The sequence below is a fragment of the Sinohyriopsis cumingii genome, chromosome 5, assembly GCF_028554795.1.
Source record: "Sinohyriopsis cumingii isolate HCF-2022 chromosome 5, ASM2855479v2, whole genome shotgun sequence".
Taxonomy (NCBI): domain Eukaryota; kingdom Metazoa; phylum Mollusca; class Bivalvia; order Unionida; family Unionidae; genus Sinohyriopsis; species Sinohyriopsis cumingii.
The window spans coordinates 6,211,155-6,283,243 of record NC_142965.1 but is presented as its reverse complement, the minus strand read 5'-3'; the positions used below and the strand labels follow the sequence as shown (position 1 = coordinate 6,283,243).

At 34.9% G+C, this 72,089-nt stretch overlaps 1 protein-coding gene across 1 annotated transcript; it reads left to right on the top strand.

Annotated features, from left to right (window-relative positions):
• Window positions 1-19,772: 19,772 nt before the first annotated feature.
• Window positions 19,773-50,770, top strand: LOC149798568 (opsin-5-like). Its single transcript, XM_089957228.1, has 5 exons — window positions 19,773-19,911; window positions 34,511-34,693; window positions 44,435-44,542; window positions 48,832-49,154; window positions 50,516-50,770. The coding sequence occupies exons 1-5, from the start codon at window positions 19,773-19,775 to the stop codon at window positions 50,768-50,770; spliced, it is 1,008 nt and encodes a 335-aa protein (XP_089813354.1).
• Window positions 50,771-72,089: the final 21,319 nt, after the last annotated feature.

Sequence of the window (72,089 nt, the reverse complement as noted above, 5' to 3'; positions counted from 1 at the left end):
TGGTCATGATCTAGGTAAGATCAATTTTGTTTTAGGGGGATGTTTTCCATCACGTCCGCGCTTTCACTGTAAAACTAACAGTGTTTGCCATTGGAGCCCATTCCACGGAATAAGCAAACAAGAAGATGCCAGCAGCTTCAGCTTTCTATAACAATCTTATGGGAAGTTGGTATTGGATGGTGGATGGATTGAATGTAGCAGAAAGTCTTGACCAGGAATGGAGGCATGCAGTGACAAAAGACTTCGTCTCAAGACAAGTAACCAGCCTCCACTTAGCAATCGATATTGTGAAAGAAATGATAGAGGATGAAGAGAAGAGAATCAGAGGTTTCATTAACCCACCGTTATGTGAAAGTTGGCAAGTTGAAAGAAGCCATAGTTTATGTGACTAGTGTAAGGTGTTTCTTAGAAGACATTGTAGAATGGACAGATTGGTCTTTTGTGAAGTGGGGCTTAGACAAGCTTAAGAAAGCGGAAGAAGTAATGAGGAATGTGCTGACCGAAGAGGTCAAGAAGATCAAAGAAAATTGGTCAAAAGAAAGAAAAGAAGAAGAAAATAGAAAGACAAAGGAAGAACTAGAGAAACTAAACCCTAACTGGATGAAAATCCAACAGAAGTTCCGAGCCATGGGTCACCCGGACTGGATACCGGAAACAGAAAAGAAGAAGAAGAAAGGAATGATGGAAAAAATAAGAGGATGGATAAAGAAGTTAAGGAGTTAGAAGAAGAATAAGAAGAAGAAAAAGAAGAAGAAGAAACCCAAAGGCCCTTTTCAGGGCCACTCATATTCGATTGTCTACCCTTTTTTTAATTTTTTTAAAAAAAATCCCATGTTAAATTCCCCTTGTATCTAGACAAGCCCAAACTCTATTCCCCATGTTCAATTCCCCTTGTCCCTAGACAGACCCAAACTCTATTCCCCATGTTAATTTCCCTTGTCCCCAGAGTGACCCACGATTTTTCTCCATGTTAAATTTCCATTGTCCTCAGAGTGACCCAAGGGGTCCTGTAATGGTAATTCCCATTGTCCCTAGGCTGACCCCCTTCACTACTTGTGTGTATTGGAGGTTAAGTACTACTATAGCATTTACAATTCACTTTTCTAGGTTGTCTTTGTAGCCATAGCAAAGTAATAACCAAATTAAGCTGGACTTGCACCTTTTCATTTTACCAGCACATTCATCTTTCCTTTCATTCGATTACTTTTTAGTCTTTACAACATTATAGAATTCATTTTGTTTGTTATAGTGACAACATATGCATGTATGTATGTATGTATGTATGTATGTATGCATGTATGTATGTATGTATGTATGTATGTATGTATGTATGTATGTATGTATGTATGTATGTATGTATGCATGTATGTATTGTTACGTATATGTGATTTAATTGATATTTATTTTAATTGAATTGTTTGTCAGTTTTAAATTGTTTATTCGTTTATATGCTGTTATAATGTAATTTTATTCACTGAAAATGATATTTTTCCAGAAAATCAGTTGACCTGAATCATTCTTTCGTAAACATCAGGTGTTGACCTAGATCCTGACCTTGATTCAAAATTAGTAGCAACCACGTAAATAAGTTCTATTTTTATTTTAAAATGATTGGTTGTTGTCAAGGTCATGATTTAAGATGTAAACAATTTTTTTAAAATTTTTATTCTCGGAGTAAAATCATTGGTCCAATCAAGGCCATATTCTGTGTACGTGACTTTTTTATATAAGTAAACACGGTCACGTGACCCTGTGTTTCGCAATTCCAGTTTTCCATTACTGCACATCTGTTAGTTTTAATAGAGATGCTTAGAGGGAGATTTCTCAGGTTTGGTCTGATGTTAAGTTATTTTGTTGTAGCCAGATTTTGAGTTATAATTTTCTGCAGATCAGTTGGATTTCAAAAGGATTAATTCTTTTTTCTTTGGAAATATTTTGAGGAGTGCTCGCACAGAAATTTTGGAAAGAATTGCTTACAAATTTAATTTGGATTTCCAACACCGGAGTTTCATTATTTATATCTCTACAAGGAACTGTAGACTTCAACACTACAGATTATAGCACACGTCATCGTCTTCCATCTTGGATTCTCCGTCGAGATTCGAACGTGAAATCAGTAGAACATTTTGTTATTAGCACTACTAAAATTTTATTTATTTTTGGATCCTTTTTGGATTTGATTCTATAAAACCGTAAGTTCATTTTTTATTTTTTTATACAGAATTTTTCCAGGGAAATAAATTATTATATTTTTCAAGGCTTGTTGTTTTCGGTCTTTCTCGTGTTACTGTTTATTCGAGCCTAAACAAGTGACATAAACGTATTGTGTATGTATGTATGTATGTATGTATGTATGTATGTATGTTCACACCTCGTTGATCTCTGAATTTGTGTACTACAGGTTTATTTAAAATGACTTTTATTTTGAAAATCTCTTCTGTTAAAGTAGGCAATTGCCCTTAGATATGATACGCTTTTAGTTTTAAATTCTGATACTTTCACCTAATTTCAAGTGTTCCAAGGTGGTCCTCTGTTAGATAACCTTACCGATTTATCCACCCCTGATTTCTTCTGTTGTAAATTTGTGCTAATTTATCCAATATATCAGCACATTTTCTATCTGGCATAATATATTACCATATTTTAAATTTGATAGTCTTAAATAAATTTTTCGAGCCACTGATGCCTTTTTGTCGAAGTAGGAACACAAATGTCCAGTATGTCCTTTATCAAAATGTTCCTTTAAATTCCAATTGTAAAATATTTACCCTTATAGAATTACATCCTCGTAGGTTTCGGTCAAGAAATATAGATTTAAAAGCCTCGTATATCATCATCACCTCGATTAGATTTTAGAAAAAAAGTCGAATTATAGACCAAATTGCTAACTCTGTAATGTGATCACCATTATGTGATTGTAGGGCTCTATATAATAGCCTGCTTGATACATCAATCACCATTGTATAACTGTAGTGCTATGTATAACGGCCTACTTTTTAACTCAGTCATCATTATATGATTTTCAGTCAGTGAATGTCTAGATAAAACATAGATGGCAGTCGAATTCTAGTTATATCAGTTTTTGTTCATCTATTAGACTGGTATGCTTGCCTTTTATCGTCAACAGGACAAACAAAAACTCTCTTATTTGGGAATTGGTTTCGTGCTTGCTTGTAAATTTTAAGCCGATTCTTGGATTAACCATTCCTTTAACACAGCAAACTTTAATTGCTTACGATCTTTTAAGTATGATGCCGTAGAATACGGATACTCATGAAGACCACGTTCTTCCCTTTCTGTAAGTTTTAATTTTAAACTTTATTGAAACGAGTTACAATATCATACTTGAGATCTGGAAGATGAGTTCATTTACCACCATGTCAGCCAATTCTGCGCGTCGGGTATTTCTGCGCAACGATACATCATTTTTGTAAACAGTGGATCACGTGCTATTTTGGGTCAAAAATCCGTGTTGTATCAAGAAAGAAAGATTGTATTTTAATAAGGAAAAGTGATATTCATAAAGCCTACAAAAATATCCCACATTTCGACTCGAAAGGCACATGAAAATATGATTAATAAATGTCAACATGAACACCCACTCGGTGACCTTTTTAAACCTTTAACCATAAAATCCTATTTACTATTTATATTTTAGAATCATTCAAATAAATACATTATATAAAAGAAATGCATACCTTAACAAATTCTGCATCTTAATCCAAGTTTCCTCTTTTGCAAGAAGTTGTCCCACACGTACAATTACGTCTGCTAACCAATGTGTCAACTTGCCGCTAGAACGGCATTCTCAAGAAATTCCCTGGCATACAGTCTATTTCTAAATGCTTTAGTAATTCTTCCCCATAAACAAGACGTTGTAAAAACATTACATCCTATTCGTTATTGTTTCTCTTCCACAAAACAGCTTTTTTTATAAAAAATGTTGAACTTTACTAATTTTTTTCCAAGATCGGTTTAGTTTGCTTAATATCTCTTGCCATTTATTGGCATTGTTACGTTGAATTTTGTAAGACTAGCTATAAACCTGACCTAATGGCTCGACTGAAATGCCGACAGAAACAGTCCAAGGTAATGTATTTCATTTCTAAAGCCTGATGAATAAATATTACATCTTTTCAAAGCTGTGCGCAGAATATGCCGACATATCACGAGTCATGAAAACACTGGGGTGGTATCCCATGTGTCCAAAATTAATATTATTTTGAACAGAATATTCTGGTGACATTTGCCTCTTTTCAAATGGTAAGCATTGCAGTATTTTATTTTCGTCAATCGGTTGAATTCGGTAAGAGTTTTGCTTCAGTATTGGAGACGGAAGCCTTAGGTGCGCAGAAATGCCCGACAGCATCGTATATATAAACAGCTTTCTGCGGAGACTCGTACCGCCGGATACTGCATGTCTTGGATCAAGTCCTGACACTGTATCTATAACGAAAACGATCTACTTGATATGTAATACTACATAGATAGGATATAAACTTTCAAAACCGGTGACTCTTGTCGACAATGGAATGTACGTATATACATTGCACATGCCTCAATTAGGTAACACATTTTTTCTCCACGATTAGATACAGATAAAAAAAACACAACAATAAATAACATTATTAATTTGGAGAAAAAATTCCATCGGTCAGCTTTTCGTTTGTGCGTCCAATATGGGAGAGTAACCATAAAAACACATACCATCCCCAATGAGGCAAGAACATTTTCATTTAAGTTAGATTTTGATTCATGTAGTACTGCTGCCCAAATTTTCCCTGGAAACATCGTGGTGCACGAAATGTGTTCCACGTGAAATAACAAAATTTCTTTCTTTTTGCAACTTTGGAACCTAATCTTGAAACATCTGCATAATGCACATCTGTTAAAAAAGGTAAATTATTCATTACACTTCATCGGATTATTGATTCTTCTTTCGACATTGTAGCGTTTTGCTTACAGGTTATCCAGCCAGACAGGAATCACTGAACGTTTTCATTTTCTTTCCACTTAACAAAAAAAATGCGAATTAGCGTAAAAATCATACAAAGTGACAAAAACACCTTAGATAACCCCCATGACCCGTTCTGACATAGGACCCTCTCTATCAAACTATTTGGAAGTTACGTACCTTCTCTCTTATATTGTATGATAGAGAGGTTCCTATGTCAGAACGGGTCATGGAGGGTAATCTGGAGTATTTTGGTCACTGTATGATTTGTTTCCTTCAAGCTATTGTTGCTTTTTTTTCCGTCTCAACATCAAGCTCGCGTCGAGCACATGTGGTTTCACAGAGGTAAAATGCAAAAGCGCCATAGACGGACGAATGACCTTCAATCAAGATTAACTTAGCACATGTCACTACAGTTTCGTGTTTCAATAAATTTGGAATTGCTTCCCGATTAAAATTTGAACAAGAATCTTCATAATTACAACCATTTACGAACAAGCGTCATAGCTAGAATTACACCCATAAACCGTTGTAGTCGAACTCATCGTTATGTTTGGACTGGTACTGATTTATAAGCTCACTAAGCGCTTCCTCGTCGACAGGAAATGTCAATCGGAACGTTGAACCATACATACATCGTGTGTACTAATAAAAAAACTTGGCACATGGCAGTTGTGTGGTCGGATAACAGTACATCAGATACAATTTAAAAAAAAAAATTCGAGCGAAAGGAAAGAGAAAAGAACAGCATTTTGTTATATTTTTATTTTCTAATGTATCAATGCAAATTATAAAGAACAACCACATAATAGCTGGAAGAAAAGCATATGGCCTGTCTACTATGTATAATTTTACCAATAATTTAGATTGACCCTACACACAGATGTTACTGTGAGATCGGCATAATTTCAGAAATGGAATATCTTTGGAAAACATTATAATGAACATTTTAATAAGTCTTTTAATTTTATGATGTTTACAAACACTTCAGGTTTTAATGCGCAAATAATAAAATATGATGATATTGATCGGTGTACATACCATTATAGTAGGGGCGATTGTGTAAATGATTATGTGACTGCATCAACTTCAGATTTTGATTTGATTAAATATCTGCATGACTTTATAGTTTTTAGCCACCACACACCTCACAGTTCTATATTGAATCAAGTATAACGTAAAAGATGTTACCTGGTACCAAACCCTTCTGAAACGAAATTTGACGGTTTTACAAAAAGAAAATTCTATGTGATAAAAAAATAATAGTGGGTCTGCTTAGTTGAATCATATCTGCAGTTTGCTTTTTGATAATAGAATGAGCATAAACGAAGCAGTCAGACAAAAACGTGATATTGCATTAGACTATTCTGTTGAAATTTCTGGGGAAAACCACGTCGACAAAACAAAATTGATGTTAGAGATGAGTAACGATATAAGATGGTGTATTATGCAAAATTATATTACGGCAAATTTGTTATTTTATGACACCCCCACCCCCCCACCCCCCTCTCCTCCATGACATGATATTGTGATCCTTATGATTTTTTTGTAATGGTCACACACATTTATCGGTCATGGATTAGACTTGGCCAACCCACGGATTGTGTATCAGTTTATTGTGTGTCTGGTACACATTTGACAGTTGCTATTCTGAGAGAGAACAGAGTTATCCATATACTGGCTGAAAATGTAAGGCCTATACGAAACAACTTAGGAACGATACATGATTTTGACGTTCCAGTGATACTGTATAGTGGGAATATGGTAGCACGCATACGGCAAGAGTTAGAACAAAACATGGATTTCAACGAACCGTTGAAAAAACATGGATTTCAAAGAACCGTTGAAAACTAAGACGTCTTAGGCATCGAACCTCTCGAACAATTTTTTTGTTTTGAAAGACGTACGAATTCTACACGCTGGCTGTATCAAGCAGACGACATGCAGGGGGAGAAAATCAGATATATATATACACAGGTATTCTATGTAGGCTTAAGTCTATAAATATTCTCGATTTACGCCTTGCATTTTGACAGAACATATCGGCCTCCAACATAATCGCTAGTATAAATTATATGCGAACTTGTACCATTCCGTGTTGCCTTGTCGTTGCAACGTAAAACTGATGTTTGTATCGCGTTTCACGTGTATTATCACGACGAGTGCCGCTGAATCAACGACGATGAACATGCCTTGATAGGAGCATGGGTGAATGTGAAACTTTGTCGCTCTCAATTGTGACAAATGATTGTTAAAAATCTACATAATCTGGCACTTCCCGATCATTGAACAGTACCAACCTGACGGATACAGTCCATGTATTTCTAAAATCAAAACACGAAGAAAAGGAAACATTCAAGCTGTGGTAGTCATCCATAGAAGATATCGAACTGGAAACACATCTAGTTCTACAAGGTTTGCTAAAGTCATGATAAATTATTTGTGGGAGGGAAGGTAGATTTACACTATTTTATTCTTCAGACATTACACTTGATGGGTCCAAGCCGGTATTTTCAGTTGACATACAGTGTAGGAAAACGTATGAAGTTCATTAAACCACACGATTTTTCAACTGGGCGAATTACGTAAAGGCGGATGAATTTGTGGAAACCAAAGAATTTGCCAAAGTAAACATTACTGCTTACGTGGCTCTCACCGCTATTTAAAATACACTCAGATATTACACTGTTATCGCATTCTTTAGTTTTACAACGATATATATATATATATATATATATATATATATATATATATATATATATATATATATATATATATATATATATATTTATTTATTTATTTATTTATATATATATAATCTTCCCCAAAAATGAGAAAGAAAAATCTTCAGGATCGTGGACTGAAGAATAGCTCTAAGATACCATTCTCAGTTTTGCCTGCAAGCATATAGGCCTATTACTAGATAGGAAATGACTAAGTCAGAGCTCAGCTATTGTTCGGTAAAGTGATCAATATTTACATGCTGATAGAAGCATTAAAGTCAAACCAAGACAAAGTCTTTCTCGAGGAATCTTACGGGTCACACAAGATAATAAGTGTGTCTGAAATTGGTTTGTAGCTAAACTGTTGGATATAAGTACATCGGATCGTCGACGAGAAGCATGTGCAACGTTCCAGTCACAACACCGTACCTTGTGGGTGTCAATGTCTAAATCAAGAATATAGATTCCCGTACCGTGTGGGTGTCACTGTCTAAATCATGAATATAGATTTGAAGGATGCATACCATTCTATACAAAAACGTCAACAAGCAAGGACATTCTTACAGAGAAAAAGGTCAGCATGATGTACCCTACCAAAAGTTTGATACAAAAGGGCGCGATGCTGTGCCCTAAAACTCGGGTGGGTGTTGCGTGTTGCCTCACCATTGACAGTGATGCAGTCACTGTGCCAAACTTAAAGAAGAGACGGAATGGGCGGTCTCCACGCCCATCTGATGGAGACGCCATGCAAATAGACACCCATTACTAAAGCCACGAAAGCTTCTCCTCCTTATCCTGCTGTGACTGTTGCCAGCAGCACATGACATATTGGACCTAAAGACAAGCGTGTAAAACAAACCAGGCATGATAAAAGCATTAGTGGGTCTCCCTCACTCGATTTTCTCCCTTGAAAGCCAACTTTTTCTCGTGCAATATTGACATAAAGCTATTACGAGGTTGTGACAATAAATAAAAACGAGTGGCTTTATTTAAGAAGTTTGTGACATCTACACACTTCATAATCTGTCTAAAAGAAAGAGTTCACGAATCGTCATTGTCGAGGACACCTTCGTCAAAATAGAATAAAGTCAATTCCTCTACGTTTAGCAATACATTAATGGTGTTATGTTAGTGATAACAAAAGCAAATACACCAATGTGAAAACCGATCGTTTGAATGCTCCCAAAATAATTTTTACTGTGTCTGAATGCTGTTTAAACGTATTCAGTTCAAGTGGCTGTAATGAAAACAAGTGTTATTTTGAACGAGAAGGATTGTTTTCACTGCTGAGAGGTCCGTTGTTAGCTAAAACTACTGCTCCCAAATTAGGAGTGGATTCAAATAAGCCAAACGAATGAGACCATTCCTTTATTTCAATATGAATGGAAATTGCTTGGTAAACATTGCTTTATCCAACCAGATAATCAGGACATACGATGTAAAATGTGCCAAAACATTTCAAAATAAACAAAATGCAAAATCAACACAATCTATAATGCAACATTACATTGAGTACTTACTGCCTTTTAACAGTTTTTGTTGTACGGAGAAGATTTTAAATTTTCCAATGGGATCAAAAGTTATTTAGAAATTAGCGAAACGATGCATTTAGATGGATGAGACCTATTACAAGAAAAATTGTACATTCGAAAGAATGCATGCATTGCAAAAGGGGGCGATTGACCAAGAGAAATACCAAGCATTTTACAATATTCACCAGCAGTTGAACAAGGGATACATTTAGATATGGGCGCAGTATAGAGGTAAAGAATTATTTAGAAAAGTAATAATTACAGTCACAACTTTAACAAATGAAAACAACTGTAAATATATTTGAATGGTAACAATCTCGAGATCATAGAATATAAAAAATGACTCGACCCAGATTAGTTTTAACGAGAACAACAAGGTACTTGCTAACATTAATACCATTACGTTACAAAAAGAACTATGTAAGTGAAATAGCCTATCATGTGCTGAAAATGGCGTTAAACCACACAACAGCAACAACATTATTTGAGGTTACAGTCACATTAGGAAACGTTCCTTAAGTTATAGAACTTGGTAAGTTAGATAACGAATAGTGAAATATTTGGCTGAAGCATGATACGATTAGTCCAGAATCACTGGCTCATTCAATCATAAGTAACTTTGAAATGCAATTTTGTTTTCTACTACCGCCGCGCTTGATAGAGAATTATGCATGTGCTAGCTAACACAACTTGAATAAATATGAGGATTGGTTTATCGCGAATAAGTAAATCAGTAAAAAGTAGTTCTGATAATGTGTGGAAAAGAGAGAGATCAATTGAATCAGAATCGTTTGCCATTAGGCAATAAACCAAATAATGATTAATATAAGTAATGCCAAACATGTTTTGTTCTCAAAGTTTAAATTGTTGCAACAGTTGAAAGAAGAACCAACGTTATGTTTGACACAGTATATAAATTCGAAGAATTTAACAACTTAAATATTTACAATTTGTACACACACTACCCTTGTATATGTAGCTGAGGAAGTCAACCAACCAAATAAAGTTATCATATAGTAATAGGCGTTGCTAACCAAATAAAGTTATCATATAGTATAGATGTTGCTAACCAAATAAAGTTATCATATAGTAATAGGTGTTACTAGCCAAATAAAGTTATCATATAGTAATAGGCGTCGCTAACCAAATAAAGTTATCATATAGTATAGATGTTGCTAACCAAATAAAGTTATCATATAGTAATAGGTGTTACTAGCCAAATAAAGTTATCATATAGTAATAGATGTTACTACTATTTGTGAGCTTGATAGTAGAGAAACAAAATTCTCTGATAAAGACCTGCATCAAAAAGTTAGTTTTTAAAATTTTTTAAAAAAAATGTTTTTAAAAAATGTAAATGTAAGAAATTAAATGTAATTGTCCTCATGAAAACTAACGTATATACGCATTTTAAGGAATAGATGATTGAAAAGCTTGAATGGCCTTCGCGTACCCTTTTGATTGTAAAGTTGTAGAGGGAACTTAAACCCCTTAAATAAATAATGGTAACGTTTAAATAACATTTTTGACTACATGAGTGTAATGTATCCGTTTTCACAGTAAATAATGCGTACCTCTTGTTAGTACGATCTCAACAGACTGATTTCTTTGTAATTTATGCTTTAGTTAAACAACCAAACTTTGCACATATCAGATTCAGAATTATTCTTGATTATACATGTCTTGAAACCCATTCTCTTTATCTGGTCTTTTCTATCAGCATAAAGCATGTTTCTAGTACCATACACATGTTGTATTTGTATACCGTTTATTTCGACTTTACGTAATATACCGTTTATCTCGACTTTACGTAATGTGCAATGTTTTCGTTTGCTAATGAAAAGGCATACTGAATCTGTCTCTCGTTAATTATGAAATATTACCACCATAAATATTAGCTTGTTGTAGTAAAATCCATTTATCCACTATTATGATGAATCTAATACAGTAATTTTCCATCAATGCAAGTATGTTATAATCAGTCCATAGCTCTAATTCTTCTCCTGTTAACTTTAATTAAGCATTACGAGCTAATCCCCGTACACTATAATAATGAGTTGTATTCAGTTTATAATTCTGCACGCAGACCGTTTTAATTTTCAAACAAAGCACACAATATTAAAGTAATTTTGGTAACACAGGCGTGAAGGTCACCGAGATATTTTAATTTCAAATGCTCCATTGCATATTTTATAATTGATAGCAGCTTTTATCCCTTCACCTCTATGATTACATTAAATTTGTATATCGGTGACAATTTATTTCCTTTGAACCCATTAGAGTCACTGTTATATGTATGTGGGTCAATGCACTTTCTTAAACACTTTGTCTCCCTTTTTCGATGCTTAAGAACTTATTTTCATTTTCAAATTTTGCAAATTAATTTAACATATCACCCATAAGCCTATAATTAGGTAAAAATCTAGTTCTCCTTCTTGCAATATATTTTCTGAAACTATGAATGATGAATTATTGACTAAATTAATTACGTTTCATCATTTATGACATTACCTTCAGGATCATCCTTTACGAACACTATTATTAATACACAACAAACACGACCTTATAAATTATGAACAATGGTATGTATTTTTAATTCTGATAAGTCAAACTGCGTACGAACTCCTTACTTTCTAGTTGGTGACCGCTCTGGTGGCCTAGTGGTTAGAGCGTTCGCCTCGGATGCAGGAGGTCGTGGGTTCGATCCCCGGTCGAGTCATGCTAAAGACTTACAAAATGGTACTAACAGATGCCTCGCTTGGCGCTCAGTATTAAGAGGTTAGTATTAGAACTGGTCGGCCTGGTGTCAGGATAATGTGACTGGGTGGGACATCATGCTATATGTCTGCGGCATGACGCCCCTAGTGCTAAACATCACAATAAAGTGCCAAATTGCAGACATCGAAGCGATATGACTGAAACATTGTTAAAGCTGGGTTAAAAATCCAAATCACACACACACACACACACACACACACACACACACACACACACACACACACACTTTCTAGTTAAGTTAGTTTATCTTCATCTCATGGAAGATTATTTTCACATAATTAACACACTTTGGTTGAATTAAAATTTTTGTATCTTCTTCTGTATAGATCTACTATCAGCGCTACTTGGTCTAGTTTCTTCATAACGTAACGCGTGTTTTCACGTAAATACTTGTAGAATGCTTTAATGAAATTTTTGAGATTATTTATCTTTATCTACCGCTTTAATATATCCTGATCGAATATATTTAGCAATTTTTAAGTTTTTTAAAAGATCGCTATTTTATTTACGACCTTTAATTAGTTGAAGATACTTTCAAATTCACAACAATTACACAAGGAAGTTGATTCTTATGTTGGTAGTTTGTATATTTTTCTGACACATTATGTCTATAGAATGATCTACCTGAATCAACTATCTTTTATGTTCACTCAATTTTTTAAAATCTTAAAACTGATTTTGAGCACCTTTACGTTTGTTTATTTGAAATGAAAATAAAATTGATTAATCCTTTATTCGGTTTTATCTACGTCTATATTGTGTGCTTAATTTTTGTCCGTAATTGAGGGTAGGAATCTTTGCCTACCTGACCTATGTCATGATTGTAAGATGTAAACACTATGTTTATTGAATCTGGCTTCCCCTGATTCATAAGGATTAACGAACAGCAGATAATAGCTTCCGTATGATAGATACTTTTCGTACAGGACCCATTTGATTCTAGACCTTCATCCAGAGACCGCGTATGGTCTCTTGTGTTTCATAGGATATACACAGATAAAAAAGAAGTTTATTTCACCCGGAGCGTCAGTTTAAAAAATTGTAACAACGTTAAAAAGCGGATCTCTTGCCATAGGCTTTATTAAGAAGTAAAAGTAAGCTGATAGCATTTAATTTTCGATATGTACATCGAGTATTTCACGTTTTATGGTGGAACATTTAGGGATTTGTTTATGCATGGGCAATGAGGTAGTTAACAACATATTTTGGTAACAGCTCTGGATGAAATAAATTTCTGTACTTGCCAGTATCATTGAAGAAACATTGTATGACGTTTCATGTGTTCTTTTCATAGTTTTGGGTAAAAATATACCTTCTTGAAATTGCCCCCCCCCCCCAAAAAAAAAAACAAAAAACAAAAAAAACCCCAAAAAGATTGAACCTAGTCGTAGTCACAAGCATTCGCGTAGGAGACACAGTCGTATTGTAATCAGAAGTGACCATGTACTACGATGAGAGTGCATTATTGGGTCAACATGCGACCTTCGATTAATATTAAAATTAAGACTTACGTCTACCCATTGTTTAGTGCTTCCCTTATGTTCAGATTAAAGTTGGCCCTTAATAAATGTGTGCTCAGTGCTTTAAATGTTTTCATGTCACGTGATTTCTTCTCACGTGTTAGCAAATTTGTTTGCCTAAGTTAATTTTTACTTAATTTACTTTCTTATTGCGCAGTACATATTATAATCGAAAGTGTGTGACGCTTGGCGACTTTTATGCTCTTCATTCACACGAGAGTCTTCTGTATGTGTGCGTATAATACTTTTGCTGTGTAGATACACAATGGCTTTGTTCTTGAAATGTATGAATATAATAATGTGACGTTTCACAATCTTTTTATACTGTAACAATATGGAAATTGATAAGTAATAATGTAAATTCACAATTCACAATTTTCCAGCAGATTACCCCTTCAACTAGCAATATTTTGCTTTCACTGTACTGACCGTTAAAAGTGAATACTTCTCGTTGGAGGGTTACTAATTAACAATCTGCTATATTTTGACGTCCATTTGCAATTGCGTTTATCAGAAACGAGTTTTGCTATACCCGATTGGATATTGATTCAGTACAGCACGTTTTAAAATATTTGATTGTATGGGTTTTTCCCGATTGGATATTGACTCAGTACAGCACTTTTTAAAATATTTGGTTATATGGGTTTTACCCGATTTTATATTGACTCAGTACAGCACGTTTCAAAATATTTGATTCTATGGGTTTTTCCCGGTAAGGCTTGTCCCATATTATAACGATGCGGCACTTTTGCAGGGTGCTTTTTATGACCTTCATAATAATGGTCTTTAAATGTTTGATGTAACAACAGTCTTGATGTATCACAATCCAGAATATGTTTGAATGTTTGAATTAGTCCTCAGTAATCCCAAAATTGTCAGCCCCCGAAAAATCAATACGGTCTTTGTAATTATAATGAACAATATAACTAAACGATTCATCTCAAATTATGTCTGAAGACAAGTTATGCTTTCACAGACTGAAATTAAAACAAGAATGAAGACTTTGTTTATAAAAATTATCTTGATTTACATCCCCACTTACACATGTCACAACTAAAGGTGATATCAAACTGATAACAAAATAGAAATAAATATTTGATCACCCAATCCTGAAAATTAAAATTGGTGTTTGTAAATACTATTAATCTTGGTACATCTGGTCTAGATGCGTGTGACGCTACATCGATGATGTCATCATTTACAACGACACATGGAAAGAACATTTGGAAACCATTGTAAAGTTCTTTGATAGACTCGGTGAAGCAAATTTGAAAATTTATTTACGTGAAAGTGAGTTTTGCCATGCTTGTGTTACAGTTTTAGGACATGATGTAGGAAACAGCTAAATATAACTTAGTGAAGCTAAGGTGAAGGCTATCTCTAAATTCCCAGTGTCTATCATTCTTTCAGCTCCAGATTTTAGTCAGTCATTTAAAGTGTCTGTTGCTATATTTTGTATATATGTTGTATCATTTATGATACATATTCCTATGCAATTTCAATATAAGTATTTATGACAAATATGCAAAACAAAGTTTTATTGGATAAATCTTTCTATCTATCTTTATGACTGGAGGTGTTATGTACAGGACATGCATTGTATTGTACAGAAAATCCACTTTTCCAAGGTGGACCTTATTCCTTATCACACTATTTCCGTCACAGACAGGGCAGAATGGTTATCCTGGATGGTCCACGTCATGCCTTTTAGTGGACGCATTAAGTTTTATTGCTTCAGTTAGAAGTCACCACAATCAAGTTATATAATCCTTGATACCCACTACATCGCGTGGAACTTACTTGTCGTCTGTGCTGCAGTACACGGTGCAAAAGGCTCTTTTTTTGTTTTACACAACGCCGTTTTATTTTCAAAAGCTAGCCCACTAAAACGCAATCACATACGTGGAAGTGATAATAAAAAGTGTAGCCAATTAAGTATTTTCAACAAGAGACAAACTTGTATGGATTATGCTCAGTTAATGCATATGAAATTTTGGTACATTACATTTTTCAATATACATAACAACTACTGTATCTCTCGAAGATACGATTGTATTGACTGTATAATAAATACACCCCTCATGTCTGGTTTTTAAAGCTGTATATAAGTGAACATTCTTTCACTTGATACTGTTATGTTTATTTGATTTAATTCTATCTGATTTAATATATATTTATTTTAACTTAACTGTTTGTTTTTCAGTTTTCATTTGTTTTGTTTTCATTAGATGCTATTGTAATTAAAATTTATTCACTGGAGATGATCCTTTTTCCAGAAAATAGTTTGACCTTGACTGTTCGTTTTAGTAAACACCAGGTGTTGACCTAGATCCTGACCTTGATTCCAAATTAGCAGTAGCCACGTAAATATGTTCTATTTTTAAATGATTGGTTGTTATCGAGGTCATGATGGGACTAAGTGGTTTAAGATTAAACAATATTTCTATTTTAATTATTAGAGTAAAACGATTGGTTTTCGTCAGGGTCATGTTAAGCGTACGTGATATTAACACAATCAATTTACCCCCCCCCCTTTCGATTTAGCAACTTGGGGATTTTCGAAACTCCGTTTTAGAATATGCTATAACCTTTGTTTCGGAAAAATAATCTCATTTGGGCTTTTTCTTTACACTGGAAGGTGTTATGTTGTTTGGAGTTAATTCAAATTACTTGTGAGATTCTTAAGCAGAGACAACTCTCATAAAAATTTATTCAGATTTCCAAAACCGGAGTGATATTTCTTGTTTCTACAAGGTATGTAAACTTATAGAAAAAAAAAAAAAAAATCCAGAAGACGGGTTAAGGAAAATTCCCACGGTCGTAGCCAATCGGCTGTTAAGACTCATTAGCCTTTGACTAAGTAACACAAAAAGCGAAAACCGGCAATTGTTTTAAAAATTAAACAAATACAAAGTGAAAATTTAAAAAGAACTTACAGTTTTTTAAAACTAAATCCCAAATAGTCCAAACAGTTCAATTACAAGTCCAAATGTATGAAGTTCCAGTTGAGTTCCAGTGGTATTCCAATTAAGTTTCAATCGTGAATTTGTTGTTGTGTTTGTAATCTCGAATATGTTAATGTGTCACGGAATGGAATGTAATGATGAAACAAGAGGTTATTGATGTATCATGATATTAAAATCCAAAATGTTCTTGTCTGAATTCACTATAATTCAAAATTAATGTTCGTGTTCAAGAATATTATTGAGCGATTGGTAATTCCAGTAAATAATAATTTGAAGAACTAAATCCACCCAAATGGAAAACTGAACACAACATTAAAAGTTACTCTGCTTCAGATATTAAGGCAGGAATGAGTAATTATTAGATAAAAAATTATATACTTTACTTGACTTAAGTCGCACTTACCATTTTCTGAAAATACTCATTTAATGATAACTTCCATTCACTAAGTGTCTAATGTCAGAATCAAGACTATAAACATGTTTCTCCATTAGTAATGATATGAGCATTTAATTGTTAACCATCGATAAATATATATCTGTGTCTTCTGGTCAGGGACACAGTGAACTTGATTTTGGACAAGGTGAAGTACATGATATAGATATACATAACATACAGTCCTTAAGAAAATCCTATAAATAATACAAATTAAATATACCTAACACAGCCAATGAGAATATTCCGGTAGAATTTCATGGAGTTTATTTATACTAATCAGAATCTCATGAAGTGATAACATTTTATAATATCAGAAAATTTAAAAACTGTGATTATTATATGCAAAGTGATAATGTAGAGTATTCATGAGACTCTACGACAACATGAATGAATTTCGCAAAATGGATCCTCCATAATTTCATAAAAGAAATACTTATCTGAACATTTTTAAGTATTTAGAAATTTAAGAAAGGCATAATTCTTTGCAATGGATGTTAGTGCCGGTATTTTGGATTGTGTGTCGTGAAGTAGTAATATTCGACTTGAAATGTCTTATCGAGGAACCATGTACATATCAAGCAGGTAAAACGTGCAAATTAGAGCTTTGCGATGTGTGGTCATCTATTTGTGAACCAGGAGGCATGTAGCAGGTGTGTGCAAGGAGATGGATACCGTAATCTTTGGACCCATTTCCTGAGTTTAATCGTCAGTAGGTGACGAATTAAAAATGTTCTATCCTGCATGATAACACTCTAACTTCATATATTCTTTCACTTATATTATCAAGCAAGGTACTGTAGAAACAGCAGAATGGTATTTTCCACTCATAAATGTAAGTTTCGTTAGATGTTAGCAGAAAGCAACAGGTTTGTCTCTATTTTTTGCAACTGCTTTACCCATTAACAACGTTTTTGCTGTAGTTGTGTTCTTTAAGGAAACATTTACACAGTGTTCGTATTAGCGATCACGATGTAGCCCTATGATAAATTCGCTCACTCAAAGTTCATCCGTTAGGTGAAATCAATACATGTTTTTCTTGATACATATTTTGTTTCGATTTCCCATCCATTTTCTGGCTCCTGGCTTCGGGTAAACTTCTTTATATCAAGACAAACAAGATTTATTCTCGTAAGCTCGTCAATGTTGTCAGTGCTTAACATGCACTAGAAGTCCAATGATCCGACTGGGGGAAGATGAGCCACTTGGGGCAATAAGACAAATTCTATGTTAAAGTGGTCCATAGTGTTAACATGCGAATGGGTTTATGGACAGATAGTTTTATGGGGAAGAAGGGGTTTATGGAGCAAAAGGGTTTATGGGACAGATTGTGTGCTAGGGACAGAAGTGTTTATGGGGACAAACGAGAAGGATAAAGGTAACACTGTTTATACATTTTGAACACATATACTATCCAGTGCCAACTTTTTGATGTCAGTCCAACACATCATACACACAATCCAGCAACCTGTGTTTTGATAACAATATAGCTCACCACATATAAAATCCAACACCAACTTTTTGTGGAGTCTCGATACACCAATATCAGACTAAACGGGGAGGTTGATACCGAGAAAATGAAATCCAAGAAACATTATATCCCTTACACTATCTATACCCATTCAAGTCCCCACACCCCAATCAAAAAATATTTTTAGCCTCCACACATTATATGTCATTCTAAAGCGGGAAGGTTCAAACAAACTACATGCAGTCTAACAAACATTCTATCAACTATGCCATCAAACAATCTATACACACTATCGAAAATCCTAAATCCTATCATTCGATGGTGTGCTGTACTATCTTTCTAGCACACGAAATACTGAACTATAACAGTTTGTTTTGGTTCGCACTTTGAAAAAGACAAAATGTTTCTCACTTAGATATTTTGACATACACACATAGATAGAGACAAGGGATACACCAATCTTTTTTAAACTAGTGAATTTGGAGTTTATATGAAGTAAAGAATTCTTGTAAAGTTGCAAGTAGGTGTGCATTGGAAAATGGCAAAAATCCGATATAAAGTGGAGAGTCTGTGCAAGTTTCAAAATTAATGTCACATAACTTTCTATGGCTTGTAGACATTTCAGCTTTGGAAGATGTTAAGTATATCTAGTCATTATCAAACAGAAGTACAGATAGGGATGTGACAGTTGTTGTTTGGATAAAACCAATACAATTTATAGCACTTTTCATACACGTGTAATAGGTGTCCAAATTCAGAATCTTTATAGCATAGAGTTTAAAAAAAAGGAAACTAAATCTTACAAACATACGATCCAATAATCCATATTCAATATCCCAATTTGTTTCTCTCCCTTTGATTGAATGGTGTGCATGTGTGAGTGCGTGAGTGTTTATCCAAAGTTTAAAGCATCAAGACAGAGGCACTTTTCTCTTTCTGATATGTTCCTTTGTTTGAAATCACAACGAACATGTCACAACAAGTGACAACATGTCACAACATATCATTAAAGTCCATTGTCATCGTCATTCACCGTTTGTCTCTCTTCTGAATTGTTTAGCTGGTACGGGTTCTTATTCTGTTTCTTCTCTTGATTTGCATTTATTGGAAATCTGGTCGGGAATGGATTCTTCATCTTCTAAAGGCATATCCTTTTCTTCCTCTTGCATCTTTTGCTTGTCCTCTCTTTTCCTAAGGCACTTTCAACACCAGTGTCATTTCTTTTGACAATTGCAACATGTATCCTGTTTGTTGTCTCTCTTTTCTCTCCTTCAGCTCACCATACAGAAATATTTCTGTATGGTGAGCTGAAGGAGGGAATACTATATCAGGTTGATCAGAAGAAAATCTTCATAGATTCCGTCAATTCATTATTGAAATATTTTATCATTGACCATGAGTCTCGGGAAGATCTCAAATAGACTCGCTCAATCTAGCACAGTCTCACAGAATATTGGAGCTACATACTTTGACCTGAGAAGAATTGCACAGGCGGTGCACATGCGCGCAGCTTATATGTTAGAACTGTTAGCAGGTGCTCTATTGACCCCAAGCGGCATCTCGTATGCAGTGTCCCTCATACAGTTGAGGACACATAATGGCCTGATTAGCCACTCACGTACTCACAGAAACCTAATAAGTTACTGATGTCATGGTCATCTGAAAAATAGAAGGACGAAATCACGAGGCATATTTTAGTTTACCTTGTTAATACAGAATACAGAATAATTCTTCTGCATTGGTTTAATTAACGAATTTGCTAGTTCGTATAATTTAGTGACAGCACACAGGTGCCTACAATCATGTACTAAATAATGGTTTCATATTATGTTTATAAAACAATTCTTGCACATTTTATGGATGGAAAAAAACAAATAAAAAACCCAACAACAATGCATTACATTAAAGAATTTTTCCCATGTATATGCTCAGTTATTTATAATCAAGTACTTTCTTCTATATCCTAAAAATTATTGTCTTACTATTTAGGAATCGGTTAGACGGATTAGGCAGATTAATCTGATGTTCAAATCATTATTTAATGCCAATACAAAAATCTCGATATAATATGTTAACAGTATTCTTAGAGCGTTTTGAAGAAAATCTGTGAAAATACATGCTTTCAACCGATAATGGTTGCATATTAACTTACACGTATGAAATGGTTCCGAAATGGAGTAAGATTTTATTTATGTACTTGTTGTGTAGGAAAGCAACTGATAAATGGTAAAACTTCACAGAAATAACACAGTTTGCTTTTTATTCATGCCATGTCATTCATATATGGGAAGCGAATTAGACAGTTGGAAGAAAATGTATAGGTTTCACGACCTTTAATTTTGTCATGTGCAATTGTGTGACAAAATACTTTTTGTACTTCAGTTTTGATTTACTCGTGAAACAATAAGATATATTTAAAATGGAGTATGCAGTGCGGGTATATTGATATTGTTTTTTTTAGGATTTCAAGATATGTGCCATTTAATAACAAGTGATCTTACCATTCCTAATCTCCTTAAAGACTGTAAATATCGTTATCTTCATTTAAATCATATGAACATTTTTCTATTTATGTTTCACTCCATAAAAATCCCAGATAAACCCATCTAAGTAAGCTTATTTTAACTCTTTTCAGTCATGTATATATCAGTGTTCATTTATAAAGGCATTTATATTGGTAGCTTAATCTTATAATCTTGTTTTAGTATTATTCATAATATCATTACAGATAACACCCTTGGTACCTACTAAAATCAAAGACTTTAGCGCAAAAAGTGCAGCAACTGACCTTAACTTCTATTTCATGTTAGTATTTAGTACAGTTTCTTATTTTGATGATGGACGTATGTTAACATACCAATTATTTAAGCAATATGTCACGTATCCATGTTTGCACCAATTATGAGGTTATATGTACAAGAGTTGTTTTCCTTTATGCTTTATGTGATAGCCGTGTGAGAAAACTTAATGATATATATGGGGAGGAAAGTATCTCGTGAAAACCCTGTAGACACCATTGGTCACGATCATTCGATTGCATTAGGATAGATAATGCGCATAGAAATGGCTAGGTTTATGTTAAACTAATATGATCAAAGTGGAATATATTTATTTTCTCGACACTGTGGACAATTACAACCTGTGAAATCTTCCATAAGAAAGGTTTTTAATTTAGGTATGTATTATCGAGTAGGCACAGTTCAAACAGTTTAACACAACAAACCACAGAGGCACATGCGATAGTAAGTGTTCCATAGCACAGATCACACTTCTCATTTCCGTCGAACTTGCATATTTATGTGACCTAATGAATGGGAAGTTACTAAATTCTTGTATAAACGTCAAAACCCCATCAGCTTATGAGAAATTAATCCGCAAATAAACAGATGCTACGATGTTTATTAGCCATTAAAATCCAGAGGGTAGAATCTTTCATATAAAATGGTACCAATTTTATTGGTAGAGTTCATCTGGAATTGCAAAAATCAAACTTTCGTTTAATCTATCCTTAACTGGACACTGCCAGACTTTTTTTAACAGGTAAAACTTGATGCCATATTTTGCTTTTCCAATTCTTTCAGCAAAGTCATCAATTCTTGGAAATGGAAACAAGTCTGTTTCGTTGACACTGTTCATATTTATGTAATCAGTGCACATACTGAAATAATTATTTGGTTTCTGCACAAGAAAACATGACGAACTTCAGTTTCGTTTGTTTGGTTCAATAATGTCATACTCCAACAAATAGTTCAATTTCCTTTTTCAGACATTCCTACTTTAAAGGATTCATCCTGTCAAGGTGTTGTTTTACAGGCTTGGAATCTACAATTTCAACATCATGGTAGATTTCTTTTTGTTCGAGTTGGAACATCTGGGAATAAGTACACATATTCATATATCCAATGCTTTAACTTTATTTCCTGTGGATATATTTGTGAATGTTTATTAACGAGATTCTTAAATATTTCAGAATGTTGAAAACTGGTTGTGTGTTTTCATTTAAATCGTTACTGTGTGGGACAGGAACGACTAAATTTAATGAATGATAGACACAACTATCCTGACTGACATACACCATAAACCTATTTACATAACTGGTAAAGGATTTTTGTTTTCTGTTTCTGTCTCCCAGGAGTGTTTTGATAATTTTAAATAACTTTTTATTTAACTTTGTAAGGACCAAAATATCCAAAACTAGGAAGATTTTGTAGTATTGACAAGAGAGACAAAACATTATCATCTTATTGAAATGTTCTTACCATTACATTTTTGATCTGTCTTAACTGTATTTTGTGAGTGCCTATACAGAGAATAAATCTTACAATTTCACAATCAAACGATAATCTTAAAGATTAATGTCGGGATTCTCTGTTAAATGAAGTTTTTCTTTTAACGACTCTAATGGTCCACGGATAGAGTGTCCAAGAGATAGTTCAAAAGAACTAAAACTGGCAATTTGACAACTAAAGCAAGACCTAAGATACTTAGAAATGCTATTTATAATTTCCGGTCAATACAAATTATGTATGACCTTGTGGTAAGTTTGGGCGGGTACCTCAGGTGGTCTTCTTTTTCTCATAAGACCCCATTTTTGACAAAAAAGCAAGTTGGTACATTTGCGGTGTCAGGTTCTCTAATAGCATTTTGAAATAAACATTAGATCTCAGATTGTTTTTTTTTTGTTCGTCAAAATATGTCACCCTGATTAGAAATAAGAGAATATATAGTTACAAGAGGATCATAATGATAAATATCATTTTGATTGCTCAGAATCAGAAAAAAGACTCCGAGAAGCTCCCTTGTCCAATGATAATTTACTAGAGATAGGATTGGTTGAATCACCAGTACTTTTATAAAACCCTTCGACATCAATGGTTCATAATTTTCCATAACAGAATCAGACTTAAGTTTGTTTGACCCCACGAATATATTGTTTCCAGTGCATGATCATGACATTGACCTATGAAAAACTAGAGCATTTGAAACTGCCCTGTGTTTATTATGTTGCTTACTTTTTAACCTTAAAGCAACCAGAAATAACGTCTCATAATTTTTTGCAATATGTACGCGTATGAAGTGATAAGGATTTCTGATCAGTCGTATCAGACGTTGTATTCTTATTAGCTGAACCATATTGAAATTTATAAGTATTCTCTTGAGACTAATTTTGTTTCCTTCTGCTGGGAGAACAATTTATTGACAAATACAACGTTGTGAGCCACGGAATATTCGTCACCTGTATCTATAAGTACCTATATTGCGTTTATCACGGTAAATTTTAATGTCACTATGGACGCAGTTCTTGAACTCTTCGACTAATATGAGTTGCCTACGTTTGTCATAATCTTTCTCAATCTTTTCAGAAGCGCATCATCTATCAAATTGGTGTTCTTTTGTTCTTGGCAAATGTTTTTGGCTATTGTCATTTTTCAGTTCCGAGACCTCTGTTGATCTGCCTCCGGTACTAATTCAAAATACATTACTCGACCAAACTAAAATCAGTACTTGCTTCTACTGACAGTGAAGTATAAACTTCACGACCTTTGCCACTAAGTACACTTTGTAGTAACAAAATCCAGTGCTCTCTTGACCATTTGTAATTCACGGCTATTTTTTCAAAATGATTAAAATATTGTTCTACATTTTGTCTCTACTAAAAAGGGTAATAATCTAATAATTATTGTAACATCAAAAGCTGAACTTTCCTTAATCGTGTACCTTATACTCGTCAGTTCTAATTCTTTTAATCTATTTTGAAATTCCTTTCTTTCTTTTCTCTTTGCATTTACAATTTCATTCGTATCTCTCTTTCTTTTTTACAAGTTGTATCTCGTTGTTTTTCTTGCATTCACATTTCTCTTTCTTCTTTTTGAATTTGTCTCTCTCTCTTACTTTTTGTTCAAGCTCAATCGTTCTTAACTTTATTGTATTTTTATGTTTCAATTTCAATTCCATAACTTGCAAATTAGAGCCAGATTCAGACTTAATAATCAAACCCCAAACACTTTTATCCAAAATATTCCTTAATAAATTTTGAAACAACAATTATTTTTTTATTTCTTGGCTTAAAGTAGATGACTTTGCCTCCGTCTGGCACGTTGGAGCAGTTCATATTCTTTCAAGGACTCTAACCGTTCCTGGCCAGGATTTAAAATAACGTTTTCCACTTTTGACGACAGCGTGAAAGCTTGTCAGTTTCACTACATAAAATTAAAAGAATAGGAACTAAGAAAATTCTAAAAGAAAATGATGTTTCAAAACAATTTTAATTTCTCAGAAATTCATAACCCGGACAAGCCCCAATTTCTGTTACGATTCTATGGTCACAAACTAAATAACAAAGAGAAGCAAAACCGTCCACTTTTGTAAAACGTACCAAAGAACTAAATTTTAGAAGTCATAAATGTAAATGGGAGTGGGACTTGTAGTATTATGATGCGAATCCAGAATAATCCTTACCAAGTTCTATGAAAGTCCTAAATGATTGAAAATTTCAAATGTACTAGTCCGCCAAGAATTGTGACGTTTTCAAGATGGCGTCGTCCAGAACTCTTTCGAATTATTCACAACAGTTTCAGATTATTATTATAGTACAAGATATGAGCACTTTCTATTTCCATTGTACAGTCGAAACAAATGTTTTTCCTCTCGAATAGTATATAAGTGCAGCATAAAATACGTCTGCAGACTTACAAAAGGAACACAAGAAATGAAAATGACTACAAAATCGGAATCAGTCTGATTGCTCAGTTCCCCTCTTATATAGACCTAATATTACGAATCCACATGACAGATCACACTACTCATTATGCGTTGAAATTACCTGTGACCTAGCCCAGCCAAAGAAAAAGTTCCTGAATTCTTCTAGGAACATTGAAACCCCATCAGTTAACGAGTAATAATCCAAAAGCACCATTAAGTCTTATTATTATGATTATTATTATTAATTTTATAAAGAAACGTAAGCATCTATTTATAGATCCTATGCAATATAATGGTCTTACACTCAGGTCACGTGGGCAAAACTAACTAAATATATTCTGCGCTATTTACAGCCGTGATTAAAAAATTATAAAAATTAGATACAATCATTTACCAGGAGTTAAAACAAATTACAGATATACATAATAATCTATTCCGTTAAATTATATACCTGGGTAAATGATACAAATATTAAATATTTAATTAATACAATTCTCCATCCATAGTTTTGAATCTTTTGCAAACTTTGTTCATCAATTTTATTATATTATATTGTTCCATCATTTAGGGCATAGTTATATCCTATTACTCGAATATGTTTGGGTCGACAATTACTCGAATATGTTTGGGTCGACAATTACTCGATTATGTTTGGGTCGACAATTACTCGAATATATTTGGGTCGACAATTACTCGATTATGTTTGGGTCAACAATTACTCAAATATATTTGGGTTGACAATTACTCGATTATGTTTGGGTCAACAATTACTCAAATATGTTTGGGTCGACAATTACTCAAATATGTTTGGGTCGACAATTACTCAAATATGTTTGGGTCGACAATTACTCGAATATGTTTGGGTCAACAATTACTCGAATATGTTTGGGTCAACAATTACTAAAATATGTTTGGGTCGACAATTACTCAAATATGTTTAGGTCAACAATTACTCAGATATGTTTGGGTCAACAATTACTCGAATATGCTTGGGTCGACAATAGCAAAAAAGCGCATGTCTTAGTTTCTTCACCACACTCGTGTCTTTTGATTAGAATACTTGCAAAACATGGAATGCAAATCCTATTTGGCGATTAACCAAAATGAGAGTAAAGCGGCCAGAACAGAAGAAAACGTTGCAAGAACAGTACCATACAATGACCATGCGCAGTTTGCTTTTCATAATCAATTCCTAATTAATTTCTCGAATAAACGTATACAAAAAAAAAAAACAACAACACAAAGCAAAAGTATACCCAGCACAAACCTTGGGCAGATTTCGTACACGGGAACAATACAACACACATCTTGAGCAGGTAGACAGAAAACCAATACACACAAATCTTGAGCAGGTGTACAGGACACATATTGAGCATGTATATATATATATATATATATATATATATATATATATATATATATATATATATATATATATAGCACAATTCTTGAGCGGGATTCATACTCGAAAACAATACACAACGCAAACAATAGGCAGGTTTCATACTCAAAAGTCCTTAAAAGTACACGGATCAGTGTCAGACACAGAATAATAGTAATAGATAAGATGAAACATTGCGAGATAATATCAAATTAAAGTCAGTACAGTTTGGAAATTTTCACGGATTGTTTAAAATTGTGCTTTCAAATGTTTCACGTTCATATTCTCTTATCTCTATAAGACTGGACAGTGTAACAATCTGAGGCTGAATATAAAGGGATTGAATAGATCGACCTACCGCGCCCTACCGCGCACTAAGTTTATCTTATTCTGGAATATATATATATATATATATATATTTATATTTATAAAAAAGATCAGATTGCATAGGTCTTGGCTCCTTGAAGTCAATACATTTGTGTATATTAATTTCACTTTGTTTGTTTGCTTTATGTCATAGCCTGATAAGAGAATATTCACTGGTACTGCAAATTTGCCGTCGACTGACAATAGTGGTACACCCTTGACGCCAAAATAGCAACTATCGAATTTAGAATTTTTTGTAAGAAGAACACAATTCTGCCATGTCCCATGTATTAAATGCCACGATTCATCAGAATGTCAAGTCAAACAGGGGCGTATCAGCATTGAATGATCGATAAGTAGAGTAGGAGTCAGACGATTTAAGGACTGAATACGGATTGCATAATGTCACATCTGTAGCACGACAAAATGAAAGTTTTATTCCAACCGGCAATGTCTGCCTGAAAAAAATGTTATAACTACGAGACTTAGCAGATTTCTGGTTCTCGGCATCAAGGAAGAAAGGTAAGCTGATAGAATTTCTTTTTTGATGTGAACATAGATCATTGAATTTTGTATGGTGGAACATTTGTAGACTTATTTGGGTATGTGGTGATAACGGTGTTAACGATAATTTTTATCTGATCTCTATGTGAAATACATGCATTCACTTGCAACTATTTCTGAAGACACATGATCAAATATGTAATGATGGGATGTAATTAAACATTTTTGCTCATATTTCTTTCTGTTACTTGTCTTCTTCAAACGAAAATATTGTCTCAGAGAACACTTGGTTTTCGCCTTTTGTATACGATTTTGTTGCTAATATTTGTTCTTCTTAAAATACCAACTTGATGGACCTATCGGAATTATACTGCGAAATCTTGTTTTTTTTTAAATCAAATAAGTTATTTTGACCGTATTTTTAAAGTAATCAATGTCACCCCACCCATAGGTTCCTGGCAGAATTATACAAATTTAATGACTTTTTGGAAATACCTAATACATGACACAGGTATTTTTCACTCCGAGGGTTTGTGCAAATGCAAGAACCAGTTGTGGTTTGCGTCATGGTAGTCTATGTTATGGAGTAGGATAAGAATGTAAACTCTCAACATTCCATATGTTATAAATTTTAAAGCCAATGTTGGACAAGTTATATTTTACTCGATATGAACAATGGAGATGAATATAAAGTTTAGCACGAGATTAAAATCTCAGCAAAGGTCTTTTGTGGCAAGACAAAATGGACGGTGATGGAATTAAGCTTAAGGGTCTAGCTCCCGTGGACTCCCTATCAGTACTTCAGTCACTACACAATATGAAACTGGAAAACCCTTTGTTGACCAATGTTCTGGTCAAAACTTCTAAGTACCTCCCACAATATCGTATGCTGCTGGTTACCTAGCCATGTTGGTATTAAAGGTAATGCAAAAGCAGATCGCGCTGCTAAAATGGCCCTATCTCATGAACCATTTGATTTTAAAATACCGTATACTGATTTTAAACCTTGTACCAAAGAGACTTTACGTCAGAAGTGGCAGGCATCATGGAATGATGCAGTGAAAAATAAATTTCACGTCATCAAGCCAACCCTAGGAGAATGGATACCTTCCTACAGAATCATGCGTAGGGAGGAGGTAGTCATTGCAAGAATTCGAATTGGTCATATTTATTTAACCATCTCTCACATACTAAAAGGTGAAGACCCACCATAGTGCGTTTCTTCCAATGAAGCATTCATTGTTAAGCACTTTATGATAAAGCATTTCGACCCGCAACCCACGCCCAATCAGTATTACAATGTGCATGACATGAAGGCACTTTTTGATACAAATAAACATCACTCGTATTATAGAGTTCCTGAAAGCAGTGAACATTTGCTCTAAGCTCTAACTTTTATGCTATCACCTGGAGCAGTTTTATGCAATATATATATATATATATATATATATATATATATATATATATATATATATATATATATATATATATATATATATATATCGTCCATTTTTTCAATATCTTTTCATCACTCTTCATTAACATACACCATTTACATCTCCCGTTGATCGGGAAACTTTATTTTTCACCTTTACCATCTTATCGTTTTAATTTCAATTATTTGGTTTTTATATCACTGGTCGATATGAGACTTTTTATAATTTTAAAAAGATTATACATGTAACGTTAAAATACAACCAATCAATCAATCCATCTCATGTGGAAGAGTGTAACTGTCTTAACGTGTCTGTCATCCACTAAGTATTAGGTTTTTGTTGTTCTCGGGTTTAACGCCATTTTTCAGCACAAGATAGGCTATACATGGCGGCCAGTATAACTGGTGGAGGAAGAACCCTGGAAAACCCCGGGAAGAACCACCGACCCACGAGAAGCAACTGGCAGGCTTTCCCACATACCCACGCTAGCCGAGCCTTGGACTCGAACCCACGCAGACAGAGGTGAGATGGCAGTGATCCGGAACGATGAGCGCTTTAGACCACTCGGCCACTCGGGGCCCCAAGTATTAGGTAACACACTTTTAATTGGTTGTGGGCGTTTTCCTCTATGTTTATATTTTGAGTGTATTTGTTTAAATTCACCGAATTAACTAAATATATACCCTTTGTCCGTACATTAGCAAACCTTCCATATAGAGTATACTGTGATACATGTAACAATTATAAATCAAAACATAATGGAGGGCACTTCTCTTCAGCTACAAGCAGTGACTGTGACATCTGAAGTTTCATTTCGATTAGTGTAATGAATTTATCATCGATGTTTAATTCACATATTCAAATTTTCATGTTTAGCACCAATTTGGACTCATTGTGACACCTTTAAGGAATACAAGCTCGATATGGTAAGTATCGAAAACAACTGGATCGAAGGGAATGAAAACTAGGATCTCACTTGTCGATCGAAAATCATGCACTGTGACTATTTATAACACTGTTTATACTCATATTAATAGATAAAAAGGCACCGATTAAAGTATATGTTATTCGAATAGCTTCTACGTTTAAACAAATAAAAGTAATGAAGTTTATGATCAAAAATGATTAAAGTGCAAGCCCAATTCTATTCTTATATCATTAGTTCGACTGGTCCCCTGTCGTTCTGCTACATATAATTACAACAGATATGAACATTTGTCAACCTTGACCTTTCCTACAAACGAATGGATACGTACACTATATCTAATGTAAATATAATGGCGGATGTGTGGATGATTTCGGATCTTCTATGTACTGATATATTAAAATAATTATTGGAGAAAACGACAAGTGAAACGTTTGATCAAAATGCTACATCGCTCAGTGTTTTAGTAGTTAAGCTGAAGGATGTGTTAAAAATAAGAACGCAGCTTTAGAGCGTTTCATGCGAAATTCGGTTCTGACTAATTTATCTATTGACAATAATCTGTCCACACGTTGAAAGTGCTACATTTCAGTTATTCGTTATTGTAGCACATACAATGTTTACTTACTAGCAAGTTTCTTTTATTTTGTGCATTTATCACCACCCGTACCACAAACTGAAGACAATGAACATAAACGTGTGATTTTTCATAGGGGCATATATAATGTGCACTATCACGTGGTCACAGAGAGATCAAAGGGAAGAAACAATGGATGCTTTGCACATTTTGTTTCTGTAACGGCACTCTGTTCAAACTTTACACAGTCACAGTGGCATGAGAAGTCACTGCAAGCTTCAGTTTAGGAAACAGTCATAGAAAATGGTGATGGTACAGTTATATTCCACGAGAATTGGAGCACATTGCAATGAATCTAGGCAGACTTCATTTTATTTGCCTGCTTTAAGTGATTGTCAGTTAACCAAGCAAGCAATGTTTTTTCTTTAAACCTAAGTCTCATTCTTATGTTTGAATAGGTGTGAAAAATAAAACATTGAGAAATAGTAACCAGAACCTAAACAGTTCTTAGGACCTACTCAGTATGTTTAAATATCTGATCTGGCCTGGTTTGGATAAATAGTTTCTTGAAACCTTGCTTGCAATGCAAAAGCAAACAAGGTTTTCGTCCAATCAAGTAACGTTTAAAGAAATTTAACAAATTGCTATAAAGTCTTGAAATTCTGTTCAGATTATCTTTATATCACAAATATGCCTAATAAATTAAATTTTGTATATCTCAAGTGATTTCAGCTTAATCTTTCTTACAAGGTTTCAGCTAGACAATTCTAGGTACTAAAATGTTAACAAATCTGTAAAATATGAAAAATTAAAAAAAGGCCATGAAAGTCTAATCGGCCTTGTTCAATATGATATAAACATGCCTTTCATATCCATCTGTCAGCCTGAAGTACTTTTTTTATTAATGTTGCTGACAAGGTTTTTCCAAATATGTATAAAGTGTGTGCAAAGAATTCAAAAATAAAGTCATTTACCGGAACCAAATTGGGTGTTTGAACCCACTCAAAGGTGGAGAAACATCCAGTCTGGTTTTATCTGACGTCGTAGTAGTTTTTGATAGCTTGTTTACGCGTGACAACCAGAACGATGAATGGGCAGCATAGAACCAGTTGTTTCGTTTCATGGGTCGAGACATAAATATGAGTGCAATATATGGAAAGGTTATGTAATTTTATAATGAAACCTGAAAACGGAAATCTGCAATTAAATACTCGTGATGCTATTGCTGTATGAGTAATAAGTGTAATAAGTGCAATAAGTGTAATAAGTGTAGTAAGTGTAATGAGTGTAATGAGTGTAATGAGTGTAATAAGTGTAATAAGTGCAATAAGTGAAATACGTCAACTAGAGAAAGAGAGATACATACAGGATTTACTCTCTCTGATTTAAGCATATGAACAGAATGAAAGGTGTTCCAAAAGTTTCCCCAAGAGGACATTTTTTTGAAAGATATGGGAAGAAAACAACTTTATTGCGAATAGCCACATTAAAGAAGTTTAATCTTTTCCTCATAGAAAGGGGTTTGACGGGGCCCAAACAACTTTAATTTCTCGAAGTCAAACATGTATACTCTACCATTAACATGACCAATAATGGTAAATCCCATTTCGTTGTAAGTATGACTGCAATTAATATTATTGCTTATCCATTCTAAATTCATAATGATGTTGTTACAGTGGAGGCAAATCTGTTTTTCAGCTTATATGTGTATATGTTAGTGTTTGTGTTTGGTATATTTTCTTAAGATGAGATTATGTCCCAATTTGACCATTTTTGACATTTGATTTAAGAACTACCTCGCAGATCAAAATTCGCGCGGGTGGGGGATGGGGGGGGGGGGGAGGATTATCATCTCCTCGAATTTCTCATTAGAAATTATTGCAAAAAATTTCAACATCCTAATAATACATATTTACTGTTATTTTTCTGTTTTTGTCCCCTAAAATACAAATAGATCTGACAAATAGGCATGATGCTTGCACGATACAAATACGTACAAACAACTTCAAAAGTAGTAGAACACTAGCTTTATCATATAAATATTATCAAAATGGTATTGTACAGTTGTAACAAAATGGTATTGTACAGTTGTAACAAAATGGTATTATACAGTTGTAACAAAATGGATTGTACAGTTGTAACAAAATGGATTCTACAGTTGTAACAAAATGATATTGTACAGTTGTAACAAAATGGATTGTACAGTTGTAACAAAATGGTATTGTACAGTTGTAACAAGATGGTATTGTACAGTTGTAACAAAATGGCATTGTACAGTTGTAACAAAATGGTATTATACAGTTGTAACAAAATGGATTGTACAGTTGTAACAAAATGGTATTGAACAGTTGTAACAAAATGGATTGTACAGTTGTAACAAAATGGTATTGTACAGTTGTAACAAGATGGTATTGTACAGTTGTAACAAAATGGATTGTACAGTTGTAACAAAATGGTATTGTACAGTTGTAACAAAATGGTATTGATTAACGTCTATTTTCTTTTTTTTCAGTGATTTTAAACATTTGTCTTTCCTCGATATACAGGGCCGTTGACAAACACTTCATCCTCCCCATGTCGAGGAAATGAAACAAATGTAGGTTTATTAAGCAATTATTGAAGAATAAAGTGCAGACACATACATGCATACATACATACATACATACATGCACATACATACGTGCGTACATAGATACATACATACATACATACATGGATATTAATTATATCATTCATAATTAATATAAGTATGTCGTCACTGGCATTCAGTCGAACGGAAACCGTTTGGCTCATTCAAAGAAGAGATTGACTCTGTTTGGCTCATTCGAAGAGGAGACTGACTCTATTTGGCTCATTCTAAGAAGAGATTGACTCAGTTTTATACTTCGAAATTTATTGCAAATAGCATGTTAACATTTATTCCCAATTTTTACTCACATTAATTTTTTGACTTTCTGTAATGACACACTTGGAACATTATAGGGCAAGATGAACGATAAGACCCTGTTAAACCGAATGTTTCCGCCTACTGTAAGCAGGAGTATACACTGGTCTTGCCCATGTAGTAAAACTGTGAATTATTTTTTTTGAGGAATGAGAACTTGCTATGTTCATGACGACGTCAGGCCTGGCTATGCGACTGAACAGCAGCGTGTTATTAGTCCTGGGGACATCCAATCGGACAACATTGAGGACGGCGACACAAAGTGCAGGCGAGGAGAAATTCCTCTCTACTCTAGAACTATGGGAGGACAATCTGATCGGCGCATATCTTGTCATAATAGGTAGTTAAAACGTAATTACTATACCTTTTCATTAAGTTAGGTAATTGTTTGACTCTACTTCCTGTTTGCTTTTGAGTTTCATTATATGACCTATTAGTGAATAGTAATCTGTTAAGACTCTTTAGAAAGTGTTTATTATTATTATTATTATTATTATTATTAGTAGTAGTAGTAGTAGTAGTATTAGTACTAGTAGTAGTAGTAAGATAAAATAACATTATAAAATCGGTCCAACGAGACCGTTTGAAATCCATCAAGTGCATCGTGAACATTCGGTTGCTATCAACAAACCATAATATTTGAAGGACATTAAGTTTGTATAGAAATCAATATTCAAATTCTACAAAAGACAACGGGGCCCCGAGTGGCCGAGTGGTCTAAAGCGCTCTCCGTTACGGATCACTGCCATCTCACCTCTGTCTGCGTAGGTTCGAGTCTCGGATTCCGCCAGTGTGGGTATGTGAGAAAGCTTGCCAGTAGCTTCTCGAGGGTCGGTGGTTCTTTCCGAGGATTTCCTGGGTTCATCCTCCACCATTAATACTGGCCGCCATGTATAGCCTATCTTGTGCTGAAAAATGGCGTTAAACCCTACAACAACAACAACAACAACAACAACAAAAGACAACCAATAAGCATGAATTTTGTATGTCGCAAGCACACACGACAGGAACATAGCGCAAAGCACAGATTTGCCAAAAAGAGAAATCGTGTTGTTATTCTGCGGGTTAAGGAAAGCATTCTTTTCAAGTCAAAGTTGAACATAAGAATAAATCTTACAAGATAGATATATTTGACCGAATGATATCTTATTTGACTAATTTATTGTTGTTGTTTTAAGTATTATTATATTGGTAACTGGATTTAAATTTTTTTTGTTGGTTCGGTATATATAGCTAGATAGACTGTAGAAATAGACAGCAGGTTACCCAGTGCTAATGCCATAGTGTTGTCTACATAGGTCTGCTGGCCATTGGTTTGAACGGGCTTGCATTGTACATCTTTTACCGGAAGCGGTCGATACTTACTTGCAACGATTACTACATACTAAACCTGGCTGTCAGTGACATTATCTTACCCTGTGTCGCATATCCACTCAGTATTACGTCAGCATTCCAGCACATGTGGGCCTTCGGGAACAATGGTAAGAGAGAGAGAGAGAGAGAGAGAGAGAGAGAGAGAGAGAGAGAGAGAGAGAGAGAGAGAGAGAGAGAGATATCCCCCCAAAAAACCGAACAACTCCACGACCTTGGGAGTGAAGTATTAATCCGAAAATACGAGTTCATGTTCCCATACAAATGGAGTAGCCGTCTTATTGCATACTCATACAGAAATAAAGGAACTGAATTTACAAAATTAATACAGAACCGTAGATTCACCAATACATAATAACATTATTAATATGTACATAGCACTACTCGGCGACCTCGGAACTTGCGCGTTCGAATTTAGTTTCTAAAACAATCTCGTTTTAGTCTACTTAAAATTGAAATTTCGTCATATTGTGAATGACTGCGCATTTAAAAAACACCAAAAAAGTTTTCATTTGGTATGGAATGGATGGATTTTGTTTTCCTGTTAATCCTACACCATTTTGCTTTTATGCTCATGATGGGTTGGATTTATTGGATTTGTTCAGTGCAGTAAGGACAGTGTGATTTCATTTGGAAATGTAGTCGAAATTACAGTACAATTTCGGAGTGTATCCGGTTTTCCATGGTATGGGTAATGTCATTTGGATTTGCAGAACTAAGTATGTACATTTTGAGGACATTCAAGATCCAAATATGCAAGGATATTTATTACCATTCTTATTACACGCTAAATAAGACATATTTATGCCCTGTCACTTGCATGCTCTCTGTTGCAGGGACCCCAGCTATGACCTGCATCATACAGTGCATGTCTTCTATCGCTAGGTAACATTGTATCAAAATAGTCAGCATCGTGTTTGTCTTGGCTTATTGGCTGTGAAGCCTTAGTTCCTTACCAAAACCTTCAGTTGTATGTTTTTTTTTTCTTTCTGGAATTCAGTGTTTTGACTGACTTGCAAAATAGTACGTCTCTGATATATGCGATAGATTTGGCCTCGATATGCTTCTCTATGCTACATGTATAGACCAGACCCTAGAGCACTGGTAATATTCTGAACCATTCTATTTGCGAAAAGTAACGAATATTTCTCCTAAATAATTCTTTCATTGAAGAGTATGGTATTCTCTATTACTGCATCTCTCACGTTTGTTATTGATATTGCGAATATCCCGTTCATTCGTCTGCTTGTTTGTAAGTTTTGTTTGTGATTCAGTGAACTCTGCCAAATCGTTGATATTAACATCTCTACATTCAAATGGATGAAACAGTTTGTTTAGTTCATTCGCATTCAAATCTAGCCAATCAAAATCTAAAGTGTCTAGTACATGAGTGTACATGCTTTGTTTACAAAGCAGTTATAGGTTACTACGTTTGTATGGGAAAATAAGAACGAGTTTTTCGAATAGATATACTGTATGACAAATGCAGTAACCTTTTTATTATATGCTCATTTTCTTATTCAACACAAGGCTTAATCATATTAACAAAATACACTACAAGAAACAAAGTAACCGAATTTATGTTTTATTCCAAACTGAATACAGAAGCGCAGATTCACCAGTACACAACTACAACATTATTAATGCGCACATAACTCCGCCCAGATACATTTGAACTTAGTCGCGCGCTAGACATCATTTTTGAAAGAAAATGGCGGTTTGGTCCACTTAAAATTGAAATGAAGAGTCATACTGTGAATGAATGCGCATTGCAACAACTTTTCCATTTGGTCTGGAATGAATAGATTTTGGTATTTTTGTCGATTCTACTAAATTTCGTGATTATGGACTGGATTTATCTGTGCCAATTCTACATGATTGCATCCGGTATGTGGCTATGCAGCTGATATGTGGCAGTCCATGAAACATCTGCTTTAGCTCATTCAGAAACAAATTTAATCAACCAAAACTTAAAGCGTCTGTTACATAAGTGTACATGATTTGTTTACGAAGTAGTTCCTAATACACTATTGGGCACATGTGACGTGCACGTGAGTGCATTATCGTACGATTCTGAAAGTGTAAAGTTAACGGAGACAAAAATATAATTCCTAATACATTATACTATTTTTCGGCAAACGTGTCGTGCAGTACAAAGCCGTGTAGTATAGAAAAATACTGAAAGTTTGATCACCCTTCAATACCCTTCGTTTTATCATACCATTCTGGCTTTCAAAACTTTCATTCTCAGTGCTATAAAATCTTCATTACAAAACTGAAGAAGCGTATCCTATTTTGCAATGTTTTTACACAATTATCTATGCCGCAGAGCATATCTGCATCTTTAGGTAATTAAATTTTTCAGGTCAGCGTCTTTAAATGTACCAGAAAGTACATAATTCGTTTCACGCACGAACTATTTCAACACCATTTGAGACCTCATTCAATACATGCTAAAACATGGTAGTCTGTTTACATCAAATTCTTCGATGGCGCCATTACCATCGGAAGGAGTAGATTGAGTGATCAGTTTTCCTATTCCGCTATCTTCGATCATATTATAGTTGCCTCCCTTGTGACTTCTTAGCAGTTGCATAGGTATTTATTTATGGCGGTTACATATGCCTTACAACGGTGCATCGCAGCCTTTATGTGGATGTACTTAAAATACGTCAGAAGCAGAATCATCATGAAGCTTTTGGAGTTTTCTTAATGAGAGGTCAAAGCTTTCTGTACCCACTGACTTTACCTCGAATCACACGGAATTGCATAATTTACGTAAGTGCGCGAACCCGTGGTAAGCTTCTCTCCGTGGGCGTCCATTAGCTATGTTACTATACTATGTGATACAGTCAGGCCAATACACTACTGGGTTGAATCACCTGATATGGGTCATGCGTAACGCCTCGACTCTGTATATGCTCTTGACGTCATCTCGATATCAGCCATGTTAAGTCTTTTTTTCTCGAAGAATATCCAGAATAATTTAATGATCATATTGAGACTGTATTGTGCCTCCACGAGAAGTTCCTAATAGACGTTTATTCGTCAATACAGCCGCAACGAGATTATTTTACCACCGCACATTGCGTCATCGTTTGCTGCTGACCAAACATCCGATTTGTGTACCTATGATAGTTGCTGTGTTCAGAATTCCAGAATAGAATCTTCGATGATGCAGGCGCGTTTGTAGTGCATGAGTAATGCTGTTCTTTTGGTAATTTTATCTTCCATTTGTTGGTTTGATTCTACCATTTTCTCAAGTAGTTTACTTTGATGGTCTATTATGGTTTTTCTATTAATATTGTCCTCACAGAGACTAAATGCTCAAAAAGCTGGCCTTGTACCGCTCAAAAAATTGTGCCCACTTCCATCCAAGCACTTTTCGTCACTTGTACAACCGTCATTCAATCATCGAAAATAATTGCAGAGGAATATTTAAATCTCTGGCACTTGTGCGTTCCAGGGGTTTGACACTACGTTTCTAATGATCGTTTTTGTCCAAGAACTGTTTAACGGACAAGAATGTCCATGTTGACCAACAGTCGAGATCTTTCTCTTCTTAGCCGAGTCAATGCTGGTTTAATACATTTGCTGAGGAATGTAACCTGGGTGAATTTGGCGGTGGATTTCAACTCATCACTTTATAAATAGTCTTTGGCTCATTTCAAGCCCTTCGTTGTCGTCTCATTTTGTATGGTGTTTACACTTGCTAATACTATACTTTGCTCCAAGCTGGGCTCAAGTTGGCAGTGACACATCTGGGTGTTTCAAAGGTCTGTTTCTATCTTGCCCAGATTCATTTTGAGTGTTTACCAGGGTAATGTAACATCGCTCCAAAGCTTGTATTCGTTGACAAGTGGAACATAATTTGCTATCAATAATAGTATCCGCTGTCAGATGGCCCAACACGCCCTTCCCAAATTCTGCAACATCATAATCGCGTTTAAAACCCATTAGGTATGTGTATTAACTCAAATACCACGGACAATTAAGTACCGTTACAGATGTATGTTGAGTCTTTCCAACTGAAATTTCATCTCCGACAACTAATAATTTTGGTACCGAGAAAGTGAGAACGTTTTGAATCAGGGCATCCATAACGGTATGTGTTTGTGATATAACAATAAGTAGCTATCATTTACCAATATTGCTATGGCACCAGACTCACCTCTAGATCAGAATAACATGAACCAGTACGATCCAGTTTCGATAACCTTAAAGACATGAGATTCAGGATTATTTAAATAATTTTCGTCTGTATCAACGAAAGTAACAACTTGTCATAACGTTATTTCTTCTCTCCTTTGCAGGTTAATTATCCGTTGATATACCTCTATAACGTCAATACAGGTCTTTTTAGCTATCTATTCATCGACAAATTGTTTTATCGCGGCATGAACGACGTCGTCAACAAAGGTTTTTGATTTATGCAACCGACATGCCGACACGTCAAAGTCTCTTATATTCCCAATTTAATTGTTTCATTCAGGATTTTTTTTTATTACGACGGCACCTCAAAGCCTTACGACAACAACTTGAATGTATATGTTAGACGTTTTTAATTTCCAAGCTTGATTTGGAAATCGCAAGCTCGCCCGGGATGACGTCAGCAATTCAGCAACAACCCGGCTGGTAAACTCCGGATAATCGGCTTTGGTACCAAACCTACTCAGATCCACATTTACTCCTAGTCGGGTTGAGTAACGTCCGTAAATGTTAATACACTATTAAGCGTACTTTCTAAGTGACAAGGTAACATCAACAAGCGTATGTGGTGTTGGAGAACTCTCAAGTGCAGGGGACGCTTTAACAACAAGATCAGGCGGTCTAGCAGAGTTTAACAACGTCCGTCGGAGTCAGTTATTCAGTAGTGGTTATCGTCAACTGTCTTGGGTTGAATAATCAATAACATCAAGTGATGCCAGTGGTACCGTGTAGTCGAATACCTCGGAAAGATTTCTGCGAGTCCTAGGTTGTCGAAGACCGTTTCCTTTTATGTTCGTTTACGAGATGCTATGCGACCTCCAGTCACCCTTTTCAGAACCATTCGGGATGCAGTTTCGAGAGCCCATAACACATGAGTGGGATCCGTTACCAACAATGCTGGAATGACTTCGACGAATGAAAATATTCCACAGGTATGTTGCCTTTGGGCCATCTCTGACCTGGATTTTTTTAATGTCACCGAGGTGTTCTTTTGTTTGCCCCCATTAAGTCAATTACGATCGAATTAGGAAACGATTGCGGGTCACATGGCGGCTTTCTTGGACATAGTTAAATGGAATTGTTGCTGTGTGGTTGAAACCAAAACAACTTAATCGGCTTATTTAAGATTTTGCTGTTCAATTACAACAACTATAACAATTACAGGTTTCGCACAGGTGCATCAATAACCCCTGTTCGACCCCTTGACTCCCCAACAATAATATCTCATCAGAGAGGTCTACCATAATGCATCTATAACCGCAGACGGGGATCTCAGTTACATGTGCATGTAAATGAATGTTGACCACTGACTGTCTGACAGGTCAAGGTGTTCCAAGGAAATAGAATAACATGGGAACAAAGTGGAGAAATCTTTCTGGAAAATATGCAGACCTGTGTCAACGTTTTGAGTCCGGTCCACGAACGGCCACAGCTTGTGATATGCACGTGAGACACGATTTGGTGTGAGGTGCAGAATCTTTCGTCGCATGGTCCTGATCATCTTGTAAATGCAAAGAAACGTCTGACACTTCTAGCTGGTCAAATAACAATCATATCGCCTACTGTCCACAGCGCGCCTGAGTTATAGTACGAAACACTATGAATACATGTTTTGTAAACCGATACCGTATTGTGATGGATGGTGATGTTAACGTGATGACATACACTTTCAACACAGTCATGGCAGCATCTGCCAAGGACATCATTGGCTTCCATCACAAAAAGAAAAACCCCGGGTTACTGAAGAGATTCTGAAGTTGTGTGATGCTCGAAGAGACCTCAAAAACACCAGACACAAAATAGGGGCAATGGAGTACCGAGAAATAAACAAGAATATCAGAATAAACTTAAAGAAAGAAAAAGAAAATTGGATTGGACAAAAGTGCACAGAAATAGTGAGCAGTTTGACAAAGAATAACAGCAAAAAGACATTCCAAATTATGAAAGACCTCACCAGGCAGAAGCAACCAAGAATAAGTACCATTCACGACGAAAATGGAAAATGCCTCACAGAAGCGAGTGACATTGCAGAAAGATGGACTGAGTATTGCAAAGAACTCTATAACCATCAGTCCACAGGAGACACAGAGGTGCTTGAAGTTCCAGACTCCTCAAATGATGATGACTTCCCCATTCTCAAAGAAGAAGTGGAGTCAGCAATAACAGCACTGAAGAATGGGAAGGCAGCTGGAGTAGACAACATCCCAGCTGAACTTATCAATAATGTGGGGGGGGGGGGGGGGATCAGTGATAGAGCTACTAACAAAAATCTGCAACAAAATCTGGCAGACAGGTGAATGGCCAACACAGTGGACCCAGCCACTGATTATAACATTTCCACAAAAGGCAATCTCCAGCTGTGCAAAAATTACAGAACTATCAGTTTGATCAGCCATGCTAGTAAGGTGATGCTGAAGATCATCTTGAACAGATTGAAACCACAAGCAGAAGAAATAATCGCTGAAGAACAGGCCGGGTTTCGGAGGGGAAGAAGCACAACAGAACAAATATTCAGTTTCAGGGTTCTGTGTGAAAAGTACTCGCAAAATCAACAAGACATCTATGATGTGTTCATAGATTTCGAAAAGGCCTTTGACAGAGTGAAGAATATCAATATGGGTCAAAAGTTGACTAATACCATCAAGCAGCTATTCGCCAAGACTACCAGTGCAGTAATTGCTCAAGGGTCTGTGGGGGACTGGTTCCAGACAACAGTCAATGTACGTCAAGGCTGTCTCCTGTCACCCATGCTTTTCAACATCTACGAAGAGCGCATCATGAGCGAACCCCTGGAAAACTGTGGGACAGTCAGCACTGGAGGGCGTAACATCACCAACCTCCGCTTTTCAGACGACATTGATGGGCTGGCAGGCAATGAAGACGAGCTTGCCACCTTAGTGAAGAACCTGGATGAAACATCTTCCAGATTTGACATAGAGTTAGGCGCTGAGAAGACAAAGCTGATGACAAATAGTGGCAAACAAATCTCAGCCAAGATTAAAGTCAGAGGACAGGAACTGGAAACAGTGGGCCAGTTAAAATATCTTGGTTCCATAATCACCGAAGAGGGATCAAGAGCAGCAATTTTGTCAATAGCAGCACAAACAACGGCAGCTATGTCAAAGCTAAGACCCACCTGGATAGACAAGAATACCTGTTTGAAAATTAAAATCAGACTATTGCGAGCACTAGTCATCTCAATCTTTTTGTGAGGCCTGGACCCTGACAGCAGAATTACAACGAAGAATCCAGGCACTTGAAATGAGATGCTACAGAACTATCCTTGGCATCTTTTACATGGACCACATCACAAATGAAGAAGTGCGTGACACCATCAGGCGAAAATTAGGCCAATATGAAGACCTCACCACCGTCAAAAAGAGAAAGCTGAAATGGTATAGCCATGTCACTAGAGCCAACAGTCTATCCACAAGAGTCATGCAGGGCAGCGTCCAGGGTGGCAGAAGGAGAGGTAGACAGATAAAAAAAGTCAACTGACAATATCACAAAATGGACCATGAAAAGTTTTGCGGAGACATAGGCATTGACACATGATCGAGACAAGTGAAGGGAACTTTTCAGATGTTCAGCAGCACAGCACCTCGACGACCACACTAGATCAAGAGACTGATGATGATGATGACCGTATTTGGCTGTGGTGTTTTTCTGTCATGATAACTGATGAACATTGCCTTCATACGAGTTTGTAGTAACCTTGTGATGTGATACGCATGTTGTGCTTCAAGAGCTCATAAACAGCAACAAACGTGTTTGTGTTTTTTTACCGAAGGAATTATCACAGGCATACACAATGCTAATTTCAACAGCATAACTTCGCCTGCAGCACCTCCTTGCTACCAAGCATCATCATTTTTGATGGGTTTAAGTTATAATGTGAATGTGTCTGACTTTAGGAGAAGCCTTGCGAACCTCTCTGGAAAGCCGTACATAAGACTGAGATGAATCACAAACGAAAATGCTAATGCGTTTCCTTGTAGTTTTCATCGATGCTGAGTAAATCTACAGTTGTGATATTTATTGTTAGCAGCTAAAGAGAGCTTTTGCGCATCTTCTTAAGCGCTTCTGATGTTTCCAGCAGAGTCCGAGTTTTGCTTGTAGAAAAATCATAGACTGGCGGATCTTGCATAATCATCACTGAATCTAGCGAGTCAGAGAATTGTTGAGGCAATGTAGACGTTACTCAGTGGTTCTATTTCCTTTTCATCGCTAAAATAATCTGTACTGGTAAATAAACACCATAATACTATTGATGACAAATCCAACCCGGGCATCAGCCGTGTGAGCAGCATTGACATGTTGTACAACTTTTCCATCAATTTTTAAACATGCCTTACTCAGAAACAAAATGCAGAGAATTATTATCCACTATTAGAATCCTTTCTTTGATTAGGATCCTTAGCCGGTACAAAAATACTGATAATCTCAGACTTTTCTATCCTCAAAGGTGTGCGAGATCGGATACTTCTTAAAATTTTTGCCACCTGACAATACTTGTTTTGTCTAATACATTTTGTGGGTGTTTTGTCTAATACATTTTGTGGGTGGCTTGACCACTCGCGTCCACCAATGCAATTCGCTTCCCATTCCTGCATTTGCATTCATCAATTCGGTTTTGACAGCACATCGTCCGGTCCCTAGTGAGGGTGCAATATAAATATTCGTTGATTTTTTTAGATGCCATTCAAAGTATTTTTTACAAATTAAACATTGCCTAAGAGAACGATTGCTAATCATCCTTGAGCTACGGAAGCAAGCCTGTAAGGACGGTAGTTCCAACTTTACGAGTATGTAAATCCTTAATTAACCAACAGGTTAATTATCAATTAAAATAAGAAACACAATTTTGTATTTTTGATATATTCCAAAAATATTTTGCATTGCTTTAAAAGAAATTGAATTTGTTACTGGATTATAACTATTTAAATAAAATCAACCATTGGACATGAGTAATAAAAAGGGGCTATATGGTTGTGGTAATGGTTTGGCGGCACATAAATATGGGCACTGAAAATAAATATATGAATTCAAATAAATGAATGAATGATTTAATTTTAAAACAATCACAAATAATGTACTGAATTCAAGCAATTTAGCAATCATTTTAAATAGTGCGTAAGATAACATTTAGAACAAATGCAAAAGATCGGCAGAAAAATTATTATTATTATTATTATTATTATTATTAATATTCATGTTGTTCATTGTGCATTTATTTACAAGTACTTTCAAACATTGAGCAAATTTATTTTTAAGCAATATTATCTTTCTCTGGTTGTTTTATATGTTGTTGTTGCCAGAGAGATTTATAATGAAAGTATAAGTATTTCATTATTGTTCATAACTGTACAACACCCTCATTATTTTGGTTACAAACATTTAGTTGGTCATGACCCAGACACTTTGTAGACTTTCCAATTTATATACCTATTCTTTGCATTATTAATTGAAGTAATGATAGCGCTCATCAGAAACTTTATATTGGAAAACTTTGTTTCGCGTATTCTCTGCTTGTATCACATGTATGTTTCGTAACATTGTGTTTTGAAAATAAAACATATTCACTACTAACTTCTAGAAAAAGTAATGGTCATCAAATCAAAGTGCATATATTATCTTTTTAGGATGCACCGTTTACGGATTTCTGGGATTTTACTTCGGACTCGTCAGTATCACTACCCTGACCACGATGAGCATCGTGAGGTACATCCATATTTGCAAACCGCATTTTGGTAAATCCATCAATAATTTTTAGTACTATGCGATATACATAATATTTCATTGACTTTTTTTCTCTCTAAGTTAGTGTGCAGAAATCGAACACTTTTAACATTCCGCACCTTAATTATCAAGACGGAACAATCGATTTATGGACATACAACCTAACAAATGCTGCGTACAGATTCCTTAGTTGTTATGGCTGATGATATGGTAATGATTCAGACTCTACTTACTTGTACTCTTTGTAATATGAGGACAATATTGTTCTTGATGATGATTTAAAACCATATATATTATATTACACGGCATTATGTTTATATTACACGGCATTATGTTTATATTACACGACAGTATGTTGTTCGCTTAAAATATAAATAAGTCTCGCTTTATAGAATGCATGCAAACAAGGATGTTTTGATTTGTGGAATAATGCAAGACAGATAAGTAATTAATTTAAATTATGGATTACTGTACACAGATAACTTTAATTTTGGGCTGACGTCAAAAAGGTGGTCTCATCTTCCCAGGTGTTTTAGTTCTGTGTATAGAGATATCAAACCACATGATAAGAAAAAAAAATCATTTCAAAACTTTCAAAGGAAAAAATGAAACATTTAGTTGCCTTTGCTTAAAGCTTTACCCATAGATTATTTAGACTGAATTTTACTTTCCAAAGCTGTGCTTTTCGACAACGGTAAGGCCTGATGGGTATTGATGTTGAGTGGGTACTTAGGTTGAGATGTGGTTTCCACACGCTGATTCTTTCTTAAACGGTAAGGCCTGGCTGGTATTTAGAATAAGCTGTGGTTTCCACAGGATGTGTCTTTCATCAACGGTAAGGCCTGGCGGGTATTTAGAAGGAGCTGTCCTTTCCAGAGCCTGTTCCTTTCTCAACGGCAAGGCCTCATGGGTATTTAGGTTGAGCTGTGTTTCCACAATCTGTGTCTTTCGTGAACGGCAATTGTTTGTGGGTATTTGGGTTGAGCTGTGCTTTTCACAGGCTGTGCCTTTATTTAACCGTAATGCTTGGTGCATATTTGGATTCAACCGTGCTTTACACAGGCTGTGCCTTTCTTTAACCGTAATGCTTAGTGGGTATTTGGAGTGAACCGTGCTTTACAAAGGCTGTGCCTTTCTTTAACCGTAATTCTTGGTGGGTATTTGGAGTGAACCGTGCTTTATACAGGCTTTGCCTTTCGTAAACGGTAAGGTCATGGTGGAGCTTTAGATCAAGCTGTGCTTTCCACAAGCTTAGCATTTCTTCAAAGGTAAGGTCTGACGGGTACTTCAATTTAGTTATGCTCTCCACAAGCTGTACCTTTCTCTTCGCAAGGCCTGGTGGGTATTTATGTTGAGCTGTGCTTTTCACAGGCGGTGCCTTGTTTTAAAAAAAAAACTGTAATGCTTGGTAGGTATTTGGATGGCACTGTGCTTTCCACAGGCTGTGCCTTTCCTAAGCGATAAGGTCTAGAGGAGGTTTAGATTAAGCTGTGCTTTGCACAAGCTATGCCATTCTTAAGGTGTATGGACTGGTGGGTATTTTAATTTATCTGTTCTTTCCATAGACTGTGTCGTTCTCATCGGCAAGGCCTGTGCGTATTTATGATGAGTTGTACGTTCCAACGCTATTCTTTTCGTCAACGGTAAGGAATGATGGGTATTTAGGTAGAGTGAGTATTTAGATAGATCTGTGCTTTCCACAGGCTGTGCCTTTTGAAAACGATAAGGCTTGGTGGGTATTTAGGTTGAGTTGTTCATTTGACAGTCGAACTCCAGAAAGGTTTAATGTAATTTTCATCAGGAACAGTCTCCTTTTTCCCAATATGTCATACAAAATTGCCGAGATATTCATTTTCTGGATGGTTTTCTGGGACAATTGGATACTGTCAAACCAATTTTTGTACATGTCCAAAAGGTATCGTGATGCTTTCTGAGTATTGGAGGGGATATTTAATATTAATTTCAAAGGACAGAGAAAAGCTTATTATCTTCCTAGTTTACATTTATATTTTATGTATATTTAATTTATATTCTGTGATTAACTTTTGTCCACGATTGTTAGTTCTAAAGAGCGTTACCACTCTGTGGTCTTAAACTAAGTAACAGAAAAGAGGGAAATCTGACACGTTGATTAAATTAAACAAATAATTTATTTCTCTAACATACAAAGTGACAATTTGAAGAGAAATCACAGTATTGTTCATTACATTCCAAACAGTCCTAACAGTTCTGTCACAAGTCCAAAAGTGTAGAGTATTCTGAATGAATTTCAACGGTGTTCTAAATATATTCTAACTTTGAATGTGCTGATGTACCATTGGCCTGAAATTATCTTGATGTGCTAACAGTCCTGAAGTATCACAATAATATAATCCAACATGTCTCTAAACGAATTCATAATAATCCTAAAATAGTGATATTGTCCCAAAGATTTAATGAACACTTGTCAATTCCAATTAATAATTTTAAAAACTTGGTATCAAATTAAATCTGAACACAACTAAAAGCTAAAAGACAAGTAAGGTGTTAGGATAGGAATAAATAATTCTGAGGTAAACAACTTTAATATAAAACATAAGACAAAATAAGAGGACCAGGATGTGGGTCAAATGTTCATTTGTATAACATCCTAAGGTCAGGTATTTTACTTAAATTTTTAAAAAGTAAAAAGGTGACATCAGACAATCCTGGAATTCCGGACGGGAAAAATGTCCTGAATTCACATCCAAAGAAACATGTTTACCGACAAGTAAAATAATTATCTTAAAATATAATCTATGATTATGTACAAAAATTACTATGTAATATGTTGTTTAGAAAAAGACAGGTAGGTTCAAACTCCTACCCTCAGTTATGGACAAAGTTCAATCACAAAATACAAGCTAAATATCCATAACAACAGAATGCCTACAAAGCATTTTAATTCAAGGCAGTCTTGTTTACAATTCTAATAGGTTTTCCGTTGGAGTGCTTTACATTCTAGTACATTTATTTGTAAAATTAAAATCTGTATATATACGGATTGATAAAGAAATAATTACTTTCAGATTTGTCAGTCTGTTGGAATCTATATCGATCAGAATTTGCAGCTGTGTTGTTGAAATCAGATATGATTGGGGAGGAATTATTTATTTATTTATAATCAATGGAATTGTTGAATGCTCATTGATTTCTGCAATAAAACATTAATTTGGAATTTTGAGAATTCATTCAAAGACATTCTGGATTATTGCATCATTGTATTATACGAGGGCATTCAAGAATATTGGAATTCATTCGGAATATTGTATACTTTTTTGACTTGTGACAGGATATTTGATTATTTTTAAATTAACGCACAATGTTGTAAGTGCATTTTAAATTTTCATTTGGAGTTGGACATACATTTTTGTTAATTTTACTTACATTATTGGGTTCACGTTCTTTCTATTATATATTTTAAGACCTAGAGTGGTATAAATATCAGCTTATCTGTTATTAATTCATTGAATCCAAGCTATATCTGAGTTTCCGCTGAACGGCTGTTAGTGTCTGTGTGCAACGATAAATGTTTAGTTCACTCATTTCAAATATCTAAACGGCAGTTTCGCTTTTTTCCTGTCCAATTTTGGTACATCCAGCGGCGAAAGTGTTTCTGACATTATCATTTTCACGTCTATTATGTAAGTTTATTTTTTCAAACAAAAGTTTCTATAATTAATTTTGTATCCCGCTTTATCGGGTTCATCATAAGTTTGACCGTTAAGTCTAGCTTATCCATGTTCTCTGATTTTCCAAACTATGATCCTTTTATGTATGGTTCAAAATGCCAGTGTAAAATTTATACAAATTTTGGTTGTTACTGCATAAAAATCTGTACTCGTTTAACCTTTTATTGTATGAATCTCCTAATCTCTCAGCGATAATTCTGTTTATATTTTGCTTTCTCATATATCAGTAGAACCTATAATATATTCCTTACAACCCTTTTTGGAATTGGTTAATCAAGCAGTAAATGTTTTCGTGTATTGCATATCCTATTTATGTGCTTACATCATTGTTGTGTGTACTATGATGTCAGTTGCAAATCGAATTCATGATTATAACTTGTTTATTACAATACTGTCTTATACGATGTGACATGTCACATAAATAAAATTCATGTTTTTATATTCAGTAATAAATAGAATATATGAGTACAAATAATAGCCTGTACAAATGGTGTAAGGCTATAAATTATATAAGCATGAGACCAGCCCGATATACATCTTTTTATATACCGTATTCTAAGTTTATGCACAACACATTCTTCTCTGTGCAGATATCCTGAAGAAGAAAACGACTTGCCTCATCATCATCGGAACCTACGTATACGCCTTTATTTGGGCCATTATTCCGGTGACCGGATGGGGAGGGTACAGCGTGGAGCCTTATGGAACCTCCTGCACGCTCCAGTGGCATAACAATCAGTCCTACATAACCTTGGTGACAATCTTCTGCATCTTTCTTCCCAGCAGCATTATTGTTAGTTGCTATGGACTCATTCTCATGCACTATCGGCAGAGGAAGTGTCGGGCAAAGAAATGGACACGTAGAAGCTCTAAGGCCACGAAAATCATCGCGCAGGAGAATTACATGATAAAGGTCAAAAGTAGATTCTCTAAATTCATTCATTTATGCTTTTATGAGTCTAAAATACGGAATAAATGATATTATTACTATTAAGTATTGAAAGCATTTACAAATATGTATTAATGTATTTTGTATCATTTTACGGACGCATTAGATAACACAGCTGCAAAATAATCCCATGAAACTTCCAGGGTTCTTGAAGTTTCTTTTAAATATCGAAGTACGACCACGAAGACAAGTCTCGACGTGAGAACCAATGTGACATCTCCATCTTAGATCGGCTCCAAGCACTTTCGAAGAGAGGGAAGGTTGATCTTTTTATGCCTAACCCTGCTGTTCAATGATATAAAATGTGCCCTATGCATCATCTGCAAATCGTAACAAAGCAATTAGTGGAGGCAACCAGTTTACCATTGAATACTTTCATTGACTATATATTTCATCTGAGAAAGGTTTGGACTTTTCTAAAATGAGGAGGTTTATACAGAACCGTGTTTGATTTGTTTTTTTTTGTTGTTGCGGTTTTACCTTATAAACATGTATGTTTAATGTATAAATCTTTATAGTGTTTGGAACATTCTCACCTTTCATCTGCAATCTCCTTTGGCATATCTAATTTTGATCAGAGAGGTCTGTCCTTCAGAATCGTTTGTTAAAGTTTTAGCCTTTGTCATGCTTGCTATCTAATATCTGTTTGAAACTAAATATCCTGGACTGTACTGTTGTGCCAATAACCTTATACATTTCACATGATTATGAAAACCACTAGATGACAAAAATTGTGCTAATAGCAACAATCTTTGAAGTATTTTCTTTACATTATGGAATATCTTTGAATGATGAAAACCCGGAGGCCTAGAAATTGCGAGATGTTCTCTTCTGAACTTGTTTGATTAGAAAGACATTGACGGACTCCACGTATAATATGTCCTTGTTGGTAACCGTGGCCTGGGTTCAAATTATTGTGCTCAAATGATTGTCAATGTTTGTGTCTGGCTTGGTGGTCAGTAAGGCTACTTTTGAACATTTAGGACAAAATTGCAATGAATTTTACTTCTGTATGTAATTTGAAACTGACTTATAATTAATCTCGAACTAAAACTGTATTTGTTACGCGCCAGCAATTATCAACACTTCTTTCCAGTAACCGTTAGGATCAGATATAAAAACTAAATCTTCCCCACGTGAGTTGTGTCGTCATCAGTTTCATTAAAATTTAGACTTCAGAGCAACAAAACATATTGAAATTCTGGTAGTGTAGCTTAATCCTTATACATTAAAGACTCTTGTTGACCTTAATCTTAATCTTGGTTCCCTTTTCATGAAACTGCTGAGAATATGGACTATGGACTGATGCAGTTCTTTCGTTTCAGATGACGTTTACTATGTGCTGTGTTTTCCTCACTGTATGGATGCCATATGCAGTTGTAAGTTTGTGGACGGCTTATGGGAGAGTCAGCATTATACCCCTTCGCCTTGTTGTGCCGTCTGTTCTTCTGGCTAAAACGTCTATCGTCATCAATCCTATAGTTTATTTTATTCTCAATAAGCGATTTCGACCTTTTCTTTTGGAATCTTTAAATGCGTTCAACAAGACAAGCAGTGTTCGAGGGTCCACTACTATATGAATTTGTCAATCTACTCCTTTTTAAGATGGAGAGGGACGAAAAGTGAAAACATGGAATTCAGGGTGCTTTTATTTTGCCATAAGGCAAGTGTTAGCTATATTGTCATGTTGTCGTTAATACATGATTTGTTTCATTATCGTGTTCTTTTCCATGCCATAATTCATTACTATCAATACATAAAAATCGGCATGATATGAAAGGATTTTTCTAACCTTTCTGCCAACGTGGATTACTTGAAAGTCATTACAGGTTATAATACCTCATATCCAAAGTAACATGATTTCAAGACCATACTATTAAACTATTCATCATAGTAGAAAGACGTTGATTGTCCAACATTTGATCCTTTACCCGCACCGAGACTTTTTTGTCATTTCCTATCAAAATCTTTCTTTGTAATTAGTAGCATGCATCATACCCATATATTATCGGAAAACACATTTTAGTAAAGTAAGCTGCAGCAGGAAAAAAATACTTCCTTGTCTGAGGGGTGCGTAAAGTAATCACTGATGAGATATGGAGAAATTCATGGAGACTTTCTGAAGAAAAGAGAGATAACCGTTTGGGACAGTTATCGGCACTGCTTGCAATATTGTTATGCACAGTTATAGTCATTGTGTGCGATATATATATATATATATATATATATATATATATATATATATATATATATATATATATATATATATAGTTATAAAATACATTGAATCATTTTAAAGTATTGCGGAGCATCAACGGCCTTTTTTTTTGGCTGAACCCCTTAACTACTTTTTCATAAACTTCTGACCTCAAACGTTTTGCGACGCGGAATAGCTGTATGCAATATGAGACTAATTTAAAGATAAATGACAGATTGTTAGAGCTGTCTTTTTTATGTAATCTCTCTTTCTCTCTCTCTTTTTGTTTTCCCCTAACTGACTGATCATTTTTAGCGTATTGTATGCGATTATTTGCGACAAGTACAAGATCAGCCTTTCAAAATGCCCATGTAGTATGGGATATTACTCAAACCACTGTATAATGATAGCAAGTATTGCCTCCCCTGGATTGAAGTGTCAAATGGATGCATTTTGTTTAAGGAAATAAAGCTAATTTATGAGTTAAAGATATGAATAATTCAAGATCGTTGCAGGAATCTTGGAGCAGTCTGCTTCGATGCACTGTGTGTAGAGTTTCAAAGGATATTCAGACAGGAATCTTGGAGATGTCTGCTTCGATGCAATGTATGTAGAGTTTCGAAGGATGTTCAGATGGGGGAGGGGGAATAAAGCACTGGACATGAAGTCTTACAAAATTCAACTCACATCTCAAGCAACTTTGTCAAAGTCTAAGTCATGAAGCATGGAAAGGAGTGAACGTTGTACAGTTTATAATCAATGATAATGGACGTTGTACAGTTTCTAATAAATGATAATGGACTTTGTACAGTTTCTAATAAATGATAATGGACGTTGTACAGTTTCTAATAAATGGTAATGGACGTTGTACAGTTTTTATTCAATGAAAACTGAACTGCATAGATTACACGCGGGATTCGATCTCTTATGTTGTCAGAATCAAAAGAAAAACACGTAAATTGGTATTAAACTGGTGGGAAAAAAAACGTTTTAAGTGCTACAACTCTATAGTCTTAAACTAAGCAACAGAAAGAAGAGAAACCAACCAGTTTAAGATCAACAAATAAATCAGTTTCTCAAAGTTACAAAGGGAAAATAGAAGAGGAACTTTTGAATGAATACCCAAATAATCTTAAACGTTCTGTTACAAGTCCAAACGTAAAGAGTGTTCTAAATGAATTCCAGTCTTAAATGTGCTGATGTACCAATATTCTTCAATAAGCTCATGCACCAATAGTCTCGATGTATCACAGTGATATAGTCCAGAATGTCCTAGAATGAATTCACAATAATCTCAGAATCGAGGTTAAGTCCAAAATGTAAATTAGCACCTTGTAATTTCAGTGAATAGTTTTAAATAAATGACTCCTCTCAAATTACATCTAAACACAACAGTAAATAATTCTTTAGAGTGATCTTAAAGGAAGAATGAATCATATTGTTGTCAACATCCTTATATATAAACCTAAGACAAAATTAAATGACAAGGAGGTTTGTCAAATGTTTTCTTCCAGAACATTAAAAATGTCTACAAAACCTAGATATTGAACTCCAATTTCAGTAAACAACTTACAAAAATGACAAAATTGACAGCTATGGTGGCCTAGAGGATAGAGCAGCTGCCACGATAGTGTGATAATGTGGGACATCATACTACATGTCTGCGACATGATGTCCCAGTGCTAGACATCACTATAAACTGCCACATGGCAGACATTGTTGCGATATGACTGAACCTTTTTTAATGCAACGCTAAAAATCCAAATCACACATCATCGTCATCATCATCATCATCATCATTATCAGTCCCCTAGTCTGGTAGACCGTAGGGCACATCACAAGACCGAACAACCAGCTTCCTCCATTTCTCTCGATTTTCCGTCTTTCTCAGTGAGTCGCTCAATGTCAAGCCTGTCCACTCTCGAATGTTATCTTCCCACCTCTTTGTTTGCCCGCCTCTCTTTCTTTTTCCTTGTAAAGTGCCTTGCAGGATTGTCTTGGCAAGTCCTGATGATCGTGAGACATGCCCATACCACTGTAGTTTACGTTTTTTCACGGTGATCAGTAGGTCCTCGTGAGGCCCAATGGCTTGTCTAATCCTTCTCCGTATTTCTTTATTGGTGACGCCGAGGATCTTTCGGAAATCACACACACACACACACACACACACACACACACACACACATGACCTTAAATTAATCATACATAACATAAGCAACGAATGTTATGTCTGATTTAATAATAACATGAAAATATGGATAAAAGATATCTGGAACCACTGCATCACCGGACAAAACACAATCCAAAGTTGTGTATGCGGCATGCCATGTTCTGTCAGAGCCATTCCATTTGTTTTCTTACATAAATGTGAAATATGAGACTTATTTTAATATTTTTTAATTCCTATATTTACATAATATGCGAATTATATTTTCACATATAAAATATTGCCCATCATGCTATGCGACGCTTGATTGTTTGTACATACAGAAGCTATAATGCAGCAGCAAAAACAAGATAAATTTGCTAGTTAGAACAAATAAATAGAAACTGCCTTTCATTTCAGTCACGGAAATTAATCTTTGATGAAGAAATATGACCAGACACCGTTTACTTTTCCTTGAAGCTATTTCCCTTTACTTCATTGACAGCAACGATAAACACGTTCTAATTTATTACTGAATCAGACTTGCATTGTTTTCAGAGAGGATCAAATAGTTTACAAAATAATAAAAAATGTAATTTACTGCGACATATTAGGTCGACTGAATCCTACCTCTTTCTTCAGATAGTTATGATCAGCTTATGAAAGTGATGTGAATATACGACAAGGCAGTGGGGTTAGCGCATTTTGCGGAAGAGTTAGTTTAATCTTTTAAACTTCGCTTCGTGGAAAAGTTTGGTATATAATAAAATACTATTTTCTTTTCCTATTTTAATACCGGATATATTGCATCTTGTGGTACCAAAATCGATTTATTTTGATTCGGGCATTTGCCAGTAGTTACAAGATCACGCTTTGGGTACCACGCAATGAAATATAGCCGGTATTAACTTATAAAATGAAAATATCATCTAAATATTCCTAAATAATTTTAATGTTTCATCCTACCTTTTCGCAGTGTGTTACGTCAGTATTTGTATGTGACGATTGGCGGACATACCAGAATTAATCTTTCGCCGTAGGATAACTTGTGTTTGGGGGGGGGGGGGTCAGTATGGGGTCAGAGAGAAAACTAATTTTAAATTAGTGCATATGTTTAACATGGTAACGGTATTATATCGACGGAGATATATGTCTATAGGGACAAGGGATAATATAATTTCAGAATTTTGAATTCACAATTCATCACACAATTTACAACCCAGACACACATCCCTACGGTACACCACCCGCTTTTTGATTGTAGCCAAACACAGAAAATATATTTTCCAGCATTTTGATTCATATGCAAACATAAATTTTATAATCCATCATCTAATATTTCATTACTATCCAAGCGCTCTCCCCCCCCCCAATCCAAATACACAGCCAAACACACCACAAATTAAGGTAGGAATTGTTGATACACATACGTTCACACAACCATATTATCACACACACACGGGTGGGAAGTGTTTATAGACACACTAATATACCCTTGCAGACAACCATAATGTCACACAGAAGAGAGAAGGGGAAAAAGGGATTTTAAGTTTTAGTTTATCAAAAATATAGACATACACAAACACAAACAAAATAAAGTGATCTTGGTGGCCTTGACAACAAAAGTTGGGGTTTGTTAACCAAAGGATGTTAGTATAAGTGGCATCACTTCAGTGGTCTTTATTTCCCCCAAACCTATCACGCAACGAGTCCATAGAGTAAGACCCATTTCAGATACCATTAACTCTCCACATAAGGTCTTCTTTTCCATATTGCTGTGTTTGTGTTACTTGCAATGGTCCACGATGCCTTCACATACATAGCGTAGTCCGTGTTAAATAGCATGTCAGATGCGATGTTTGATGAATCTACGCTTGTGCACATTGTGTTTGAGTTGTCTTGAGAAAAAGTGTCGCATAGTCTCTCTGCGGCCATATAAGACGGGCTATTGTCTGCATTAAGATGTTTTAGCATCGAAGAATGTACTTGTATCTGAAGTTTGGAGGCGAATTGAAACAGATTGAAATGTTCTAACAGTGCAAGCGGACATTAAAAAATCCAGTACAAGCGTGTGATCTCTCTTCCAATCAGAAGAAAGCCGCCCAATACCTTCACTTTCAGTATATAGGCTCACCAGCATTCCCACGGTTTACCATTGCGGAGCAGTTTGAGTAACATACCTATGCTTGAAACAATGAAGTCAATCTATTGGGGTACGCCTACAGCGGATACATTGTATACTCTGAGTGATTGAACGATTACTATGACTACTAATGCAGCTGTAACTAGTAATCTTCACAAAGGAGAGTATGACTTTAATTTTGCTCTGGCTGATTTCCTGTCGTCTCCACAAGAATGTTTGCTTGTGATGGAAGTGCTACCTTCATCTCCTCGTCCTCCATCGTTACTATTAGCGGACGAATTCAGAAGTCGATAGAACGAAGAACTGGAGACACTTTATGCAACGACAGAAAGAGGCATACGTTATATAAATTCAACAGCAGCAACAAAAAAATGAAAACAGAAAACGCGAAGAAAACGAAGAGAGGACAAGTATCAATTGGTCATGGAAAGGGATTAAGAAAGTTAAAGCTGATGATGTTAAATAAATTCATTGTTTTATTAAAAAGACACCCAAATGTCCTTTTTAGGGCACCAGTATCTCTTAGGAAAGAGATACTAACCAATGATTACCAAATGGAGTTAAATGTAAATACTGGTCCTACATGAACTGTGACGTTATCAAGAAAGCGTTGTCCAGAATTCTTTCGAATAATTTTTATAGTTCCAGGATAATATTAACTCCAAAATTAAGCACTTTCAATTTCCACAAGACAGTCCAAGTAAATGTTTTTCCTCTCGAATAATACCTAAGTACAACATAAAACACGTCTGCAGACTTACATCAGGAACACATTAAGTGTGCCTGACTCCAAAAATCGGAATGCATCTGATTGCTTAACTTTCTCGTAATATAAACCGTGTTTTGCGAATGTACCTCACAGTAGACCCAACGTGACACAATAAACTACTGATCTTGCGTAAATTAAGAATATTCACGTGACCTCGCACAACCAATGGGAAGCCACACATTATTCTGGAAACATTGATATTTCACCAGTCACTGAGAAACTATGACATCGGCCCCATTTTAAGTCTTATTATTACGATTATATTTAATAATTGTCAACACATACGTTAACATCTATTTATAAATCCTACTAAGCCATACTATACTAAAGTCAAGTAGGCCAGACTGAACTTAAGATATTCGGTACAGATTACAGCCATGAGTAGAAATTATTAAAATGAGATAAAATCATTTACCACGAGTTACAAAAAATATAGATATACGTAACACTTAGAATACTCTGAAAAGACCATTAGCCTTTTTCTTAACAATGATAACAGGTATCTTTTGTTTTGTCTTTCTATTCAACTGTCTTTCCTTTTCTCTGACGCTGTGGACATACTGGAGCGCAATGTCCTTTTTTATTGATAGACATTATATATCTTGACCCCTTTTTGTCCCGAGAAAAGTAGTCCGCAGTGTTATCTGAAGCATAATTTCGAAACTAGACTCAGTAAATATCTGACGAGAATCGTGACATGTTTTGACTATTCCATCTTATTCACAGTAGGAACTAATGAACTAATGTATACTTAGGGATAGAAGCGTTCTCTTTCCCTCTCTCTCCGTGTATATATAGTTTGCCGAGTTTCCTTTTAATGAAAAATGTATACAACGAGTTGTATATCATTGATACAGCGTACATACTGTGCATATATTTTATTTATATCACATGCAAAAGCATATATATGACCTTTAAACGGAATTTAAGATTGACTACAGGCAATTGTGTGAACGAACTCCTCATATCCCTTTCGAGTGTGTCCGCTACAAAATGTAGTTCTATACCTTTTTTTGCTATTTACAGTCACTTTTGCATACTAATAAGTTGATTATTTTCTTTTTTGAGTTTTCTATTTTTATTCACATTGATTAAATCAATAAAAGACACACTTATGATTTAAACATGAAAGATGGTTTTAATGAAGAAAGTAGAGAAAAACATATGGTTAGCTACGTCAATCACTAGATCGCTCAGCCGGAAGTTAGTGTGGAGTAGAAACTAAGCGAAATGACGAACCAGCAAAAGGTAATTAATATGGTTTAAAATATTTACAGTTGATCCAAGTCATTATTTTGCTTTAATGACGATGACGAGAAAATTCATCTCTCTCTCTCTCATCCTTTGGTCGGTTAGACTTAATGTTTACCATCATTTGTAAGTCCAGAGACATCGTGGGATGACACAAGCTAAAATCGTCTACGCTAGTCTTTTCATGGATTTTCGCCCGGTTTTGCTACAATTGTCCAGAGGTCGAGAGAGAGAGAGAGAGAGAGAGAGAGAGAGAGAGAGAGAGAGAGAGAGGCGGCCTTTGGACAATTTTTATATTCAATTAATAGTAATCGGTTTTTAGAACATTAAAATAGGTTTAAGAAACAACAACAATAATGCATTAAATACTGTGACCGATTCCTCACGGGCTGATTATTCATGCAGTTATAGTAAAAATGAGGAAGTATAATCAATAATTCTTGTTTTCTAAGCAGTAACGCAACAATCAGACGTTCTTAATAATAATATTGATGCTAAAACATTCATTTATATACGAACAGCGAATGACGCAAGTAGCAATAGATCTACCAAACATAAATACAATATGTATCTACATACAAACAGTTTTTAATATAACATAACAGTAAATGATCCACTCAGGATGAATCAACATTTTTCAAATGGGGTTGGAATCCAGATTTTTGGTCAGAGTACAAATTAAAATTATGTATTTGGCTAAGTTACACAATGACTCTAAATATTAAAACATAAGAACTGATTTCAGAATTAACGATATCGCTAGAAGCCCATTCATACTAGTAAAATGTTACTGGATTATGTTTTTTGAACGAGTATTTTTTTAAGGTATGGCCACAGATTTACATTGAAATGATCAGTATTTCAAATCTTCTTGATAAAACCGTATAGAATGCTTCATTCTTTTAATGTGTTATAATAGAACGTTGTCATAGATATGCATGGTGTAACAAAATTAAATTTAGTACTTCCAGGGAGATAATGATGAATCTCAATAACTTTAACAAAACTTTGTATCATTTAAGATGGGCACTTTTCATAAAAATCATCATCGACAAAAGTAATCGAGCGTGAAATAACGGTAATATCCAAGGCCAATCTGATTCATCGTATGCGTGAAATTAGTTTTCGCCAACAAGCAACCAAGCTATTGAACAAAGACGATTACACATAAAAGTGATTTTTATAATTCATCGGCTGCTATGTGTACCTGTATTGTGGTACTTTTAGGGGACGGTTAAACGTACTGCCTGATCATTTGTTTTTCTGAATGATAACATGTATCTATACAATTGTATGTTGTTCTAAAATGTAATATACAAGTTCTGAAAGACATAGGTAAAAAGTGTTTCCTTCATGTATATACAAAGTCGCCTGTCAGGCATGGTTAAAATAGTCTTCATTTTGAGTCAAAGAACAAAGAAGAAACGTTCATTAACTTTTTTATGCCTTCCTGTTATTTAAAATTTTGTACTAAAAAAAATAGTTCAGATAGAAGCAAACTGTATGGTTGAAGTGTCTTGTAGTTAGAATGTGGGCAAAAAGAAGATTTTCTCTCTTGCATTTCCAATCCTAAGAACTAACCAATACAAGCAACATGAACCAGTTGCAGCATGCTTTGCAAATATAAAAAAAAGGAAAATCATATCACTATAGCGTGTCCCCCCAAAAGTTTTTATTTATTTGGTGCTAAATAATATCTTGCTTTCTGATTTAAAATACTGCTAATGCGACATCCACAGCAGCTTATTTGAAAATGTTGTTATTGCTGATGAATTGCAGAGATGATTTCGACACTCGGAAGTTAAAAGTAAGAAACAGTGTTATCTTGAATTCCTGGAAATTCTTTTCACCAGTAGCATGTCACTACCTTTGAGAAAGACTTGTTTTAAATACTACTGAGTTCAAAATCATAGAAATTTATAGATTGCTTCAATTAGATTAAAATCACTATTTAATGTTTCAATATTCCGCTTTTCATTTAACATAAGGTTACCACAACAACAACAGGTCCAGGATCTGAAATTCTGTTCAATTCACAGAGTATCCAGTCGCATCGGTGCTTTAGTGTTCAGTAGTCCTTTTTGGATTTTTGTAAATATCGATCCCATAATTGGACGAAATCCATTTTTAATGCACTCTGAAGTCAGTTCTTGTTGATATCAGTCCTTCAAAGATTTTATACGTTGATTTAGAACAAGAAATTCATAATTTTAAGACTGTTATACTGCTAAAAATGATTTGCTTAACTAAGTTGCAGAGTGGTCCCTTTTTAAAAAATTTTCTCAGTTTAGTGAGTTGTGTCTCCAGGTCTTAAAACGATAGGTAAATTCCTTAAATTTTCAGGTGAAAGGGAAGAAAACTCAACCAATAGGAACTCAAAGTGATGTTTACAAATTTCAGCCTAATCCCAAGCAGCTTATTCCGAAATTGGGTGGAAATTACCAATATGATATAATCAAGCTTGGCCTCAACGATGTGTGACACAAATAATCTAAATTTAGGAAGGTCTGTAGGACAGTAAAATGCCTTGGAAAAATTGGCTTTTTAAATAGGTGTATTTTATATACAGGTCTGACACAACTGGTGTATATCCATCTTGTTTAAATACTGTGCGCTATATATTGTTGACGTATTTCTAGTTCTGAAGGTACTATTTTTACATCATGTTTCAAATGTTGGAATATTTTAGATTACAATTGAGAAAAGAAACCTTTGATATCTACTTGTCAATGAATCGTTACATTTGCCGGATTGTTTAGGGGGATTTTTAGTTGTTTTGCTTTAATGTTCAACTGGTGTTTATTAACTTTAGTTAAAATTAAAGATTATATTATATATTTAAAACTTTCAATATCAGTCCAAGATATTTTTACACCAGAGAAAAATATTTTAATGACAGTCATTTATTTTTATTCGGTTCAGAAATTAAGCAAGGTATTGTGTGGGTGTGTGTGTGTGTGAAAGAGAGAGAGAGAGAGATGGGGGTGGGGTGGGGGGGGGAAGGGAAAAATGAGAACTTTTGAAAATGATCAGATTTAAATTTTACTTTCAACTGTAATGTATTATCATGTCGAGACAGTTTTACACGCAGGTCATATACCTAATCTGGAAAAGTATATCATGGAACCCGTGCATTTTAATCTGCAAACAATTGTTTTTTAAAAATCATAAACAAATTCTGTAATTAAGCTCAGTAACTAAAACATGGGTCCTAAATAAGACCACATAAGCTGAAAAGTATGCATTGTGAATTAGAATTTGTACATGACCTCCATACAAATTGCCAGTCAATTTTGAGTATTTCCTCTACTAAAATGTAGTGGATACCTTTAAATTAGCATATATAATTTCTGTTATGAAAAATAGTTCAGTTTATTTCAGTGCAAAATTATTAAGATATTAAATGTCTAGCATCTGCAAAGCCAGGAAATAAAATTCCTTTTCAACAAACTGGTCTGGGAACAAAATGTTTTGGCTAAATATGTTACTACCTGGTAGAGCAAGACACACGATTTCTCATCGAGGCCAACGCAAACCCAAAAGGACGAATGTAGTCAGTGACGATGGAAGCAATTCCTTCCTGGTCATTTAAGGAAATTAACAACGTTATATCCAATTAAATTTAAATATTAAAGATATGAACTTGAGATAGTTTACTCTACAGAAACCACGTGACATTGGGTTTTGATATAACTTTAAGCTACTATTGTCTTAAACTAATTAATAGAATGAAAGCTAAGCCAACATGTTTTGTAACTTTCAACAACAATTTAATTCTCTACGTTATAAAGTGAAACTTTAAGAGAAACCTACAGTTTTGTGAATTAAATCCCAAATAATCCATGATGTCTTATCACAGGTCCGAAAGTATGCAATGTTCCGACTGAATTTTCATCGTCCCGAGAAAAGGGATATTATAGAGACACATTTAGGGATAACGTATGGACATTAAAGCTACGGAACAATTTTAATCCGCATAGCAACAGCGCACCTAATCAAATGTCACTAAATACACAAATATCCTAAACCATAGCAGATCACAATGACTAGTTCGGCTGACTTCTCAAGTCTATAAACAACTTTCATATAACTAACATCGAGATCTCTTGTTCGGTTCAGCTGAAGCTAAAAATAAATACTAATATTTTCCAGAGGAATTTCCTACCAGTGGTGACACTAAATATATACTAGCGTTTTTCCACAAAATACTTTTGGTAGTGTAATAGATAGTCTAATTTGTGAGATTTTATCGCCTTCTCTTACATTTTAAGCTAACACAAATCGTTTGAATAGCGAGTATGATATAGTAGATAGTATTGTGGGTGTAATGGATAATAGTGTTTGTGGTGTAAGGGCTAGTCTTGTTGTGAAATTTCGTCTTCTTCGTTTGCATTCCAAGCTAACGCAAGGCATTGTGCATAGTGAGTATGATATGTTGGATAACATAGTGGTGTGAAGGATAACATTTTTTGTGGTGTAAGGGATAGTCTTTTTTTGTGAAATTTCATCGTTTACTTTCCAGCAAACACATAATGTTTGGAGTGTGTGTGTGTGTGTGTGTGTGTGTGTGTGTGTCCCGTAACAAACCCTTCGTCCCTAAACTCATGAGTGTTTGTGAATGTGGGAAACTGTTACTATAAACACTGACTCTTTTGCTGAGGTGATTGTAGGTAATAATATGTTTTGTAGATAAAAACTTTCCTTCTCAAATATGTATTGATAGAAATTATAGTAGTTTTGTTAGTATGAGTGTGTTGTTTTGTATTAAAATTATTTTAGGTTAGCGCTCTCGTCCTTGTGGATCGTTTTGTAGGTGATATGGGTAGTTAATAAGTTTTCCTTCAGGTCCGTGTTTTATGTTTAAAAAGCGTAGCGTTCATCATTCGCGTAGCTGGGTTGTATATATGGTGAACTGGATTTAAAAAAATGTGGTTTTACTCTTTTGTCCATCTTATTTTAATCTTTACGTTCAATTATTCAGTTTCCGCGAAGGTCGGTATGAATTGAAGAAATTTCAGTACTACTTTAGATCTTGAAAATACTTTAAAAATTTATTTCTGGATTATTTTCAGTCTCCGCTAAAGCCCGGTACAATTTCAGAATTTAGTGCTACACTTTGTCTTTGCCATTTCTAACAATCAAAACATCTGGCTAGTTATCAGTTTCCATTCAAGTCCGCTAAGCTATTTGTATATTTTGTGCAATATTTTAAATTACAGCAATCTGAACACAATCTTCCGGAGTTTTTGTCAGTCTCCACTAGAGTTTGGGACATATAGGTAACTTTAGTACTACTTTTAGACTAAACCAACGTAATCTTATTTTCTGGGATATATTTAGCCTCTGTTAAATTCTGGGTCAATTTTGTAATTTTTGCGTTACTTTTAGGCACATCCACTTTGGCGTTGGTCTTTTATGTGATTATACATATTTGTGGCATCATTACAATTGTGCAAATTAATGAACACCGCAAACACAATTTCAGGTCTTATATAAACAAATCTCGGGTTAGCATTTGTATATGTATGTCTCTGTCTTTGTTGTGTTGGGCCCTCTACCACCCTTGTCCCTAGACAGACCCTACACAATTTCCCCATTGTACCTAGACAGGAAAATCCATGTTCAAGGTCCCCTTGTCCCTATATAATGCCATGTTCAATTCCCTTTGTCCATAGAAAGTCCCAATCCATTGTCGCTAAACATTTCCTACATTCAATTCCTCTTGTCCCTATACAGCCCCAACCAATGTTAAACTTTCCCTTGTCCAACTATATTCCCTAGACAGACCCAATCCTTTGTCTCTAGACAGGCCAAATCTATTGTTCCTAGACAGTCCCATTTCCTTGAGCCGCTTTAGTCCCACCCATGTTAAATTTCCCATGTTAAATTCCCCTTGTCGCCATATCGTAATGTCGTTCCATTGTCGCCATATTGTCCCCATATACTACTTTTATAATTTACATACAGAAGTCATATTTACTGAGATTGTATTGTCTCATTCTTCTCTATATAGTACTTTGGAAACAGAGTTATCCAAAACCGTAAATTCTGTCTCGAGAAGCGCTTCATTGGTATTGTCTGGAATATAAAATTGAGGGCGGCCATGGTGATTACTGACCAAATCGGGTTGACAAATTCCGTATTTTGCGCATTCTTTGCGAAGTCTCATGACTTCATACTTGGCACAATCATTGAAAGTCCTTCGGTGATAGCTTACACACAATATCGGATGAGATTTTATGTTCTATCACAATGTAAGAATGTAAAGTTTCTTGTTTTGCGAACATATTGCTCAGAGTTTGCCATTTTATTTCATTGTTGACTCTTGGAAAATTAATCAGTGTAGTGAGATAATATATCAGAGGTGGGCAAACTTTCCAGTGCAAGTGCCGCATACACAAATGTACACCTTGTCGCGGGTCGCATAGTTCATTAAGTAAAATAATTAATATTTGAAATAGCAAAACAAAAGGTTTTTCTAAATAACATCATAATTAATTTTCAGTTGTTAATATGTTGTTAATATTTGAAAACGTAAACTTAAAATTCAAAAGAAGCACATTTATTTGATAAACATAGTAACATAAACAGAGTCAGTGCGAATGATGAACTGTTCCTAGGCCGCATGAAAACCCTTGGCAGGCCGCATGCGGCCCGCAGGCCGTAGTTTGCCCACCCCTGCAATATATCCTCCTTAAGCTGCCTCGTGCGCATGTGCAAAAGTTCCGTGTTTGCTCATTATCGTACGGAAGTTTGCATCGAATAAATGGAAGAAACGACCGAATCTAAAGTTTTCCGTTGCACTACATAATATTAACGATAATTGGACCACGTGTATGGACGACTGCTTGTATAATAAGGACAAAAGTACATCATACAAAGACGTTTGCACACCATATAATGACAAACGTATATTATATGAAGAAGTGTGCCATATCATATAAGGACAAAAGTACATCATACAAAGACGTTTGCACACCATATAATGACAAACGTATATTATATGAAGAAGTGTGCCATATCATATAAGGACAAAAGTACATCATACAAAGACGTTTGCACACCATATAATGACAAACGTATATTATATGAAGAAGTGTGCCATATCATATAAGGACAAAAGTACATCATACAAAGACGTTTGCACACCATATAATGACAAACGTATATTATATAAAGAAGTGTGCCATATCATATAAGGACAAAAGTACATCATACAAAGACGTTTGCACATCATATAAGGACGAAAGTACATCATATACAAGAATTGGCACGTATTATAATGACATAAGTACACCGTATAAATATGTTTGTAAGGACAAAATCAAATCTTATGAAGTCGTTTTGAACATAATGAAAAGTTCCCTTGTTATGACAGCATTCCAGAGCCACAGCTTAGAAACGTAGTTTGCATCGATTAGAAAATAAGTGATTAGTAGCTAAGTGTGATAGGCTGCGTCGATTCTGTTTCAGGTTCAGTGTAAATGATTTGTTAAAAATATTTTCATATGAGATAAAGGTTTGTGGAAATATCCTGGTTGCGAAAAACTATATTGATGAATTTAGAAATATTGGAATCTAAATTTAGAACTTGAAAGTATGAGATCCAAAGTAAAGTGGGTAGTGAAGAGGGCGATACACCATCAATATACCTTCGCTCTCAAGTTAATAGAGGCCATGTGAATAAAATAATTTCAAAAATAATTAAATATGAAATGGAATCATCGCTAGACAGTTTTATATACTTTTGAATTTGATGAGTATTATTATAACCTATATCATCAAGAAAACAGAGAGAAGACACAAACGTAGAGGTCCTTCTGAAAAACTGTATCATTTGTTGGCTTCACCATGAGCAATGTTTAAGATTAGAAGGAAAAGTTACCCAAACAGAAGCAGTACTTGATTGTTTGAAAGGTATGACAGATAGCAGGATCATATGGTTTCACGGCTGAAGTTTGTGAAGTCTTATGGATTGACAATGGAGGGAGAGAGACTAGTAGCTAAAACAATTAATGAAGTATAGAAGCCGAATCAGCCTCAACTGATTTTAGATAAGGCATTATAGCCTGCATTCCCAAGGAGGATAAAATAAAACAGTACCTGAGGAAAGGGCGTCGAATTTCTCTTTTTAATGTCGTATACAAATTAGTATCAGGATGTATTGCCGAAAGAATTAGGGGAATGTTGAATGAAATAATATCTGATGATCAAATTGTTTTTGTAAACGGAATATACAAAAATGTCCATGATATTATACACATTACATTAGAGTTACAAATTACAGTTGATAATCGACTTTTAAAAATATTTGATGGAAATGTATTCATAACGTTCAAACGATCTTTAATTTCGGACCGAATGTAAGGCACTGGACTGGAACCTTTTATTGGAATATCTCTTCGGCAGGTTTGCACAATGCTTTTCATAGCTTGTTCAGAGATTCCTAAGGTCGTAGACCGGGTGATGAAATATCCCCATCTCTCTTCTTATTATGTGCAGAGATGTTGTCAATATTATTAAAGAATGATAGAAATTATAAACGGTATCAACCTAAACTTACTATCATAGTTTGTATATGATACTTCTTCATGGTTCTTTATTTAAATATTAAACTTATTGGCTCAGGACCGAAACGTAACATTGTCAAAACAATTAAGAGTGGTTTGTGTAGGTAGCAAGACGAAAGAGCAAATAAATTTCAGAACCAGGTGCCATAATTTACATCAGTAAGGACATCAATTATTCCAATGCTTAATATTTCTTCATCATGTTACCAAATCCTGCGCGAAATGATAACTGGGAATTAAATACATTACTTTTCGTCTTTATATGGCAGTCAAACGTGGACAAAGTTAATAGAGAGGTGATGCATGAAAACTCTTTTAAAGGTGTCTTGGCGATAATATACATTGATAAATGTATGCTAGAGTTGAAAATAGTATGAATTCGTATAGTTCTTCTCTCTAACAGAAACGTTGTCATTTTGGTTGAGTATGAAATATATGAGATGAAATACCTGTTCATATTCGCTGATGAAAATGTTATGACAATATGAGATGAAATACCTGTTTATATTCGTTGATGGAAATGTTATGACAATATGAGATGAAATTCCTGTTCCTATTGGTTGATGAAAATGCTATGACAATATGAGATGAAATACCTGTTCCTATTCGTTGATGAAAATGTTATGACAATATGAGATGAAATACCTGTTCCTATTTGTTGATGAAAATGTTATGACAATATGAGATGAAATACCTGTTCCTATTTGTTGATGAAAATGTTATGACAATATGAGATGAAATACCTGTTCCTATTTGTTGATGAAAATGTTATGACAATATGAGATGAAATACCTGTTCCTATTGGTTGATGAAAATGTTATGACAATATGAGATGAAATACCTGTTCCTATTGGTTGATGAAAATGTTATGACGTAATCAAAACAAACAGAATATGCTGTTCATCATAATTTATTGATTTGGAAACTGTTGGGAAAATGTACCTCAAGCAGGAGAAGATTTAACGAAAAGAAATTGATAGATGAATTCACTAATAATAGCAAACAAGGTACAAAGGTTCTATTAGAAATATTTTAAAATCTGGTGATATGCTTACAGAACTCTAACGTACTTACATAGCAGGGAAGCTAAATATGGCCTCAGTACATATCTCTTTACTTATCAAGCTGTAATTCCAAGTGTAGAAAGTAAAAAATCATAGTTAGATGTAACGATGCCGGTCAGACCATTTATCCCTTTTCAACGGGAAATTGTATTTCATAATAATAAACGGTGTAAAAACCTTTACAAACAACTCTGAGAATGGATGTTAAACTGGAGAAAATAAATTGGATAAAACTTTAAATTTGAAAATGGGGTATCTTAAAATAACAATGGTTTCAATTTAGTTTTACTCACAGAAGTTTACAAATGAATTCATTTTTGTATATAATAAAATTGTCGGATACTAATAAATGTAATAAATGTAATATACGTTTTGTACAACTTATATCTAGAAACAATACAGTTGTTGTTGTGGGGTTTAACGCCATTTGTCAGCACAAGATAGGCTATACATGGCGGCCAGTATTAATGGTGGAGGAAGAACCCGGGAAAACCCCGGAAAGAACCACCGACGCATGAGAAGCTACTGGCAAGCTTTCTCACATACCCACATTGGCTGAATCCTAGACTCGAACCGCCGCAGACAGAGGTGAGATGGCAGTGATCCGTAACGAATATCGCTTTAGACCACTCGACCACTCGGATCCCCGGAAACAATACAACATTTTGGTTTGGGAATATTATGTAACGAACAGGCTGTGGAATTATGCATCTCAGTGGATTCGGAATAAGGAGGACATAGCTATTGTGTCGAGTGAAAAGAATTTAATAGTGGGAGATAAGAGTAATTATGTAATATATAAGCAACCTTAGTAATTGTGCCAAATACTGTATCTGTATATGTCTTTCTATATATGTCAAATTTTATATATGTAAAATGAAATGGGATGTGCCTGTACTAGAGGGGTAAAACGTAGAGGTCCTTCTGAAAAATGTATTTCATAAAGACCATTAGAATTTGGGGGAAAATAATGCAATCAAATCTGGAAAGAAATAAACATTTATGTTGATTCGGGAACTGTGGCCACAAGGAGCCATCATTTCCTCCATCAACGAAGATAAACGTGATTTAATTCAAATGCTCACATTATATCATGATGTATATTATAGCATATAATATGTTTGTAATATATAACGTTACTTCATGCATGATCAACTAATATTACACAGTTAGTCTCCGTCTGTTTTTCTTTTATATTACATGGACGAAAAAATATTGTCTAGACCTGTATATATAAAAAGTTGTACGTGTATTGAGGGAGTGTAAATTAGCGACGTAATATCTATGCAATTATCGCAGCTGAAAACAAAGAATTCTTCAAACAAATTTCGTCTGGGAGAAAATTTGTACAAAACTGCGCTACATATTTGATTGAAATCCACTTTCAGCAAATATAGGTAATGTGTATGATAGAATTTGTTCTTGTCATGGTCACTCCTCTCTTCAATGTTATCAATTATGTTGAAAATATTGCTGCGTCCGGGAAACCGGTAATGATTAATGCCCTTCATGTTGCCATTTCGTGAGCGGAAAAAGCTGAACAAAGGCAATGCTTTTGCATGTATCATTTTGTAGAATTTAAGAGTAAAACATTTCGACACAATACTGTCGGTTTTTAATTTACATCCTGTCTGAAAAGGTCCGTACATGTCTCACTTCTATCACTAAATATTGATCTTTTTAAAAAAAGGATATTGATGATTATTGTACATTGTAATATAGCCACCCCCAGATCATTTTATGTTCTACTGATTGAGCAATACGATTATCGCTTTGAAAAATTCATATATTTTATGATAATGCCATTGCTAACAATTTTAATATATTTTGCTAGATTTTATTATTCAGTTATATTCTTTATTTTTCCATTTTCGATTGTAAGGTACAGAAGTCCTTCCGATATTTCATTTCTGATTTATACATGTCAATTTCCAAAATATCTTTCTTAAAGTTTATTAGGATTGGTTGATAATGAAAGTAAGATTTTAGTCAAATGAATGCTTTCAGAGCCCATGATAGTTATAACTGAAAGGAAATGGAAACAATGTTTTATTGATGGAACTTCAGTCCATTTACAGACTTGAGTTATCAAAAATATCTTTACTGTAATTCTCGTCTTAATCAGGAATTTAATGTTATTGAATTTTAATATTATGGTGTTTGCGTAGGTTAACTATGGGAACTGAAATTGTGCCGTGATTCCTTGAAACTTGTTTGCAGCTCATAGTATGCAATAAATGAAGGACAGTATATTTTGGCAGAAGAAAACTCCGTGAAGCACCATCAGACCCATGGGTAGCCATTGGCTAGCTTTCTCACATACCCACACTGGTCTGTATCGTGAGTACAAAGGTGTGACGGGTGAGTGATCTGTAAAAATGAACGCCGTAGACGAGTATTATCTTTTTTAATTTAATTAGTGTGAACATATTCGTACCCTGTCTGTTGTATTTTAGAGCCAGTAGTTATGCAGGGAGGTGCAGTTTCGATAATAATAAGAAACAAGGACTTATGGAAGTACAGATGTTGAGTCTGGCCGCATTAACTCTAAAAAGAGGAATATATTTTTCAGTACCCTACTTTTTCTTCATTTAACATGTAAACACGTTCACAAAGGTAACTTGTTAAGTAATTTACACTTCTTTAGTGGGCATGGATGCACGCAAATCGTTGTGTATGCCCACTTTAGATCTGACGAAAACAATACCACTGGCAACAGTCAGTTAAAAGTTTCTAAAAATCGACAAGGAATTATTCAACCATGAATGATCCAGTAGATCAAAACAGTTACTTCACGGCTAGTACAGTTCAATAATTTACAGTTTCACGTGTTCTCATTTCTTATTCATTTCTGAGAATTTTGTTGATATCGTCTCGATAGGAATATCATTTATTCGTTTATCCATTGTCCGACGTCCATGGCAGAAGGGACATACGGAATTGGTGGCCCTAAATCAATAGTAATTATTGTTATATAATCACTTTTTACGTTAACTGGTCGACATAAACCGTGCAATAATTATATTTAAAAAAGATAAAAGCAGCACGTCTAGTTCTGAAGATCATTATATGCTCTGATGGTGTTACAAAATAATCTGCAAATTAAAAGCTTCCCTATCTGCACCATTTTCAGCAAAGGTATTCGATGTTCGATTTGGCACAACAATCTTTGCAGAGCTTTTTGTCTGTGTTGTATGTATTCTGAACAGAATATAAAAATCATTTTAATCAACGTTAGTAAAATGTAAAATCCTTTCTGGATTTTTCTTCTTCACATTTTTTTCTTTAAAAAAATATATGTACATTCTGAAACCAAACTGTATCAGATCTACCTCTTATTTGAACTCTTATATTGTGATGCTTTGAGGCACGGTAAAATTCGCAGGACATGGATATATTATTTGGGCCGCTACAAAATTCCAGCCATTCAAAGTATTATAATGTTAATTTAGCAATTTTCTTTGAAGATCCTGATTTTCGAACGTTAGAGGATTGTCCTTAATTCGTCTGAATATAGTTTTTGCGGGCACATTTCAAGCTTAGTGCAAATCCATCTTAAGCTCGACCACCAATATTTTAATTTTAAATAATTGTTCATCGTATGTTTGTAGTGGGCTGCGGTTCGTTTTCAAATTGTAGCGAAAAGAATCATTCATTACATGGCAATAGTTATAAAAATATTTTCAGATGAAACGAAAGCGTTTGCCGGCTATTTATGCGGTAATAATCTTTTTACACCACCTAGCTAATTGGGAGGAAAACAAGTTTTACACTTTGGGAAATATTCGTAGGGACATCCTACTCTAACCATTTGTACGTAGTGGCAAATTTTCTGGAACTCACTAGAATATCCAGTTTCACTTATCGAGGTGTCATATATAACAGGAGAAATTCAATCAAACGCTAAAGTTTCTTGTGCTGACAATTTTTCTTCTCTGTTCGTTCATCCAAATTATTTTTCTCGTTTAAATTATTTCCTTCCTTCAAAATATTTATTTAAATTCCTGTACGTCATTCTTCTTTGAGACTCCATCGTCTAGATTTCTGTCATTTTTTTCCTTCATGATTTCATTTTGTGTCTTATTGCACCTGTTGTACTCTTTCATGATTAACATAATTAAAACAGATTGAAGCAAAATAAATAAACACAGAAAAGCCAGGACTAGAAAGTAATGTTCATACAGATGTCTTTATAGATGTTGAAATATTTCTTCCTTTTTATGTCTCGTTTAATGTTTCAGATTAGTTTGTTCGCGTCATTGCTAAGATATTTTAACATGCTATATCCGTCTACCAGCTGTACAATAAAAACACTCTGATTGATATGGGTTTGAGCCAGATTAAATCTTATTGAAGACGTGATAAATTTGATATACTCTAGTACGCTGGAAATTGTTTTATATTTTGGCTAGTGTTTCGGAGGAAAAAGTACAACAATTTATCTTGAACTGAGTTTAGGAATTGTTTCTTCATTTAAAAAAATAGAACCTAACATACACTGCTCATAACACGTGGATATTCTATGTAGACACATTTATATCCTTTCCTGAAGTGCATGAATAAAATTCACGTGGACATCTCACTCGTATATCAATCAAAAGCCATTATATTTATGAGGATACCTTCATTGACAAAGTTTATTAAACATGTTGACTATTTAAGGTAGCCACTGTCAGGTCAGACTGTAGTATGATTAGTATATTGTTTGGGTTTGTATAGACTTATGGACAATGTGAGTAATTCAGACTGTAGAATGATT

Bases quoted from the DNA above. Each gene is read 5' to 3' on its own strand.
- LOC149798568 (XM_089957228.1), top strand. From the start codon at position 19,773: ATGAGTCTCGGGAAGATCTCAAATAGACTCGCTCAATCTAGCACAGTC. The intron at 44,543-48,831 runs GTAAATCCATCA...TTCTCTGTGCAG, and splicing joins TATTTGCAAACCGCATTTTG to ATATCCTGAAGAAGAAAACG. The intron at 49,155-50,515 runs GTCAAAAGTAGA...CTTTCGTTTCAG, and splicing joins AGGAGAATTACATGATAAAG to ATGACGTTTACTATGTGCTG.